General features: G+C 32.4%; 4 protein-coding genes and 1 pseudogene across 4 annotated transcripts; 3 read left to right on the top strand and 2 right to left on the bottom strand.

The window, feature by feature from the left end:
* The first annotated feature begins 24,104 nt into the window (after positions 1 to 24,104).
* LOC133187960 (E3 ubiquitin-protein ligase TRIM45-like) lies at positions 24,105 to 25,193 on the top strand. Its single transcript, XM_061323352.1, has one exon. It carries the CDS (start codon positions 24,105 to 24,107, stop codon positions 25,191 to 25,193), a length of 1,089 nt encoding a protein of 362 aa, XP_061179336.1.
* Positions 25,194 to 30,743: 5,550 nt separating this feature from the next.
* Positions 30,744 to 31,565, bottom strand: LOC133187959 (uncharacterized; the record flags this gene model as incomplete). Its single annotated transcript, XM_061323351.1, has 1 exon — positions 30,744 to 31,565. A coding segment is annotated over one exon (744 nt), but the record flags the coding sequence as incomplete, so codon positions are not given.
* On the bottom strand, positions 31,489 to 33,714 carry LOC133187958 (uncharacterized; annotated as a pseudogene).
* Positions 33,715 to 38,672: 4,958 nt separating this feature from the next.
* On the top strand, positions 38,673 to 40,006 carry LOC133187909 (E3 ubiquitin-protein ligase TRIM56-like). The gene has a single exon (XM_061323307.1). The coding sequence runs from the start codon at positions 38,686 to 38,688 to the stop codon at positions 39,772 to 39,774; it is 1,089 nt and encodes a 362-aa protein (XP_061179291.1). The 5' UTR covers positions 38,673 to 38,685; the 3' UTR covers positions 39,775 to 40,006.
* Positions 40,007 to 58,691: 18,685 nt separating this feature from the next.
* LOC133187565 (uncharacterized) lies at positions 58,692 to 71,851 on the top strand. The gene is made up of 2 exons (XM_061322970.1): positions 58,692 to 58,749; positions 68,309 to 71,851. The coding sequence occupies exon 2, from the start codon at positions 68,331 to 68,333 to the stop codon at positions 69,201 to 69,203; it is 873 nt and encodes a 290-aa protein (XP_061178954.1). The 5' UTR covers positions 58,692 to 58,749; positions 68,309 to 68,330; the 3' UTR covers positions 69,204 to 71,851.
* The last annotated feature ends 238 nt before the right edge of the window (positions 71,852 to 72,089 follow it).

Genomic DNA, 72,089 nt, shown 5'->3' with positions numbered 1-72,089 from the left:
TGTTAACGAAAGGTTGACCTGTGCCACCTTTCAGAGTAACCAATGAACTCGTCCATGGATGCATTGACGATCGTTGTAACAAGAATAGATATGGGATACCCCATATCCAAGATATTCAACTTTTAATTTACTCCAATTTTCACTAGAAAAAAACTGCACATGTTATGAAACTGGTGTATAGTTCTTCATGTCCGTAGCAAATACCGTCACCAGTATAAGCGTCACCAGCAAACAGTGCACACACCTGTGCTTGCTAGACGAAATAGCCTAGGTCTACACACGTGCGATGAGATTGTCAATCGCATCTTCTCAGACCTTCTGGCGAGCTCGGAAAAACACGTTGTTTTGCTGAGAAGTTACGATTGCAGGTGTTGTATATTAACCATTCCGTTATTTAAAAGAGACAGAGAAAAAAAACACACACACAAAATTATTTTTTTTGTGTGTGTGTTTAAATTGATCGAGTTAATCGATAACCTAGCATCGTTTTAGATAACTCGAGACCCTCTAGTGCCGAGACCCTCTAATACTCCAGTACAGGGTCGGATTCACCAGTTTTTGAAAGGGGAGGTCTAGGTCACACTGCAGGCACTTATATTCAAGTCCGTAGCAACGGTTTTCAAAGGGGGCAACCTCCAAAAAGAGTTGACAAGCAACAATAAATAAATAAATTAAATAACAACCTGTGCACCACTCTGTAAAATCCTATTTCGGGGGGAGGGGGCTTCGTCTAAACTTTTCGGTGCATTTTGATTTCCTTTAAATGTTTGATTATCCGTATTTTGAACCTTCCCGCAACAAAAAGTGCGGAGGAGCTTCCAATGCAAATCAAAACTTATATGTTCAAATTATAACAAAAGATTATTTTTTTTAAGAAAAAGTGAGCCCCCCTCCCCAACATACTACGGGGACATTTTGAATCTTTCTCTTTATTGATTAAAATATCCCCATAATATAAGGATAAAAATATTCTCTTATACATACTCCCTTTCATGACCTGCATACTTCTTAAAGTTAGTTACTTCAGAAGATGGTCCAAAAATAGCTATGTACGTTCGCCGGAATCTTCTGCTGATATCGAAGTGAAATCTTTCATGTTATGTGTGGGTTGTCGAGTCCCGGGGCTGGAGTTTTGAAAGTACAAGGAGAAAAGCAATAAGCAAAACTCTATCTAGAGAGCAGAAATGGCAGAGATTGAAGTACTTATTTTATTGAAAATACTAGACGTAAAAATATCTATATTACAGAAGAAAAAAAAACACACACTCTCTCTTCCTCTTTCTGCTAAAATAAAGGGGCTACAACATCCGAACCCCCCCCCTTTCCTGGATCCGCCAACGGAGTTACAATTCAACCATTGCGATACCTGCACGCTTAGGACTCTTTTAATTCTGTTGTTAATTTTAAAGGCTCCTTTACCAGTGTTTACAATTGTGATAGAAACGTAGATCAACATTTCACAATCTAATAAAAATTAAAAATTTTGAGAAGCGGTAGCGGATTCGGAACATCTAATTTTAATTAGATTGAACATTTAATATTCACATAATTTCAAGATCATGTTTTTTTATCATTACAGCCTAATTAAGCAGATTTAAATAGCGATGAAAACTACAAGATACATGTTAAAAAAATTTAAATTCAATTACACCTTTGTATAATCACTAAATCTAGATATTTTCTTTGAATTTCGTGTAGAAACACATGCATGTGGTCCACGTATTGCAGTCCTTTTTTAAAAGAAAGCTTGTTTTATTTTATGTATAATTAAAATTGTATTTTTTTTTTTTGGAAGCACCGATAGTGTCTCCGGTGGTTCCCAGCCTTACGTGTGTTTTACCCCGGTGGATCTGGAAGACTATATAAAGAGCTGGTAGATTTCCAGCTTTACTTTTGGCAAATAGCCGATACTAAAATCACGAAAGAAAGTGTAAGGAAATAAAATGTTATTCCTTCTGTCTTTAGATATACAGTAATTTAATTAACGGGTTAGTCCCTTAATTAATTTCCTAATTAGTGCAAATTAACGAATTTTGCAGTTTTTATGGGAAAAGGTGTAGGTAGGAATTAGTGTACTTAATTAATGGATTTACCCCTTAATTACCATCTAAATTCTAAAGAATTTTTAAAGAAAAATAAAGAGAAATAGAACTAGGAAGAATTTTATATTTATAAAAAGTCACGTAAATTTATTGATAATATTATGTTAAACATTAGGTTATATTTTTTAACAAGGTTATAATAAGTACCAAAGAATTTACGAAATACTGACTTGAAACGAAGTTGTTGAAATCCATAGCCATAGCGTGTCTCGGTTTAAAAATTGACAATTCTCATAGCTCGCACTTAAAAATTGAATAAGTTGGTGTGAATATATCATGAATTTTTTTTTCTGTAATTAGTTAATACATTAAAGTTTATAACGTAATGAACAAATCACTAAAATTATCATCAAAGTACCTATAGTTTTTATCATTGGGTATTGTTTTGCAAGTATGCTGTTTGTGACTGTGTATTGTCAGATTGAAATGTGGCTCCAGGATGCTGCATTATTTGAAAGACATGTACAGCTAGGACATCGTCAGAGACATTACAGTTTTCCGTTAAAGTCTTTTGAATTTGAACCAGATCAGTCCTCCTTGTATGTAATACCGATTTCCACATCATTACACTACCACCATCAAATCTGTCAACCTTCCTTCTTTTTGTAAAACGTTCATTACGAAGCTTATGCACTCTGACTCTTACATCAGATATTGCAATAAGCATATTGGACTAGTAGCTTCACCAAACTGTTCAGCGGTGTTGCTGAGACCATACTAGGTTGGTCTAAGACCTCTAAAGTCAATATTTTCGGTGTTGTGGGGTCAGAATAATGCCATGAATAAGTAATCTGGCGATAATTCCAGCATGTCGTATTCATTTGCAAACGGTCTTGTTAGGTATTCTGTGCACTTCAGGGATAGCTAATACTGTAGACGACGTCATTATGAAAATTTGAAAATAACGCAAACCACTGAATCGAGCCTATGTTGCTGATGTCACGCGTGGTCAGGCATATTTTTGGCAATCATTTCTTTGTACCATGCTGTTGTTATCTGTTTCATACGTTAGAAAGGTGCTTTGTGCAACATTAAAACCTCTTAGATGTGTAGACTGTGGTACACATGTTTCCAGTCGCCTAATATCCTTTTTACGATATGCAACATTCAGATGCAGCATTTCTAAATAGTGTCAATTTTCAGAAGAAAAAAAAAGAAACGCAAAATATTGAGAACCCCAGCTTTTGATAGCCCTTTTTTATCTGAATGATGTTGATCAGAAACCGACAAAAGAAACATGTTAAAGCCCTCCATTTTTTGCATTTTGCAGCATCAGGTCTTTTTGTCTATGAGTTTTGTAGAATGGCTGTCAAGTAAACAAAACCGTTGAAAAAATAATGCATTTTACTCAAATGAATCATATCCACCTAGTAAAAATTGTATGACAAAGCTATTTAATATTATTCAAGGTATTATTCCTATTATGCCTTTTTATATTTTTATTTTTATTATTATTATTTTTTTCTTTTTTAAAAAGTATATGTAATACATGTATAATCATATTTAACATTTTGGTGTACATGCATGTATTACTAAATCTTGTGTATGTTTCTTCTCTCTGAATTCATGTAAAATCCCTAATAACGTGATACACATTACGGGAAAAATTATTTTAACATTGCTCATAAACAATATCCATTACAAAAATAAGTTTACCAGATAATCTTAAAAAATCCAGGTACTTTTCGATTTATTGTATTTGAATTAGAGAAATACGGATATACCTGTATGGTATTATACTTGATGCAATACATGTATTTAGCATATTACATTCACATACACGATTTGTCTTTCTCATGCCTATTTTTAATTTTTTTGTTGTTTATCGCAGGGATTTTTGTTAGTTCTAGCTTTAAAAAAGGCATAAAACAACCTCTAAAACAGGCATTTTTACCAGTCTTCATACATATTTATACCTATTTGGTACATTCTCTTGCTTAAAGATTTTTAGTAGAAAAAAAACAATAGTGTATATGAATTTTGAAAAAATATTTCATTTCCACTTAAAGTTAAAATCCAAAATAAAGTGAAATATGATTTTAAATACATGAAAAACAGATAACCATACCATCAGACCTTAGATACCTTCCCTTTATCCATTATTGTTGACACGTCTTACTCTGCAAGTAGAGATAAAGAGGTCAATGACGAATACGAGTTGTCTAGCACGTCAAATTCCGATAATTCTCGAACGCAGATAATTAAAGAAAAATTGTGTCAATATGTGTAGGAGAAAGTATATTTCCTTTGCCACACAATTTTAGAAAAATTCATTCCCCTTTTCATGCAAAAATGTGCAAAAAATGCTCATTACCAATTTCGGAAAAACGATGTCTGACCTGGCTTTTTTTTCAAATTAAACACTATTTTTCCTTATTTTTGTTGTGAAAGATGAGCTCTCACTCTCAGGAACATATCATTTGTCCAATATGCTTCGAAAAGTTCAACAAACCCCGTTATTTACCCTGCCTACACCTCTCTCTCTCTCTCTCTCTCTCTCTCTCTCTCTCTCTCTCTCTCTCTCTCTCTCTCCTTGCTAGAAATATTTTATATCTTTTGATGGTGAATTGTATGATCCTGATCTGGATAGAGGAAGCTTTCATCTCAGTTATTGCAATTAATATATACATAAGTGAGAAAAATGAGGGATTTTTGTACCGTAAGTTTATGAATTTGATATTTCATTTACTGCAGTATTCAACAACAGACATATTTCAAGTCTATTGAAAAATGATATGATTTTCACCAGTTGTGTGAAATAAAGATTGTTAATGTGAGGTCAATTTGCATTACTCATTTATCACATTTTTATAAAATTACTTAATAACATAAATTTCTGTAGTAAACTATATACTTACCAAATGAAGTATCTACCTGTTCTTGTGTTTGTGGTCCTCTTTGCCATTTTCTACTGTGAGGGATGTGGGATTTGGAATCAGAATAAACCGTGTCAGTGTGCTTGTGAAGACGCAAATGCGTCCTGTAGGCAGACCTGCTATTACATGTGTCGATATACAAGATGTAGAAGCACCGAGTTAATAGAGCAGAGCCGATGTTATAATAACAGCTTCGATACTTTCACATGAAATATATGGAGATAACGAACAGTATTCAAGCTCAAAAGTCCATTAAACATTACAAAATAAGAGCAGAGCAAACACGGACCTCCAAAACATCAGAGGTGGGATCAGGTGCCATGGAGGAGTGAGCATCCCCTTGCCGACGGGTCATACCCGTCGGGTGTTCCTACTCATGATCGGGAAATAACGGAAAAATCTGTCGACAATTCAGTGTGTAAATAATGGCCTAACAATTAGTATGAAAAACGTCAGTCAGTATTTGACTCAATGATAATTTTTTTTGCTGACAAGGTCATTGTATCGACCATAAAACATATGAAATGATGACTTTAAACGAGACTGCTGATATTCTTGTTTCATCAACTTATTTGTCAATAATTTACCTCGTTTAAAAAATTGTATATACGTAGAGTATGCTCTTGCGTATCGAATTAACTGAGAGATATAAACCCCATATGCAGGTGATGAAGGTATATTGCTGCATAAGTAAGGGAAGTTGACGATTGAAAAGGTAAAGTTATCACGTTTATCATAAAACTTGGTTGTTAGATTACCATTAACGTCTTTTTCAAATAAAATATCCAAATATAAAACAGATGTGTCAGATTCTATGGTATCTTTTATCTCAAGCTCACCGGGATATATCGAATCGACATAAGAATGGAAATAACCATTGTTAATTGACAATACGTCGCCGATATATCTAAATGCCGAGTTGAATCCACAGCAAGTGTTTTCTTCTTTTCACGTATACGATTTTGAACAAATTCTGCTTCATATGAATACAAAAAATGGTCTGCTAATAACAGGGCGCAATTGGTACCGATGGAAATTCCAGTAAATTGTTGGAAGACCTGGTCTCCAAAAACCACATAGATATTGTCAATCAGAAACTCAAGCATCTTTTTAATGTCAACTTCAGAGTACTTGTGAGTGCAATCAGAATGGGTTTTTTTTAACAGAATAATTTTGCAAATGACCAATGACAAGGTAAGTAAATTTACTAGTTCCATTTTTATTGAAAAAGCAGCTGTCAATGATATCAAAAAGCCTGGACTTTAATTCATCGTGGGGAATGGTTGTGTATAAAGTTGGAAAGTCGTAAGTTTTTAAGCTGTTGATTTTGATAAAATCTTGTGATTTCAAATTTTTCAAAAGTTCCTTGGAATTTTTAAGTATCCACATCTGATTTACACCACTTCTCGAATATATTGTTGCACAGTACTCTTGAAGTTTCTCCTTCGCTACTGTTAATATCTTAGTGAGGAGTAAAGAAAGAGGCTTGGTTGAACACTTACTGGAACCTGCTATGTATCTTTGTTTGTAGGGATTTTTATGTTCGGAATCCAACATAGTTATGGTAATTCAAATTCATTTTGGTTGTTTGGAATATTAAAAATATTCAAAACCGATATATGATTTTGAAGAATATCCTCCTTAGAAAGGGAACTATGAGTATAAGTTGGATTACCACCTGCAGAATTAAATCCGAGTTCCCTTTAAATACATTTAATATAATGATCCTTACAAACAAAGACAATGTTGTTACAGTCCCTGAGACGTTCTACTTTCCCATTTTTCCGTTCGCTCACCGTTCGTTCAGAGTGCGTTTACCGTTCGTTCACCGTTCGCTCTCCGTTCACAGTTTTGCGTTCAGCGTTCACCGTGCGCTCGCGTTCACCGTTCACAAAGCGTTCACCGTTCGCTCTTCGTTCGTTCACTTTGCCTTCACTTTGCTTTCAGCGTTCACTTATCGTTCAGTCTTCAGTGTCATTCGGAACTCCGAAGTGAAAGGACTAATTTTTTTTAAGTAAGGATTTACAGGTTTTGAATTTAATAAATAATTATATAACATACCGTGTTTAAATAATCATTATTTCATGGGAAAAAAATATCTACAATATTTATTTTTATTATTCTAACTTAGCTGTTAGGTTATTTATAAAATTTATCTGGAAAATAAATGTTGTTATAAGTACATGTATGTACCTATGTAGAACAATGCTGAAAACTTAAATTTAAATACGGGCAAAATACTGATACTTCAAGCACTGCAACATTTTGTTGTTATGTTAAAGACGACAAATTGTTAATGGATAGATAATAATCGAAGTCAATTAATTTACCAACTGCAGCAAAAATACGAAAATATTTATTTCTATCACATTTTTTTTTTCAAATAATAAAGAAATACATGTTAGAACTTGTTCTGAGAATGATAAACAGTACTGCGGATATCCAGTTAATTAAATATCTTTAGAGCGAATTAAATTGATAGTGTGGTTTAAAAAAATATTTGTTTAAAATGTAATACATTAAAGAATTTTTTCTACTTTACATATATGAAGTCTTTAATTAGAGAGAGAGAAATGCCTTTATTACATGATTATCATTTATATAACCAAGGTGATTCTCCAATAATGATATTTTTCACCGTAACTTTATATGTTTGTCATTCGATATTATTAAGAGCCCCCCCCCCTTTCCCCTAAATCGGTTACTTAGTTAGTATTTCCAGTACATTTTAGTTAACATTTAAAAATAAGTTAATGGGTTTTGTAGCGCAAAAAGTTCAGTCTCAAAACAAACATGCATCCAAACAAAGTCATTTAACAATAGTAGTTCAAAATTTACATGTGCCGGCGGTGATATTTTAAATTGGCAGGGAGTATGTTTCAAATTCAAGCGGCTTAATCATTCCAAGTGTTTATTCCCAATGTATTTTATTCACTTATTTATTTTTTTTTTTTTTAGAAATGTTGGAATCAGATCTAGAAATGATAAGAAAAAATGTTAAAACTTCTTGGAAATACTAACACTTTGCCTTCGGTGTGACGAGACTTTCACACCTGCACAGTGTCGAATGATTTTGATTGACAGGTCAAGCACGTGGACTTCGTGTGAACTTGAAGCAGGAAAATAAAAACCGACTATGACTGTAAAACAAATGGATTTGTTGATTTAAAAAAATGGTTACTTTCACTGCCTGATATTTTTAGAAAAAAATTAGAATTATTTTTGATATAGGTACAAACATTTAAGGAAGGGGGGCTAAAACCAAATCTCTCTCTCTCTCTCTCTCTCTCTCTCTCTCTCTCTCTCTCTCTCTCTCTCTCTCTCATTTGTCTGTTTAATAAAAACTATGACAGCATATTACTTAAATATCAAGTTGTGAAAATTTAATATATAACAAATAATATGATTGCCTCTTCGTATCATCTTGTCCGAGTATAATCACGGCCGGGAAATGTCTACAGATACATGTAGAAGTCTGCTCAATAAATCATCATTAAAAATAAAACTGACACATAAATATATTATTGCATTAAAATTTTAAAATACGGGTGTATTTATGTAATACGTCCACATACCTTTGTAATTTATTTTCTCATTATTTTACACGGAATCGCCTTGGATGGTTGTTACAACCGTTGTAATTTATTCTATAAGTCCGTAGTTTTTCTCTTCTAAAATCCACATTATTTGTAATGGTTTTATATATCAAATAAGAATAAACATATTTATTTTACAACTAGATTAATTTCATCAGCTATACTACAGCGATCGGTAACAATTACAATGTTTTACAGCGATAAAAATCGTGTTATTAAAAAGTTGAATTTAAACATCGTACATATGTGCAGAAAATATTGTAAGAAACTTAATAATTTTGCTTAATGTGCATGTATCGTCTTTCTTAGGAAAATTTTCATTGATTTGTTTATTTATTTATTATTTATTTATTTTTTTTAGCAACAGGCATTAGAATACAATAGAATAGTTATAGTTATAGGGTGAAGAAGAACATGAACACGATGGAGGATTATGTTTCAGATATTCGATATCCAAGCCCTGTAAAGTTTTCCTGTAATTAGAAAGTTTGGAAGCAATAGTCGATGTATATTTGTAGGAAATACAAGGTGTAGTCTTTAACTTGAAATATGGTGGAATACAAGACTGGACCCTTTTGTGATTAAGAATATTACTTATATTAACCGCGTCATCCTGTCTCATCCTGTCATAAAAGCCCATGATTTAATGCATTTTTTGAAATCATTGTAATCATAAAGTAATCATGATTCAGAGTAATCGATTAAATTACGATTACTTGTAATCAGAAAAACGGATTGTTACTGATTACTCATGACTACACTGCAAACTGTAATCGATTACAGCTGATTACGATTACTGATTACGATTACCCCATCTCTGGTATGCAGACAGGAAAATGCACAAAAGGGACTTAAATGTTTTAGATGCTGCTGGGGATTGCCTACACGTACAGTCCCTGAAACGTTCTACTTTCCCATTTTACCGTTCGCTCACCGTTCGTTCAGCGTGCGTTCACCGTTCGCTCTCCGTTCACAGTCTTGTGTTCTGCGTTCACCGTTCACAAAGCGTTCACCGTTCGCTCTCCGTTCGTTCACTTTGCGTTCACCTTGCGTTCAGCGTTCACTTATGTTCAGTCTTCACTGTCATTCGGAACTCCGAAGTGAAAGGACTAATCTTTTTTTGGAAATAAGGATTTACGGGATTTGAAATTTAATAATTCACATACATATCATTTTAAAGGATCATTATTTTATTGGAATAAATTATCTACAATATGCTTTATTATTATTCTAACTTAGCTGTTAGGTTATTAATTAAATAACTCTGGAAAATAAATGTTGTTATAAGTATGTACCTATGTAGAGCGATGCTGAAAAATTAACTTTAAATACGGGCAATATAGGGGTACTTCAAGCACTGCAACATTTTGCTGATATGTTAAAGACGACAAGTCGTTAATGGAGAGATAATAAGCCATGTCAATTAATATAGCAACTGCAGGAAAATTAAAAGGTATTTATTACTAACACTTTTTTTTCAACTATTATAGAAATACATTATTAGAACTTGTTCTGAGAATTATGAATAGTACTGCGGATATCCAGTTAATTAAATGTCTATGGAGCGAATTAAATTGATAGTATGGTTAAAAATTATTTATTTAAATGTAATATACTACAATTCATATATAAATTCTACTGTTCGAGAGAAAAAATTCCTTTCTTCACAATAACTTTATATGTTTGCCATTCAGTATGATTAAGACCCCCCCCCCCTTTTCCACGTAGATCGGTCACTTAGTCAATATTTCCAGTATATTTTAAATTATTATTTAAAAAGAAGTTAATGCGTTTTGTAGCACAAAAATGTCAGTCTCAGAACAAACATGCATCTAAAAAAGTCATTAAACAATAGTAGTTCAAAATATACACGCGCTGACGGTGGTATTTTAAATTGGCAAGGGAGTATGTTTCAAATTCATTCAAAATATTTATGCCCAAAGTATTTTATTCATTTATTTCTTGGAAAAATTGGAATCAGATCTAGAAATGATAAAATATGAAAAACTTTTAGCAAATACTACAGTGTAGCACTTCGCCTTTGGTGTGGCGAAACTTTCACACATGCACAGTGTCGAATGATTTGATTGACAGGAAGCACGTGGACTTCGTGTGAACTTGAAGCAGGAAAATAAAAACCGATTATGACTGTCAAACAAAGTGAATTTGTTGATAAATAAAAAAAAAAGGTTACTTTCACTGCCTGAGATATTTAGATAAAAATTCAGAGTTTTTGTTTATACAGGTACATGTACATGTACATGCATTTATGAAAAGGGGGGCTAAAACATAATCTCTCTCTCTCTCTCTCTCTCTCTCTCTCTCTCTCTCTCTCATTTGTCCGTTTAATCAAAACTATAACACGTATTACTTAAATGCCAAGTTCTGAAATTTTGATCTATAACAAATACGAATGCTTCTTTGTATCACCTTGTCCGAGTATAATCACGGGGAATTGTTTATAGATACATGTAGAAGACTGCTGAATAAATCATTATTAAAAAAATGAAAAGACACATAAATATATTTTTGCATTATTTTTTTAAATATGAGGGTATACATGCAATACGTCCACAGACTAGCAAATTATTTTTTTTCTCATTATTTCACACGGAATTGCCTTGATACGGAAATACATGTTTGCTTGTTTCAACCGTTGTAATTCATTCTATAAGTCAGTAATGTACTCTTCGGAAATCATTATTTGTAATGGTTTTATATATCAAATAAGAATAAACATATTTATTTTACAACTTGAATGATTTTATTTTTTAAACTACAGCGTTTGGCAACAATGACAGTGTTTTACAGCGATAAAAATCGTGTTGTTAAACAGCTGAATTTAAACATCATACATATGTACAGAAAATATTGAAAGAAACTTAATTAATACTTTTACTAAATGTGCATGTTTCATCTTTCTTAGGACAATTTTTGAATATTTATTTATTTTCCGCCTGACATTAGAATACAATAGAATAGATACAATGCATGGAAAAGATCAGAGGCATTCCGAATAAATCGTTCATCTTGCGTTCACCGTTCACTTTGCGCTCGCGTTCGCGCTCCGTTCACGTTCTGCGTTCGCTCACCGTTCAGCGTTCACCTACCGTTCACCAAGTTGCGTTCAGCGTTCACACATCGTTCACTCACCGTTCGCTCTGCGTTCGCTCACCGTTCGCTCTGCGTTCGTTCAGCGTTCGCTCACCGTTCAAGCGGGAAAGTAGAACGATTCAGGGACTGTATCTAGTACCAAAGTGTTCAAGTGGTGGCAACTTTGTAATAATGGAAGGATTGACATTTTTGATTATCAACTCCTGCGATACCCCAATATCCTGCTTATTGCATGAACGTTGCGCCCATGATTTTTCACTGTTTCTCATACCTGATCCTTAAAATGCGTAGTCATTGTTTATAAGATCTCACTAATATCCGATACGCCAAAAAAGACATTTTAGAAAAAATTAGATCTATTGATATCGTTATTCAATTTTTAAGTAAGAAAAAGACATGAAAAGTCTATATAAATGAGGATTTCTAGAACTGTGAAAAATCTGAACAGGTCTGGAATCAGGTTGTTAGGTCACCAAGTGATTGCTCCGTGAATCATATGACCGCAGGGTAAAAATCATATTAAATTTCCAAAATTTCAATAAATGGACCTAATTTTTTACATACTAATAAACAAAAGATAAGAATCTAATTAGACATATGTCATTCTTCAAAGTACATAATATATTTTCCTTAAATCAATGTGTCTGAGTTTTCTAACAACCCTCGTACATTGCTGCATTGTTTTCTACTGTTTTTATTAAATTACTATAATACTAAACAAATTTAAACTATTCCAAAACTCAATACACTTTTGGTCAGTTACTGTATGAATAAAAACTTTAGGAAAATTTTGTTCTTTTTATACAAAACCCACTATAGTATTCTTGAAAATCTCATTGTGCAATACTCTGTGTGTGTGTCATTCTTTGACGCGGATAAATTTTAATATCACCGTGCTTTATCATATTATTTTTTCGTTTATGCCATCATGCCTTGCATGTAAAAGTTGAAGATAATGAATAATGACCAATCACACAAATCCACTAAACATATCATATTTGTGAACAGGGCAAAAACAAGGACGCCTAAAAACACAAATGATGGGATAAGGTACCTAGGAGGAGTAAGCATCCCTTGTCAACCAGTCACATCCTGCGTGTAACCTTTGCATTAAACTAGCTATCATTCGTCTCAACAGAGATAATTTGATTATTCAGAGAATAAGCGAAAAACATACCCATTATACTTATAAATGATAACATCATGAATTTTGTCGCATAGACGCGTATCTAGTATATGAATAATCTTTTGAAATAGAGTTTCTTTGAGAAGATATGGTGAAAATCACCACACTTCCGCTAACATTCTATAATACAGAACTTTGTTATTAACATTGATGACTAAATAACACTACAAACTTTATGATAAATGTGATGAATATAGCTTTTCTATCGGCAATTTCCTTTACAGATGTAGGAATATCATTTGCATATGGTGTTTATGCCTCCCAGTACATTAGCAAGAGCAAGTTCTATGCTCAAAAAATTCTATAACTAGACAAGTTGTATAAAAAATAGGTTGATTTTACAATGGTATGTTCGATACAATTGTTAATTCGAATGTTATCTATGTCTTACATACAAATGTTTAGGCGATTATCTTTATGTTAAGTTGTTTACGAATTTTCAAAATGCTCCAATATGAAAAAGAACATATGGAGAGTGTTACTACTTACTATTACATGACGCCTGATCCTTCCTCCTCCAATGTCTCAGAAAACTGCACTTCAAACTGTTATATATATATTTCATAACATGGATTTTTACCATAAATATATTTTCTCCATAAATATACTGATAAAGAACGCATAATAAGATTTATACGCTTATTCATATTAAATAGTTTTATCACACACTTTATTGTCGACGATTATGTTAACTGAGTATGATTTGTAAATTAAGAATTTATTGACAATAAAGCCTGCTTTTCTAAAGTACCACAGTTAGTCTATTATAACATTTAACATTTGTTTGAACAGAAGCTTCCGATTTTATAATTTGTTAATGTTAATATGAACGTTAAAACTTATCAATATGTTCATTAATGATGATGAAGCAAACAAATTGTTAAAAAATTACACAAATATTTAAAAAAAAAAAAAAATTAAAAAAAAGTATTCTTTCTTTAGTGCAATGAATCTATCTGATAGCTTTCTGTGAAAAGTATGTATTTCTTTGAGCTCAATGAATTTCCGGGGTCTTTTTCTAACCCCTTACGTGTACTATGACAAGGGTCCTATCAACATAATATCTTAAAGTCACGTGAAATATTTTCACCGGTAAATAATATCCTATAGTAGTGTGTAGTTGAAATAAAATCAGAAAGTGCATATACCTGAAAGCAAATATGGAATTAATTACTATGGTTGGTGCTTGTTTCTGCTTTTTATGTGCCATTTGCAGAGTTACAAAACATTGGTTATTCCGGAGATGGATGTGAAAGCAATATTGATCATCATAAAACACTAAACGCGTTACGGAATGATTTTCATGATCTTCAACTGGAAATAGACAAACTTCAGGTGGACAATAAACAACAAAAGAAATGCTGATAAAACCAGAAAACAATAAGGAGAACAGGTCTCTAGTATAATGTACATTTTTATTTTACGTAAAATATTTATTATCATCGACATTTTGTGAAACATGTTAGTTTCATTTCTTGTTTTGAATTTATTCGATATGCAAGAGCATATTCTCTATACGATCATCTATAATCAGCAAGCTACCGGCAAAATATTATGCTATAGAGATATATAATTTAGTATAAATTTATAAATTCTTTTCACTTTACAATGACCTTATTTGCAAATACAACATGTGGTTACTTTATGTGGACTACCGTTTTTCCTGCAAATTGTGAAGTAACTGTAGTATACTGATTCGCTAATGGATTTTTCAGGTCAAAAGACTCTGGGCTGATGTGACCAGTTGACAGATGATGGTATCTATTTAATGACCACTGGTCCTACCTAGTGTGCTTTCAGGGGCTCCTGTTTGCCCCTACCCTTTTCAATTTGATTGGCTTAATAGATTTTGATTTTTTTTTTTACAATGACATACTTGCTGTTCTATCGCAATGTTGTGGTTTGAAAACAAAATAAATGAATCTTTTTTTAATAGCGAAATCTCAATACCCCCTAAAATGAAGAAAGACCATAAAGGGTTCTGCAATTACTTACACCATCTAAATTCAGTTGAATTTCTCGGCTTGGTTAGATGTTAGGAAGTTAGTTACTATGTAGATGTTACCTATGGATAACCCTTTAGGAAAATTAACCGTTTGTTTAGAGTCTGGTTTTTAGTCTCTTTATATGAACTTTTATGCGGTCTTAAATTGCGGTCTAAAACTACCAGTAGTTTTTAGAAGATAACATCAATATTGCTCCATTGGTGTTCACTTTTCAATTATCAAGGTGTTGCATACTAGATGCATTTTGCAAATTTCAAAATTCAGGAACAAAACCTCTGCATTAAATATCGCAATGTTTGCAGTTTACCTTGTTAAATGATTGACAAAACTTCGATTTTTTTTCTTTTGGAAAACTAACATCTAGCATTAATATTAATATCCTTGAGGAATACTGATTTACATCTTTTTGACCTGTAGTTTGCACTATATAATACTAACCGTCGTTTATCTTTTGAATGTGACATGAAGAGCACAGTGAATATCAAGTGATATGGTCACTCCAATCGACTGCCATTCTGTGTATCTGTCTCTCGTCCCCTCTCTCTCTTTCTCTCTCAATCTGTCCATCTGTCTGGCTGAAATAATTTGGTTTCTCACATTTAACCACAGACAAATGCATTTATCCTTGGCAAAGTCTTATTGTGTGATATTGTTTGGGTTTTTATTTTTTTACTCCAATTTTACTTTAATTTTTATGTTTCAGGTTCTGATACAATTGATGAACTCGTTACAGGATTCACCGTGAACTTTGCGCCACAAACAGTCCCAGTAGAAGGAACCCGTTTAAAAGTAAGAAGCACTATAACATATTATGGATCTGTTATAACTGAGAACAATGAATTTATTACTTAAAGGGACGGGGCATACGAGTTTCCACTTTACTCAGTCATTGATTCCACTGAGAACGGGGCATGGATTTACAAAAACAACAAACCCATGAAATTAGTCTGGCAGAGTGGGCCAGTGAATATGACTGGTGTAGTGTCCGGTACAACTTCCCTGATTGTTGAAATAATCGCCGGAGAAACTATATCTATTAGGTCTTACAGGGACAATCTACGAGTTTCTGGATTATCTGCGTGCATTGTCTGATCACATAGTATCGGATTTATTTTATAAATCATCAGCTTTGGTTTCCACACTCACTAAAATTCCCAGGTTATTATTCTTTATATGCCTTTTGGTTTTTTCTGTACCCCAGGAATGGGTTTTCGATATTCACCTTCAGATTTTCTTGCCTAATTACTATGCTCGTAGAAGGAGTGATACATTGAATAGGAACAAGTCATCCCAGTTCAAGGAAGTCTAAGAAGCAGGCAATTATATCATATGTTCCTCATTGTAGCCTGGTGTAACAAGGTCAATTATATAAGGGAGCCAGCAGATGCTTTAAAACTTTACAGCCCTGGTACTATTTAAGGACTTTACTGGATTTAAAAGAATTTAAAAGCCCTGAGGTATGGTACAGGTGAAGTGAATTTTTTGTTTTAAGGTCAATAATATATAATTTACATAAGAATTTGTCATTGAAGTACTGCTACTTTAACAACTTCCTACACAAAAAAATTGAGGTACCTTACCAGGCATTTGTGCAAGATACCAGTAGGTGGTGTTTCCTATATAATCCTATTTGAAATGACTTGAATTGTCCTTATCACAATTTTTTCTGTATTTATTTTCTACAACATTTTAAAAACAGGTTAGAAATCACAAGATAATGTGTAACTAATATTATGAATATTTATTATATATTACAAGGAGAAACAAAACAGAAATTTGAGAAAAAGTGTCGTCAGACCTTAAGATTTATCTTTTCAATAAATAACCAAACGCTAAGGAAAGCCTTCCGTTTACTCCTTTTTAGTGGTTAGGTAAAAATATTTGATGTCAAATTTGCTTTTAAAATGGAAGTGAAAAATGATTTGTCTGCAAAGGACGATATGCTTCATGAGCAAGTGAACTTTTAATTTCCAAACTCGAGAATTGCTTCCTGGATTTTGTCTTCGATTCCTTATCTAGGGACGGATGACAGTACTCTTTCAGAGCGGAAAAAGCATGTTCATACCGTATAACGGGTATTTTCTGCGGTTGTCCAATTTTTGCGGAATTTTGCGGATAGGACAAATCCGCAAAAATTACAATCGCAAAATATTTTTCAATATTTCTTCAAACTTATATTTTATACATGCAAGCATGATAAGTGGTGCATATGTCACAGGATTCTCATTAACGCAAGAACCTGCGTACTGGACGCAGCAAAATTATTTGGGACGCAAGTTCTTAAAAACGATGCGTCCGCAGACTCATGAGTGGACACGTCCTCGTTAGCGAGAAAATTCGGGTGTCATCGAAATTCGAAGATTTTAGATGTCAGGATTTGTCTAAAACATATTGAATCAAAACGTTCATGTAAATAATATCAATTTAATAAGTTTATACAAAAACATCTTTTCTTGTACCTATTTCTTTATTTTATACGGATATTTATGTACATTTCGCAATTATTAGTCCAAACTCCGATAGCTGCAAACAACATGCACATAGTAGTTTTTCTTTCTTTCTTTAACACTTTTTCCAATCTTGTGTTTTATCTTTAGACCATAATTACTGCTTGTATACACAATGTGGCTTGATTGTCTCGTGCATTTCACACAATGCAGACGACTGAGAGGATTAGTTACGCCTCAATGCACATGGCACCTGTGATTGTATACGGTCAACTTTAGGTTACTTGATTATGCAACTGTTTGTTTGAGCTTAAAATATAAACACCAGGTTAATTTTGATGGCAATTAACTAAAAGTGAATTTTTAGAATATGGCTTGGATGCATTAATTATCTATATATTTAAATATTTTAATAGATCGCATAAAACGTTTGTTACAATGAAGAATAAAGTTTTTTTTTTTATTTTTGTTTGGGTGGACTGATACGGCAATATTTCATTTCAATTGGGACTCGACATAATTTTACAAAGACTAACCAAAAGATAGTAGTTTAATTAAGCTTAATAGCTCAATACCAGTTCTCATGCACCTTTGATCAATATGTCTCAATGAATTTATAAAACGTAAACATGACAGCTATCTGATAATTCCTAGAGTTTGGTGATCATACCCAGTAAATAATTTTTAGCGGTATAATGCAACCGCGCGCAGAAATTGAAAACGCAGAAATTAATTTGCTATCTTTTAGGGATTAAATCGCAAAAATTTCCAACCGCAGAAAATACCCGTTATACGGTATTTACGATGGCATAATAGATTGTTAAATCTTATAACCAATTGGTTGATTTTTCATTTTCTAGAAAACGAATAGAAATTATGATGTTGTGCAAAGAAGCTAAACACATAAAGAATGGCATCAGCATTCACGTGTTTTTACCATATCCAACATCCCATGGAACAGCATTAGAACAGAATATTGATCTTACAAAATTTATTCTGATGTGTACGCTGTAAGTACACATATCTTTCTTTATTTCCTATTTCCTGTAGTAATAGGCTATAGAAATCTCCATAAGTGGTTTAAAGGCAAACAGAATGCACATGATTTGTTTTATTAACCGGTTTAATTTCAAAAAGAAGCAAATTTATTACAAACACTTACAATTGTTTAAAATATATGCACCTTTATATTTACCACCGACATCATATATAACCACGTCGGCCGGGAAATATGTCAAATACATTTTTACTTCTATTTAAAGAATTTTTTATTATTTTGTAATTTCGCCATATTTATTTAAAGTGGACGATTTTTTCGATCTAAAACTTTGATTGCATATTTTGGCCGAACCCTATCATCCTGATTTAATTGTATGTGAATTTAGTAGATAATGATACACATTATGGCCGTTATCAAAGGATACATGTACAGTTATGTTTCATTCAATCACAAGATCGGAGATAAAGGTCCATTACGATAACATTATTTAAAACATCACAGTCAGATTTATCTATGTGTAAAGTAAAAGACTGGTATGATCAGGAAGTAAAAATATAGACAAATGCATATAATCTATCAATGTCAGATGTAGGGGACAAGGGGGTAAAATTAGAATACAATACCAAAGAGCAGGTTTTCTTGCTTGTGTAAAATTTGGTGTTTTGCTTGCTCAAAGGTATGCCAATTATTTTGGTGGAATTGTTTTTGCAAACACGTGGTTCCATCAATTTGCAAAAGAACACTTAGAGGTTTACTAAATAATTTAGCGATTTGAATTTTAACGAGCTACTACAAAAACTTTGAAATAAGCCAAATCAACATTACGTTAAAATAACCCGCTAAACTGCAATCAGATAGAACAGTGTCATTCTCAACATAAGAATATGTTTTTCGTTTACAAGATCAAAGCCGACGTCTAGGCCTTGGTTACAAGGTTAATCTCACTGGAACTCATCCAGATTAACCTTTTCCTGAATTCTGAGGATTCATACATAGCCCATTGACAACGGAACTACGCATATAATCATTTTTCTGACACAGAGCGACAAATCGGCGGATAATATAATAAATCCATAGACCAGCGTTTGCTCAACGTACAATCTAAAGGTGCGGTCACACCATGCGATATTTTATTCGATTTTCTTTCGATTACAATCGTACCGCGTGACCACCCAATTGCAAGTCGAAAGCAAAGATTGAAAGTATCGAATGCCGTCCGATATTCAATCGACTTTTTAATAAAAATTGTGACGTCACAATGATTTTCCTTCCGCGAGTAGAAAGAAAAAAAGCAAAATAGGCAACGAATTCTTCTAAATCATATTATTTATTGATATTCATTATAAAAAGTGTATAGATAATACATATGCAAATTAATTTATATTATAGGTAATTCATTTGATAAATACTTATAAATTGTTTAAATTAAAATATGATTATATACTAGTACCCAGCAAAAACATTAAAATACACTTGGAAAGAAAAGCTTTATCATAGAATATAAATCATACAATACCGGACATAGTTTGTAAGCAGGTTAAAGGATGTTAGTGCATGCAATTACATGTATGTCATTTATCTACAATCCTTCTGAACCCAACTTTTCGATTTTTTGTTCATTTTACGGTAGGTGAAATGAATGAACTTTATTTCAATTATATTGGCCAAATTAAGTAAATTGAAGTGAAACAGTGAAAAGTCACAAAATAACAATTTTAGTTATTAGAAAAAGAATTTAAAAGCATACTGACTTTAAATAAAGTTTACTTTTAAAAAATATATTTATATATCTACAATCAGACGTAAACGTCAGTTTAGTAATTCAAAAATGAAGGGTCAACGTGAATGATGCGAAAGATTTCGGATGAATTTTAAAACTTATAAAGCCATTTTTACGAGTTCGGATGCGAAAAATAAAATAAAATTTGAAAAAAAGAAATCCATTTTTTCCAGCCATGTCAGTGGATTACGTAAAATATGAGAATACAAACAATTGGGTTCATTTTTTATACATGCTGTCTTTTTCATCATTTATGCAGAAGTTGAAAAATATGTAAATCACTATGATGTCAATAATATCAAACGTCATAATTAATATTGGCAAAAATGACGTTATGTAAAACTGAATAAAAAGTTAAATACAAATTGATTATATTATTGAAAAATCAAGTTATTTACAAATGATTTTACTTATCATAAATTATATAAAAACTAAAATACAATACACGTGCATGCAATTTTCTCGTCAAAATCAAATCGTTTGTAAATTGAATGTTAAATCTGTCGTGTGACCACCCCATCAATCGAGTCCATACGACTTACCTGAGCGAATGAAAGTCAAATGAAAAATCACATCGTGTGACCGCATCTTAAAATCAATATCTTCACTCGGTTCCCTTTAATTTTAACCGTTTGCTGATACCCCAAAGTTACAGTAGTTTGAAGCCTTAAATAATCATTACTAGTATTAGGTTACAGAAAAACCTGATTATATTTAATTTAAAGTATATATGTCTGCTACATTATTGGTGTTGCGCCCACCCCTAATTATGCATATTTTCCTTTTGTCTTTTGAAATCGATATTGCAGTTGGATTTTTTCCAACATCAAATTTTTTAAGGAATCCTCCACTTTTGTTTAACACATGAAGATATCGTGAAGCCTTTTCACATATATATACATTTTTTTCTTCATCAAGGATAAGTCCCGCTGGCCCTTTCATATCGCTGGCAGAATATGTGAATCGATTGTCGCCATTTCCAACAATGCTATAAACCTTGTGGTTTTGTATGTCAGAGTAAAAAATTAAGTTATTATTGTACGCACAAACATATCTTGCATCTTCTCCTTGAACGGTTAATGTTTTTGCTTCTTTAAAATCACTGTCACAGAACACTATCTTTTCCTTGCCTGCAATAATTGTTGTCCCTTTCTCCGAATAACACACACCATAGCAATTAATTGAAATGTCGACAAATCGTTTAGCGCTTGGATTCTCAAAACTTCCAATCAATAATTTTTCTTCTTTTGGAAAGGTCATGACAAATCTATCCTCAGGTAGGACGGTTACATCGTATGGTTTATGATTTAATGGGATTTTTTGCGTTAGTGTACCATCCTTTGTGTGGTATATACGGGCTTCTGGTTTCCCTTTTACTGGAGCGTCGGCAATGATTATTTCGTTATCTGATTTCCAGTCGCACCCTGTAACGTGAGAATTATCATTTTCTACTATTACTGAAATTGAGAGAGTATATGTTCTTCCTCCAAACTGAATAATTGACTTATTGGATTGTTGGAGAGCTCCGGCAAATAGATTCATTTCGCTAGAGGCTCGCTGTATCAATCCAAGATTTTCCTTTCCTTCAAAGATATTTAGCTCACTTGTCCAGCGGCTGATTCTCTTGAACCTTTCCTTTGATGCGTCTGCATGAATTTCTGAGCTTACTGCGTAGACAGGCTGTCTCTCCCTCAAAATCCCAAAATTTGATATCTCAAACAAACCTTGCAAAGACGTATTAAAATAAATGGATATGTCTTGAAATTCTTCTTCCTTAATTTTGGCAACAAATGTTTGTACTTCTACAATAGTATTCTTCACCTTTTTTCTCTCCAAAAATGATCGGATTCCTGAGCTGCTCTGAAATACTGATGTTATTCTTCGAGCGTTTTCCAATGCGTATTTTTTCTGTTGCAATAAAATGGAATTTGACTTTATTTCTTGTAACTTAAAATTAGAAATTTTGTAAGATTCTGCTAACAACAAATCTGTTTTTTCAATCATGTTTCTTTCTATTGTATCACCCATTCTCTTCAAGGAACTTAAATTGTCTTGAAAGAAGTCTCGAATCATAACTTCATCATTGGAGAATTTTGTCATCATGGTACTTATTTCATCTAGAAGTATTTTGATGGAGATTTTCAGAGCAAACAGTTTTGAATCAACCATACTTGATATTTCTGAAATATCCTTATGTTCGCCTAAGCAGACATCTATGTGGTAACAGGAAATACATGTATCACAACATACATTTCCACTTGATTTGCATATTCGATTGATACGTAAGCCATGACGATTGCAAATATCTCGTGCTGAAGGCAGCAGTGTTGTTATTTTTGCCGTTTCCTCCCTTTTGTAGGTTTTGTGATTTCCCAGAATGGGTAAGGAGGAATGAAATAGAAAACATTCGTTACAGAGGTAAACAACGCAATCAAAGCACCAGTATAGAGAGGAAGTGGACTTCCCTCGATTTCTGCATGGTGTGCAATCGGGCTCCTGATTCCATTCCCAGAAGTCTAGCAAAGTTAAGACAGCTTTAGGCGGTGAAAGTAATCTAACTATCTTTTCTTTTACATCTTGTGTATCTGAGAGATATTCCAGGCGCGTCATGTAGTTGCAGACGAGACACTTTAGAGCAAAACTTTCTGCATATTCTTCCTTATTTTCTTCTATGAATTTCATTAAGCATGGTTTGCAAACGGAATGCATGCATTGCAATGTTATTGATGCAATGAAATTATTTTCACAAAACGTGCAATTTAATATTGAACGCGATTTTGTGTCTTCCTTTGTTTCATTTTGTTCTACATCGCATGATGTCGCTATTGTCTCTGAAGAAAAACAAAAAGATTGTGTACTTTGAAAAAAAAATATTTCATTTCATCTATCATATGTACTATATCGGTTTTTTAAAGAATTCATTTTCTCGATAAAACCAAAGCATAATTAAATAGTATTGAGCAACTCTTCTGTTCAGCTTAATACATGTAGCTAAGTTAGAATATCATGAGAAAAAAAATATAAATTTATCATTTTCAATATAATTTAAAATAATTATTTCAGAAGGAAAAAACATTTTGAGTTGGTTTAATCCATTCCTGAGATTTGAGTGCGGACATTTTTAATAAATTGTTTAATATAACTCACATCCCAAGGACCTTTAGTTACCAATAAACGTTATCATAATTAAAAAAGAAGCATAATTACACTAATATTATATATCCGACATATCAACATATCATTAAGAATATCAACTAGGAGTGGTTTACGTGTATGTGTTATAACTATTGTGAAATCATCATTAATGTTTGAGGAATTTTGCCTCACACAATTTCCCACGAACGATAACTTAAATATTGTCAAATTTCTCAAATCTGATTATTTTCGTAATAAATTGTAATGAGAATGCAACCCTGAAAGATCCTCTCATAATCTCTGTTAGATAAAAATAAAGCAGTATATACCCTTGTAAAATTGGATAATGTTTACGTGACTCAATATTTGAGATATCATGATCCTTCAACTACCTTTTGTAGAAATTCAAATCAACGACAACAAACATAATCAACTAAAACATTACTGCTGGAAAAATCAAACGAATATACATATTTATGATAAAAATTAAAATTTGTCGATAATTGAAAAACATATATCCAGAAAATCATCAGATACCTTTCCTGTCATCCATTATCACTAATCTGTTCTATTTTGTGAGTATAAGTTCAAAGTCATCAAAAAAGGATAATATTTGAAATGAACAAGACCTGTTTTCCGATTAGTTTAAAAGCAATACAGTATAACTTTTTTTAATACGAACCGGAGAATCTCATCTCATGCTACGTAATTTTGAAAATTTGACTTAATTCCCTTCCTCTGCGAAAATTATTAGAATTTATTCGTAAAAACTTCCGGAGAAATTTCTCTTGTCACGATTATTTCTTGAATTAAACACTGCTCTTTCTGCTGTCCATTGTTTAGGGTGCAGACTGTGCGAAGGATGAGTTCTCAGGAACTTATAATTTGTCCAATATGTTTCGAAAAGTTCACCAAACCTCGCTATCTACCTTGTCTACACACGTATTGTGAAGACTGCCTTTCGGATTACATTTCATCATCTTACAAGGAAGAGGTGGGAGGATTTGTGTGCCCAACATGTCGGTCATTCAACCAAGTGCAAATGTTGGGCGGTACCTCAGCTAAGGATATGGCAAAAAGTTTTCCTGTAAATCATTTAATTACGACTTTGCTTGATCAACATCAATTGGAAAAGAGAGAGGTTACATGCCAGCCTTGTGCTAAAAGAGGAAAAAACGAAAGTGGCAAATTTTGGTGTTACTCATGCAGTGCTGCACTTTGTGAAGCTTGCGGGGAATTTCATACATCATTACCAATTCTAGCCGATCATAGGATTGCTCCTATTGATGATTCCAAAGTTAAAGGTCTACTTGCAACAAATGCTCACGACCATTGCGTTGTCCATCCCGCAAAGAAACTTGAAATGTTTTGTGAAGATCACGATGTCGCTTGCTGTGTCACTTGCACAATGGTAAACCACAGAAAGTGCGAAACAGTTTTAACACTGCACGATGCTGCAAAAGAATTCACAGAAGGAAAGTACGATATTATCAATGAAATAGAAATGCTGATTAAAAATATTGACACTAAGGTTGATATTTTAACCACGAATTATGAAAAATTAGAAAAAGGCAGTAAGATTTGTGGAAATGAAATTCAGAAATTTAGCGATAAGTTGATAAAACATTTGAAAAAGCTGAAAACAGACTTTGAAACAAAATTAACTAAAATTTGTGATACAAAATTGCACACGATTCAAGAGCGTAAACAGGCATTGCTTGATATGCAAACCATGTTATCACATTGTGGAGATCTTCTACAAGCTGCTGAAGAGAAATGTTCAAAAGCACAGCTTATGACACTGATACCAAAGATTTCAGAGCTTAGTGATAAGAGTAAAAGCAAGTTAGAGGAAATTAAGAAGTCCCCCATCACACTAGACTCAGAGGTCGTCATTGTCAAAGAGATTGAACAGTGTGGAACAGTAGAAACATTGGGAAAATTGGAATAGAAACTTTATAAGAATATTGCACACCTTAGGCATAATATTTCACTATTGACTTGAATGTACATGCACGAAAGCATGAATATCAAAAGCAAATTTAATTTAAATATTTAAACAGATCGCACTGATAATAAAAAATGGACACAATTTTACCACTTTGCTGCAAAATCAGTATGATTTGAAAATGATTCCTATGCAAAAAGCTTCAGAAATTTTCATTTGCATGTGATTCATTATGATTTTGTAAGTGTATGTTAATAAAGCCTTTTCAATATCTCTGGCAATCGCCTCTTTCATTTTATTATTCAAAGTATTTGAGTACATGTACAATGGTGGTGACAGTATGATATCAAATAAGATGGCAATGAAATTTTGTAAATGAGTATTTATGCTCTGGGCTACAGAAATAAGGAGATATGACTTTCAACATCATTTGACATGGAAAAGGCAGCTATTTCCACCAGCAATACTTCGTAATCAGATTATCAATGCCTTAAAATCTAATTATCTAAATCTTTAAATTCTACTCCATTCAGTATTTTAAAACCACCAACTACTTAAATTGAATTCGTATGGAAAGTTACTTGGTTTTTACAGAAAATTTATCTATAAAGTAAATCAGGTTAGCATATATTTCTTTCATATTTTTCATCCCTCCCCCCTGCTCCATCTGATAAGGATATGTGTATGTTATTTTACTTTTTGAAGGGTTAAATGTAACCCTTACAGTAACGACTGACAACTGACTGGGAGTTTCAAAAATGACAGAAATATCTTCAAATTAGAATAAACTTTTGTCGCAGCGTCCGCAAATTTCTTAGAGAAGGTAATTATTTAAAATGTTTCTCCAATGCATATACGTCGACACCACACGGAGAATAGATTTTTGATGTTACTTTAAGTTCGATTTCTTGTAAAAGGCAGAAAAGCAACACTGTTAGCATGGAATAAATTTGTTTTAGCAAAGAAATTTTGTCTTGCTGTCACCATATGTTTTATTGTCCATTAAATGTAAGATATTTACCAAAATTAGTATGTTTCAAAAATTTAATTGTGAAGCTGTTCTATTTATGTCCCATAAGAGATTATTATTACAAAATGTTAAACAATCAAAGCTATCTAAAACATCTGATATATCATAATGGTAAATATCGCAAAGCTCCATGTGCTCTAAAGATATGCACACAGCTCTAAAGATATGCACATAGGACACTGCGTATATTGATTTGGTTGTTTTGATTCGACTGCGACATGGTGAACATTTGGGTTTATGAGTCAAAGAGAGTTAAAGTAATGTCGGATGGAGATTTCTTAATATTCTCAGAATATTAAAAATTGCGTTCGCTTTCTTAATGGTGTATATTCCATATAGGCAATAAGGCTGTAGCCTACACATCATTTTCTTGATGTAAAAAAAATATTTATATATACATATATCGTTCTCATTTCGAATACACTATATGTAACTCAAAGCTTGAAAGCTTAGTGGAGGAATATCTATAAAGTGTCCCTTAAACATTTATCAACAAATCTCTAAAGAGAAGTCCACAGTTCAACAATCCCTGCCATCATTCCTATTCCAACAACTATAAATTCTGTCACATTAAAATCATACTCTTGTTAATGCATTTTAATTTCTTGTAAATATCCCGTGGGGAACACCTTCTTTTTAAACTTAGTACCTTTGTATATAATTATCCTATATTGAACCTAAATTCACTGGACTTTAAAGCTCGCCAGTTCGTGAAAGTAAGTTTGGAAACGGCAGTCCAGAGTGGAGGACACTTTTACCCCTCTAACATGTCTTATACGTTTTGTATCCAGCATTTAAACATTTTCGTGACGTCATTCTTTTGTTTCTACAGTCTCCTATTTCAAAGAGTGTACTAGCTATAGTCCAATATTATTTTCAGGAGTACAGTATTATATCTGATATTGTACTCTAAAATAATACTGGACTGTGAAACAAAGGATGACGTAACCTAGCTTTTACACAACGAATTGATAAGGCAACAAATAGACAAAAATTATGCATTTTATTTAAGGAATTAATCTAATAGCTACCCATTTTATACGGTATAAAGTGGTTTGTGACAGCTTACGTTTTATAAACCGTGAAGCGGTTTATAAAAAAAGCGTAAACTGTTCCAACCCACTTTATACCAAATAAATTGGGTAGTTATTAATTTCATTCCTTATAATTTAATTTTCATTCATTTAGTGTAAGGTCTCCGTCTTCATACTTAGCCCAACGTCTGACATAATGTTCGACAGAATTCAATATAAATTTAGTTCTGTTGCCAACTGAAAGAGCGGGACTCCCTATTTCTTAATGTGATTTAATGGCCACTACACTCACTCGAATCCCCTTGGCCCTGCTTTTTTATTTCTATAGTAATATATGAGACTCCGCTTCTTTATTTACTCAAGAGTAAGGTAAAATGTTGAATATGTAATACAAAGCAGAGAGAAATATATATTTAATCTACAAATTACTAGGCAAAGGTAAGGGATCAGATTCAAATATATAAAAAAAAAAAAGACTGAAGAAATTTGACTATTTAATTTTGTAAATCATTATATGGATCGATAATTCTAACTCAACATTGATAAATGTGTTTTTTCCGATTTCAAGGTCAAATATCAATTACAAATTTGAAAGACAACTTTAATGTATTTATTTGAAACAATCGGTGCGCAGCACAGTTAAGGCTACAAAAAGGGGGCGGAGACTAATTTGTACGGGAAAGTTAACTATGACATCATACAAAACCAACAATTCTTTAAAATACCACAAAATGAAATGATTTGCTATTTTAAACTGTAGGAGACCATTAAACTACATAAAAACTTATTACAATATGCTGTTTTGTCGTTAGTTAAATCCCACATAGCAAGGTATAAACAAGTCACTGATCGCGATGCACTTTTCGATCTGACGTCATTTCGTAAAACTTGACGCAGTTTGTATGCAGTGAGAGGCGGATCAAGTAATGTTTTCTCAACAAAAAATGTATTCTATAATTAAATAAAATGCCATTTACAGATATTTCAGAGGCAATTAACTTGGATGCAATATCTTCATTATGATTTTATTCATTTATTTTCCGTACATTTTCTGTTTTATTGATACTGCCGTACATTTGTATGCAGGTTCATCGGAGGGTAATGTAAGGGTCTTAAAAAATCGATCTAGTGCAAGGGCATACACTCAATGGATCATAGTTATTAAGTTTTTACAAATAAACTGTAAAAGTATTAATGTATCTGAAAAGTGCTGCGGTCCTGGTGAAATCTTGAAAATAATTTCATTATATCTATATTCAATGCCGTTGACCAGCAAAAAATACAGCATACGGTCATACAAATACGATTTTAACAATGAAATAGCAGAATCTATATAGGATCGCAGCACTTTTCAGAAACTACAATGCATGTTGAAAATATTTATAAACTAAACTTAGAATTTAAACTTGGTTATGCCTTTGCACTAGTGAAATTTGTAGGTGACCTTAATACTGCAAGTAAACGTGTTAAAATCACGCGACTGTCGCATCACGTAACAAGTCTAAATATAAAATCTTATCGTCCTCATTATGTAGTAATTAACCATAATTACATTTGTCCAATAAAAATAAAGTACTGAAAAGAATCGCCATTCTGATTATGAATACATTTTTAATCACAAAAATTTGCCGATACTTCCATTGCGCACCTTAACTGTATTGTGTGGCAACTTATTCTAATATCTGAGATTTGATCATTATACTTAGTATAGCGTCTAGCCAATTACACAGCTTAAACAAATATGCAAATTTGTTATTGCAAATAATTAGATGAACGTATATCATAAATTTATTGGCAATATTTTGCTTTAAAAATTAGCAGATATAAACACTTTTACTCTCTTAAACCTAATATCCCGTTTTACAAAAGACCTTAGGACTATAGCCAAAAACTTTGATTGATTGTAAAATCTTACAAAACTTTTGTTTCAGTGCTAAATTGCTTGCATAAAAAGCATTAAAATCCCTTTCTTAATTCTTTTTAAAAAGATTAAAACCATTTTCAAATAAATGTTAAAAAAAAAAAAGAAGAAGAAGAAGAAAGTTATTCGCATCATATTATTTTAGTCTTAGTCTTAAGTTCTTTTGTAAAACGGAGCCTTAATCTTGTGCTAATGGAATGCAGTAAGCATGATTTTGATTATGCTTACAGGGAGTAACTAGCATATATATATGTCTGCTACATTACTTATGTGACGCCCTCCCCTTACTATACATATTTTTGTTTTGTCTTTGGAAAGCGATATCGCCGTTGAATTCTTTCCAACTTCGTACTTTCTAAGTAAAGGAGAAAGGCCTCAAACTGTCCATTCTGTGAGAGAAAGAACTAATCGAGGGCCGTAGGCCCGAGATTAGTTCTTTCTCTCACAGAATGGACAGTTTGAGGCCTTTCTCCTACTAAAAAAATGATTTCCTTATTTCTAAGAATATAATACTGGTATCAGATATGACCGGTAGCACACATACAATGACAAAGTCATTGTTTACAGAATGGACAGTCACAGGTAAGCTGGGATGCAGAGAAATTTGTTGAATACTCCTTGTGTTTTCAAATGCAAATAACAAAAGGTTTTTGTCTAAAGAATGGACAATTACAGGTGGATTTTGGTGGATACTAGTATTTATACAAGGATGTGATGCTTCAAAATCAATTTATAGTTTGCGTTGCAAAGGCATGCATGTTGTCCTCCGATGGAGAGAGTATGACAGAATCAAAATCTACTGAACGAAAAGATGCACAAAATCAGTGATAGTTGGACCTGGGAACAGAGAATAGTAAGAGTAAAAAAAATATTAGCCAAACTTCGACCCAAAAATGAATTTCTTCTTCGACAGATACAGATAATCAAATTCGAATCAAATCTGTAAATGTTTTATTTGAATTCAATTTTTGAGGATATATTGACTACAGCAGTGTAACGGTGAGATGCAAATTGTGTTCTGAGTGTTGGATTTGCCACGAGCCAAACTTCGATCTGAAAATGTATTTCAAATCAAATCTGGAAATGTTTCAATATTAATTATTTTCTATGGAAGCAGTGAAGTGTTCATGGTGTAAAGTAGGTGGTGGATTTAGTATTAGTCGTTCTTCATTCTTAAAATGGATTCTTCTCAAGGGAATGATGTTTTCGAAATTTAAATCAAATGTGAAATTGTGTCATTTCAATTCAAATTTTGTGAAAATTGAGCTCTGAGTATATAATGGGCATAATTCATTAAAATTATTAAAAGTGTAAAATTGAGCGGATGCTGTGCAGACATTGTGTTCTGGAGTTACTTAGATCTCTACGTTCTTTTTGTTATTTACATGTAAATTAAATCGTATTTAATGTATTTGTTTTTGTTTCCTCTTGAGCACATTCCAAAGTTTACCTGTAACTCTTCATTCTGTTTGTTTTAACTGTCCATTCTTTTTGGGAAAAAAAACTGTCCATTCTTAAAAAGAATGGACAGTTTTCCAAAAAGAATGGACACTTACAGGTAAATTAATGGATTGTTTGGGGAGTTAGCTCAACATTAAGCTATAGAATGGACAACACAAACAAAAGGTTTACGTCACAATCATGTTTTAAGAAATGATCCACCTTTGTTCAAAAAAAAGATTTTCAGAACCCTTTTCACAAACATACACGTTTTTGTATTCATCAAGAATAATTCCTGCTGGTCCCTTGAGGTAGGTATCGTCATACGTGAATCTATTATCGCCATTTCCAATAACCCTACAGATTTCGTTGTTTTGCAAATCGGTGTAAAAAATTAAATTATTGTTGTAAGAACAGATATATCTGACATCATCTCCATCAACAATTAATGTTTTTGTTTCATCAAAATCACTATCGAAAAACGCTATATTTTCCTTGCCAGCAATAATTGTCCCTTTTCCCCAGTGACATACACCATAACAATTAATTGAAACATCGACGAATCTTTTGGAACTAAGATCTTCAAAACTGGCGATTAATAATTTCTCTTCTTTCGGAAATGTCATGACAAATTTATTGTCCGGCAGGACGGCTAAGTCATATGGTTTATAAGCTAAAGGTATCTTTTGCTTTAGTGTACCATCTTTTGTGTTGTATATACGGGCTTCTGGTCTTCCCTTTACAGCAGCGTCGGCAATGATTATTTCGTTATCTGATTTCCAGTCGCATCCTGTAACGTGAGAATTTCCATTTTCTATGTTTATTGAATTTGAAAGTATATATTCTCTTCCTCCAAACTGTAATATTCTCACAACAGATGCACAACTACATTGTTCGGATATTGTTTTCGTTTCACTGCTGGAATGTTGCAAAGTCCAGCTGATAGATTTATTTCGCTAGAGGCTCGCTTTAACAACCCAATATTTTCCTTTCCTTGACGAACATTTATTTGACTTCCCATCGACTGATACTGTTTGAGTTTTCCTGTTTTGTATCTGTATGGGCTTTAACGCTTGGCAATTCTTCAGATTGTCTTTGCCTAAATGTTCCAAAAGTGGCTAGTTCAAACAAATTTTTCAAAGATTGATCAAAGAAAATGGAAATGTTTTGAACTTTCTCTTCCTTAATTTTTTCAACAAATTCTTGTACTTCTAAAAAAGTATTCTTTACTTTCTTTTTCTCAAGAAATCCACGGATTCCAGAGCTGGCCCGAGAAACTGATATTAGTATGCTTTGTGCATTTTCCAACACACATTTTTTTCGTCGCAGAGCAATGGAATTGGACTCAAATTCATGTAGCTTAAAATAAGCAATTTTTTAAGACTCTGCCAGTAACAAATCTGTTTTCTCCAGAATGCTTTTTTTCTAAAGTATCACCCAGAGATTTTAAGGTGCTTAGACTGGTTTCAAAAAAAATTAAAATCGTTGATTCAACCTCAGATGCATCGTTGAAAATTCTTTTTCTTTCATCGAAAAGTGTTTCGATGGAAATTTTCAGAGCCGACAGTTTGGGATCAACCATACTTGATATTTCTGATATATCTTTATGTTCTACAGAGTAGACATCCATATGGTCACAGGAAATACATGTATCACAACATATGTTTCCAGTTGATTTGCATACTCGAGTGAAACGTAAGGCATGACGATTGCATATATCTCGTGCTGAGGAAAGAAGTATTGTTATCTCTGCCATCTCTTCCCTTTTGTAGGTTTTGTGATTTGCAAGGATAGGTAAAGAAGAATGAAATAGATAACATTCGTCACAGAGGTAAATAGCGCAATCAAAGCACCAGTATATTGAGGAAGTGGACTTCCCTCGATTTGTACATGGTGTGCAGCCACATTCTTGATACTGTTCGGAGAAGTCTAGCAAAGTTAGGATAGCTTTAGGCGGTGAAAGTGACCTGAATATTTTTTTCTTTTACGTCCTGTGTCTTTGAGATATATTCCAGACGTGTTATATAATTACAGGATTTGCACTTCAGAGAAAAAATTTCAGTCTCTGTTTCACTGTTTTCTTCTATCAATGTCATTAAGCATGGTTTGCACAGGGAATGAAGGCATAGCAGGGTAACTGGTGTAAGCAAAACTGATTTGCAAAAAATACAATGTAGCATAGAACACGCTTCTTTCTCTCCTTCCATTATATTCTATTCTTTCGTGTTGTTATGATTTCTGTAAAAGATATAAAATAACATATATGTGATAGAAGACAAAATACGCAAGTATAACTTTTGCGATCTGGGCATTTTATGGATTCTAATGGAATTAATAAACTTCATTATAAGGCATTATAATTTTTGTGATTAATATTCGGTAATCTTGGCAAAAGTATCAGCTATACAATACCGTCTGTTAATGACTCAAAAACCCTTTTACATGTACTAATATTTTGTTTACATTGACATATACACTTTGCATTGGCAGTGCACACTCCATGCTCTTACATTTAGTCTGTACATGCACAAAATGCCTAAAAAGGCAGAAATATTTACTTGATTAATTGAAGGTAGCCATGGTTCCCCGGTAAACAAACAGCTTTTGATATAATGAACAAATACATTTTGCAGTTCAATTATTTTCATTTCAATGTCGTAAGACTAACAAGAGGAATTCGTTGATTTCACAATACAAAACTCTTAGTTTTTTTTTTCTTTTTTAACATTTTCAAAACAGTTAGCAATATACCAAAGTTATTAGTATACATTCCTTTAGATAGAAAAATAACCCAGTTAATAAATATTTCAATTATTGAACCATGTAAAGAAAAAGGAATTTTGATTTAAATAAAGTTTATTTGAACCCTTGATTATATATATATATATATATATATATATATATATATATATATATATATATATATATATATATATATATATATATATATATATATATATATATATATATATATATATATATATATATATATACTTTTGGACTTATTTTGGTTGTAAATAATGCATATAATAAATTTCTAAAATATTAAGAAATCGTAAACTTTCTATTATGATGACAAATCTACCTTTCTGCGGCCATCCTTATCAATCTATGCAACTTTTTGTCACCTTAGATCATATTATTGTGAAACTTTGAATGAAAAATTTAAAAACTATGCAGGTAAACTTATTCGTTTTACTTAGATAAACAAGACAAAAGTTGTTAATTTCAAGATTTTTGATATATAAGTTTGTCTGTATCAACTGGTTTTAATCTAAATATTTTCGTCAAGAAAAAAATAGCAATTTCCACTATGGTCTTCTTTTTATGATTCATGACTTAGATCCATATACATATTTGTACTAGGGATGTCAACAAAAAGTCGACTATTCGACTATCAGATGGATGGGCAGACAATCGAATAATAAAACAACATTCGAATAAGATAATTATCCTTAACGAAAACTGACTTTCCGTTGTACATGGGAAAAGAAATTCTACTGCTTCACTAAAGCGAGAATTGTTTGTTTTAATTACTGTTGATAATTTTTGTGTATGCATCATTTTACTGGGTACTGATTGGAAAATTACAATGAAAGTACAGTTAACTGGACTCGATGGATACCACGTATCCATTATATTTTGTTATGGTAAGAATGCAGAAAACACAACGTAGCTGAGACATGTTTTGATATTTCGATGATTATTAAAACAACTCGTTTTCATTGTAAGGACATTTTGATAGCCGGGGATATCAATATAACACAGGCACCTGATGTGTGCTTAACTACCCCCCCCCCCCAATATTATTTTAATGAGCTCTAAAAATATCCTGCTGGCACTTCTTTCACTTCATTGACTTTACAGACAAATTTATGAATGTTATTGACGGGAAAATCACACATTCTTGAGAAATTAGCGGCTATAGATTTATTTCGCTTGCAAGTTATCTGCCTTTGAACAATACATTGCAACATCTATGTCTAACACAGGCATTTGATACGAAGGCCGATGTCAGCCTGTACATATTCCAAAAATTGAAATTTGTGCATTTAAAATGTACATTGACATGTACATTTTGCACTGACAGTAATCACCTCGTTCCCTTTCATTACATTTTGTACATGTACAAAATGGCAAAAAGGCAAACGCCAAAAAGTGGAGACATAAAACACAAATGCTTATTAAAATTCCTAATAGGAATAAAATTGTACTGCTGCACTGGGGAGAGTTTTAAAGTAAGAAAGACTGAAAAATATTGGAAGAAAATGTTGTGAACAATAGCTACATGTATAATTAATTTAATTAATTTGAATGCCTTTGAATGCCTTTTTGACATTTTGTGCATGTACAGACTAGACAAAATGCAAGAGCATGAAGTGCACTGCAAGTGCAAAATATCAATGTACATTTTAAGGGTACAAAATTCAATAGCAGTCTGTACAGACTAATATTGACCATCATAATTTGATGTTACTTTTTAATAAGTGAAAGGGTTTTTGAGTCATAAATATACGTCATGCACCAGTGAATTCACCAAAGTAGGATATATCTTGTTTAGTCTTTGCTTAAATAAACAAATGAAAAAAAGTTTGAAATTATTCTGAATATTAGACTTTGGTCGGATAATGCACTAGAATAATTTACTAAGGAGAATAAATATTTTGACATCCCTAATTTGTATCTATAAACATATGAATTTAGATATCTAAAAATTGGCATTCAAAATATTCACCATTCTTTCTTTTCACTTAAAACTAACTATGAAATAATTTTTGTATGAATTTTTGTTAATTGAACTTAAATATTTTTTTATTCAGTCAACTAGATCTTTTTTACAGATTAGAAAATACTCCAGACTACAACAGTGGATGAATTTTACCTTTTTTTCCATTCAGCATTTGGACATTTTAGCTATTGCTATTTTGGAGAAAATTTATTAAAGCCATCGTTTATTTTTCTTTTTGCTTTAAACTGGTAATCTATTCAAGTTATCTATAAAATAGGATTCTGCATAATTAAATATTATTTTATTGATTGATTTAATATTTGGATTCATTATAACCAATGACGTATAGAGGGAATATGTCGTGAATTGCACTCTGTAACCAGTAAAAACTTTTAAAAATTACTAATTATTAGGGATGGCAACGAATATTCGAACATTCGAATATTCATTCGATGAGTTGATATTCGAATATGAATTTAAGATTCGAATATTCGGTGTTTTTCAGATTTCATAAAAAGAAGTACTGTGATTAATAAATTTTGATTAGAACAGTGCAGGAATTATCCCTGTTTAATTTACTAGCGATCAATTTCGATCGCCTGATTTCTTTCACTACTTTCTTATAGATTTACTAAATTACATGTATTTTGTTTTGAGTAAGGTGTTAAAGAATTGTAAAAAAATGCTTTATGTATAATACAAAACGTACTTTCATAGTTTTTATTAGTTAGATACGATCGGATCTAGAATCGAGGACAAAAATGAAATCTAAGAATGTCTAAAAGGCGTAAAGAGTATACTTATCAAAATAAAATTAATTGATCATTGAATCAATGTCTGATAGAATTAATCTGTAATTAATATTGTAAAGGGTTTAATTTCAGAATAAATGTGTAAATTACTTGATTATATCGGGTTGTACATAATCCTGAATTTTATATTCATTATCGGGAAATTAGTTAATTACCTAGGAAAATTGTCTATGGAAATATTTGTTTACATTGTATCAAAGATTATAATCATATCTCTTATTAAGCAGATAATTGTAATTTATTACACGTATTGAAATCTGAACAGTATACCGTTACGACTATCTTGCCTTTTGTAAGACGACTGGTTCCTCAGTTGGAACAACTATGAATACACGTTTCATTTGTTAAAATTATACTTTTCTACATTTAAATCAATTATTTATTTCAAACATTGACAAATATCAAATGGGATTTCTTATTATTCACCTACAAATGTCTCCATACAATTTTACTTCCAATATAAGTATACCTACGCTAAACCTTTTATGAGAGTAGGATGATGCATATTTAAAATAAAACAGATTTATTTATTTTATCGAATATTCGAATATATTCGAATACTTTCATTGAATATTCGAATATGAATTATGGACAAAATTGACATCCCTACTAATTATATAATCAAATCACTGAAATAGTCAACAAAAACTATAGTTTTGATAGTTCATTAAGATGCTAACTAAAATGTTTTCAGTAAGTGTGTTTTTATAACTCAAAAATGATTTTGTTTACTTGTACGTGTCATAATAAGATATCACAGTGCTTCTTTTATGATCAAATTATTATGTATAGTACATGTATAGTCATATCTAACTTTTTTGTTTTCATATTATTAAATGTTATATATCTATCATCTCTCTGAATTCATGTAAAATCTCAAAAGGATAAATAATACAAACTTTTTTTTCCAGAAATCAGCAATATTTCTCATAGATAAATATTTAAATAGGTTACCTAAATGAAATTCTCCAGGTAAAGAAGAAAAAAATTGTAAGATTTTGTCACGATGTCAAAAATATGTGCAAAATTTTGTATAGGATTATATAGAAACCAAAACAAAGTCGCATATTTTAGCACCAAAGAAAACTTACGATTTCTTTATATTTTAGGGATTTATTAATTATACCATTTCCATTCAAAAAATATACTCAATCCATGCATCAAATTTTTGTTTTTGTTATGTATCCTTAATTGCGTCTCTTAAGAACCCTCTCTACACTGCACACTAAAGAGTTCTGATTCTAAGGTATTTTTTTCTGCAATTAGAGTGATTTGCCCTTAGATTTAAATTCTAAACATTAGAAATTTACAGTCTATTACTCAATTTGTAATCAATTCAAGTATTCTTAACATTTTAAAAGGCCAAGATAAATTAATTGAACATGTTATTTACATGTATTTTCTCTATGGAGGTAAACAACAGTGGTTTCTGTTCACTGATACTGTGTTATGTTTGAACATTTTTCCTGGGGGTAAATGTCACGTACCGTATAGTGAAAATTAAACAGAAAAGCTCAATATTAACACCTTTATACAATATATTTTTCTCAATGTCCAAAAAATAGTTTGCACTGGTGTAGAGAGTGTCCTTAATCACAGGAAATTTTATTTTTAAATTTATGCATTATCAATTGCAAAAATATGTTTAACAGATATTCCTAAAAATGCAAGTACTTTTCCATTATATTGATGATAATAAAATTTTAGACTGGCTTGCCTGTCTGAAATGCGCAATATACAATACTTTCGAACGATAGAGACAGGCAATACCAGTCTAAAAAAAATTTAGGTACTATACAGCACTCGAATAGTATGATATTATATATGACGCAACATTCGCATGCAGGATTTGTCTTTCTTGTGTTTACTTCTAATTTTCTATTTGTTTATCTCAGGGTCTTTTGATACTTCTGGCTTTAACAGGAAAATATATTATATGATTAAACGTTCTTTCCAAGAATTTCTCTACGTGTAAACTTATATCTTTGTACTCACAAACTTAACATAAATTGCAAACAAAAGCAACATTTAATACAGGCATTAACACGGGTCTTCATACACATTTAAATCTATTTGGAACGTTTGCTTGTTTTTCTAATAGAAAACAATAAAGCATATCAAATCTTGAGAAATACTTCATTTCCACTTTAAGATGAAATTCAAAATAAAGTGAAATATGATTTTAAATACAAGAAATACAGATAACCAGACAATCAGATACCTCCATTATTATTGACGTGTCCTACTTTGCAAATAGAGGTAAAGGTCAATGAAAGAATAGTAGTTGACTAAAAACAATTCAATTCCGATAACTTACGAATGCTAATAATTTTTTTTTTAAATGTCAATATGTGAAGAAGAATATATATTTCCTTTGCCACACAATATTGTAAAATTGATCCCCCTTTTCATGAAAACGTGCGAAAATGCACGTCACCAATTTCGGGAAAACAATATTTGCCCAGGTTATTTTTAAAATTAAACACCACTCTTTCTTATTTCTGTTTTATTGTGTAAATTGTGAGAAATATGAGCTCTCAGGAACTTATCATTTGTCCAATATGTTTCGAAAAGTTCAACAAACCCCGCTATTTGCCCTGCCTACACACCTATTGTGAAGACTGCCTTGCGGACTACATTTCATCATCTTACAAGGAAGAGGAGGGAGGGTTTGTGTGCCCAACATGTCGCTCAGTAAACCAAGTGCAAATTTCGGAGGGCAAATCAGCAAAGACTGTGGCTACAAGTTTTCCGATAAATCACTTAATTGTGACTTTGCTTGATCAACATCAATTAGAAGAGAAAGAGGTAACATGCCAACCTTGTGCTAAAAGAGGAAAAAGCGAAAGTGGCAAATTTTGGTGTTACTCATGCAGTGCTGCACTCTGTGAGGCTTGTGGTGAATTTCATACATCTTTACCTATTCTAGCTGATCACAGAATCGCCCCTATTGATGATTCCAAAGATACAAGTATGCTTGCATCAAGTGTCCATGACCACTGCGATGTTCACACAGGAAAGAAGTTAGAAATGTTCTGTGAAGATCATGATGTTGCTTGTTGTGCAACTTGCACAATGGTGCACCATAGAAAGTGTGAAACAGTTTTGACACTGCAAGATGCGGCAAAAAAATCTTTTGACAAAGACAATAATATAGACAGTGAAATAGAAATGTTGATTCAAAAAATTGATACAAAGGTTGATATCTTAACCAAGAATTATGATAAATTAGAAAAAGACAGTGAAACTCGTGGAAATGAAATTCAAGAATTTAGCGATAAGTTGATAAAACATTTGGTAAAATTGAAAACAGAGTTTGAAACTAAAGTCTCTGAGACTCGTGATACAACAATGCAAATGATTCAAGAGCGTAAACAAGCATTGATCGATATGCAGACGATGCTATCTCATTCTGAAGATCTTCTACAAGCTGCTGAAGAGAAATGTTCCAAAGTACAGCTACTGACACTGTTACCAAAGATTTCCAAGCTTAGGGATGAAAGTAGATGCAAGCTAGAGGAGATGAAGAAAACCCCTATTACACTAGATTCAGAGGTCATCATCGATAAAGCAATTGAACAGTGTGCAACCATAGAAACATTAGGAAAATTGGAATAGAACTTAAGATTATTTTTCATTTCAATACGCACAGGCATGGGCAACTCTTTAGTTGTATTTTATCCTGATCTGTATATGAAAGAAAATTCACTACTTTGTGCAAATATTTAATCGGATTCTTTGATGTAATTTGCAAAATTCTACTGATGCAAACAAATTCATAAATTTTCATTTGTATGTAGAATATGTCTGATTTTGTAAAACTTTATATGTAAATAGAGCATTAAAAATATATGTGGTTTCCATTCAATGCTTTTGCTTTAGTTTGTGACTAATAAAAAGATGGTGTCAGAATTATATCTCATATGAAATAAATTATATTTTGAAAATAAATATTTGCGCACAGGGGTGCACATCAAAATGATATTTGGCTTTTAGGTTCATTTAGAGTGACAAGGGCATATTTCATCCACAATCATTTTTTTTTTTCAACAAGAGTGCCAAAACTGACAGCCTCAACATTTATCAATCTTCTCTGCTTCAGCAAGTTAAATAACCAATTACAAAGGTATTTTGCAAAACAACTAATATAATATTTCTATGAAAAAGTACAAAGATGTGTTAACATACATGTATCATCCTTTCAGGTTGTATTGTGTTAACTAACCTCTCTCTCTCTCTCTCTCTCTCTCCAATGCGTGTAGTCTTACTTTCGAAAAAGATTTAAACCATACTGAACCATATCTTCTGAGAAATGTTGAAAATGAAGCAAAGTTCGTACAAACAAATTGTGATGTGAAATGTCCTGCTAGTGTCTTACTGTCCCCCAGCTATTGTCCCTTCGGTCTGTTTCGCCTGAATTATGAAACTTAGAAACCTTTGCTCTTCAATGGTAAACCAAGCTCCAACGAAGAGTTGTGGGGTTTCTTTTATCTGCTATATGAACCATATGAATCTTTATGTATCGATATAGGGCTAGATGCAGTGTTCTATTTTAAGCTTAAATGTTTAAAATCATTTTATTTTTCATATAATAGTTAGTTTTTAAAGAAAGTTATATTTTTAATGTGCATACAATAATTACGTCCTTGATACAATAAATTTGGGGGAAGAATGCAAGAACTAATATCCATAGGATAATACTGTATTTTATTTTTAAGTACATCATTCTCCCGAATAAAATATATGTAGTTCCTATTTTTAGTCACAATAAATTACATTTTATCCTATGAACTTTCGTTTTTTTTTTTAAATAATATGACACCAACAACACAGAGTCCAATGATAATTTATTTTGACCGAAAATACATATTAGAGTTTTAATTTTCTGTTGACAAATCCATAACCGAGTTAACTTTTTTTCCTTCAAGTGAACCTTAAAAATTTACCATAGTTTCAATTAATGATGAGCAATTTTAAAAGCTTATTCTACAAGTTGATACTTGTATAATTTTGCATTCTCCATGCATCTGGAAAATTATAGAAAGTTTACACTTTTTAAAAAAAAATAATGTAACATAAAATTAATTAAAGATAAAGTTTATGTCATAAGAGATGCATTTATCTACTTTATATATAAACCATATAACTGTATAATACAATTCTAGTTTTTGGATGGCAAAGTAACTTTGTAAGCAAAAAGATATCTTTCATCAACTAAAAATTTCATATGAACATTTATTACACATACAAAGTGAATAAAATTTCCCCTGTACCCATTTTGAATACTGATCTTTCTAATTATATTTTCAAAATGTACGTACGTACGAGGTACGTACTTTAAATTAATTATAATCGCTTCTTTGGTTTGGTAACAGGTAATTCAGAACTGCAAAAACCAAAAGTCAATATCAATATTTGAAAAGCACTACTTTTATCAAAAGTATATGAGTGCAAAAAATATGCCAGTTGTGTTTACTGAGTATATTAAAATGTAAAAGAAAATTCAAAGAAATGAATGCTTCGAGTTTTAATCTCTCTCAATAATCCAAAATGATACTTACTGAAACCAATATACTAAGTAAATGTACAGGCTCTACTGAATTTGCGAGTGTAAGTCACTTAGAGGCTTATTTAAGGAATGTTTTTAAGTTTTGTGTAATTGGTGTGTAATCACAGCTTCATGAAAAATATGCCTACGTGCAAGTCTTTGTGATTTACACACCAATAATTCACACTCAACTAAAAATATTCCTTATATTTACATTTTACATAATTATTCAAAAGCACCAAAAATATACGCAATGTTTGAAATTTTCGCTGCCATATATCGTTACATTTTTATTAACGTCTCTATAGCTCATTGTGACGTTACTTTAGCGCGAGTTTCTCCGTGCATATTTCTACGCGTGAGTAAACACAAAAATTGCAATCAAATCATTTTCACTGTTGGCTTAGTAGGAAAACATTGAAAATGTAAATATATATGTATGTGCATGTCAGGACATTTCGTTTGTCATACTGTTTACGTCCTTGATACATTAAATTTGGGGGGAAGAATGCAAAGACTTATAACCATAGGAAATACTGCATTTTATTTTCAAGTACCTCATTCAGTCATATCATAAAAACAATTTTGCTTAAGATAAAAACAATAAACATAATATTGAAAAACAGTCATATAAAAATAAGTACAAAAATTTACAATGAAATATAAACTACAAATGTGATAGGTAAAGAATTTTTTTCTTCCAATTTATTCATGTAAAGATCTGTGAGATTTAGAGGTCAAAATGGAAAATCATACATCCTTTAACGTGCCAAAATTAGATATGCTGTGTTGATTGAAAGAGAATCTTTTTGGTCCATAAGCTTTCTTGCCAAAATGATTACTTTGAGGTCAAACATTTAGAGCCTATGCTGTCATGACATATCGTCTTGAGTGCAAATATGCAATCTTCTACTATAATGATATGAAAGGGAATGGGAACGAACCCTTTTCAAACAGAATTTAGCCCCAAAAATAATTTGACAATTGAGGAGAAGCAAGGCAATACACATGAAAATACACAATATCTTGTCTTCTCATTCAGAGTTTCATAAATCAAATGCCAAAATTTATTATATTTTGTTAAAAAGATTTTGGAAAAGGGCATTCTGGCAAATCCTGCAGTTTGGGTCTTAGGTTAAAGGTCACTCTATTTTATAAAACAACCACAATCCACTGTCAAGGTTTTAATGCTTTGACCAGTTCTCTCCCAAACCAAACCAAAATAATATGAGAATAATAACTGAAACACACTTTTAATACAGAATTAAAAATTTTGATATTTGCACTGCAAACAATTTTGCGATATATTCTAATGGGAAATATAGTTCTATCCTACTTTTCCCTGTTTGAAACTGAATATCTAACACTTCAGCTATAAACAAGGCGCAAAATCATGAATTAAAGTAACACTTCATTTTTGAACGTAAATATCTGCTATATTATTGTTTTTCCGACCTCCTCTTATAATACAGACCCTGTTCTTCTGGTGGGATATTGCAAGGGTTGTTGGATTCAATCCAACTTCAAATTTATCTATGATGGTGCCTTTCTTGTCTAGAACGTGGAGGTACTTTGAACCCTTCTCGCAAACATATACCTTTTTATATTCATCAAGGAGGATGCCGGCTGAACCTTTCATTTCACTGATGTTCTTCTTGAAACGTTCTTGACCATTGCCCATTACACAATAGACATTATTCCCTTTCATTTCGCTATAAAATATAAGATTGTTGCTACATGCGCAGACATATCGAATATTTGTCCCTGGTACCTTCCGCCTCTTGCTCTCTTTGAATTCTCTATCAAATAGCACAATAGTATTTTCACCTGCAACGATGGTTATTCCAGAATTCAGGTGATACACCCCGAAACAAGGGAAGGAAACGTCAATGTCTTGAACTTTTGAGAGGTCTGGCAGATTGTACACCATTATTTTGTTTTTTGTTGGAAATGTAATGACACATTGTGTACTACTAACGACTGTTATGTCGTAAGGTTTATATTCTAAAGTAGCCACTCTTTTTCGACTATCATCCTGCGTGTTATATATCCTTACTTCATTGATTCCATCCACTACTATTATTTCACTTTCTGATAACCAGTCGCACCCTGTTACATGTGAATCCCCCTCTTCAATGTCTATTGTTTTCATGTGAACAAACGTGAGTTGTCCAAACTGCATAAACCTTGCTACTAACTCAGGTTGTATTTTTCTAACAATTCCAAACTCTTTTAAGATGCTCAGTTCTTCTAGAGGTTTTTCAAACACAACAGAAATATTTTGAAGTTTTTCCTTTATTTCAATGTCTACAAATTTCTGTACATCAGAAATAGTACGTTTTACCTTCTTTTTGTCGAGGAAAGAACGTATATCGGATCCAGACATAGACATCGAAACGATGTGTTTTGCATTTTATAAAATAGACTTCTTTTGTTGTAAAGATGTTACATTCAATTTGAAATTCTGTAATTGTGAAACAGCAATCCTACTGGTGTCTGCATAAAACGAATGTGTTTTAGCTAGGATATTACTTCGTGTCTCATCAAATGTTTTATTAATCAATATAAGATACTGACCAAAGATTTCTTGAACATTTGACAGAATTTCGCCTGTTTCAAGTATTTTGTTGTTAAGCTCTTCTATTAATGTCCTGACAGAAGTTTTCATTGCAAACATTTTTGGATCAACCAAAGCTGAAACGGAATCATCTGATATATCTTTATGGTCACCGAGGCAAAGGCCCATGTGCTCAAATGATACACATTCATTGCAACATGCACTTTCTCTTAACAAACAGAGTCTGGTTAGACGCGATCCATGTTTATCGCATATTTCTCTTGCTTTAGAAAATAAAAGAGTCCCATCTGGCATTTCATCTTTCTGATAAATTTTGTGTTTCTTTAATATTTGCAAGGATGAGTGAAATAAAAAACACTCTCCACAAAGGTTAGCATTGCAATCAAAACACCAACATGTTGATTGGCTTATTTTTCCTCGATTCTTACATGGTGTACATCCATGTTCCGTTTTCTTTTCACAGCATTCTAGGAGAGTTAAAATAACTTGAGGAGGAGATAGGGATAGTTTAATGCTTTCAATAATATCCTCTTCGTTTCGAACACATGGTACGTAAGTCAGATAGTTGCATGCGTGACAACACAGTGGAAGGATATCTCTATCTGGCTCTGTTGTCTTGTTCACTTTAATAACTTTAATTAGACATTCTTGGCACAGCAAGTGCAAACAATGCAATATTACTGGTGCATCCAATCTTGTTTTGCAAACAACACAGCTGAAGATTAACCCTAATTCTTTGTTCTCATTTTCTTCTGTTTCTATATTGAGATCTTCAACACCCTCACGTGTTTCTGCAGCACACATAGAACTTTCCTTGGTTTCCATCGGATTTTCTTCAATAAACGTACTTGCTTCTGTGTAACAGTTCTCATTTTCTTTAATTTCTACCTGTGTTTCTCCAACATGTTCACATGATTTTGAAACACAAATATCAGTTTCTGTGTATTCTATCGATAAATCTTCATTGATTTCATGAGTTTCTGTAGCATAGTTCTCATTTTCCTGTGATTCAAACAGTAAGTCTTCTACAGTCTCACATGCTTCTGTTGCAAGGATACTTTCTGCAGATTCTATCGGATTGTCATCAACAATTCCATATGCTTCTGTGTAACAGATGTTGTTTTCTTTTGATTCTACTGACATAACACTATCGCATGCTTCTGCAGGAAAGTTCTCACTTTTCTTTCTTTCTAAAGCTTTATCTTCCTCATTTTCACTTGCTTCTGTAGCACAGCTTTCACTGCAGTATATATCTGTTAAAATAACGAAATAAGGTACATTATTTTGGCAAATTCTTGTGAAGTGCACATTCACGTTTTTTGTACATTTATTTAAAATATAAAAAGTTCTTTATTGCTGCTCAAATTATACACCGGTATTTTCTATGGTGATGTCATTATTGTCCTATATTTGACAGTGAAAGATATCACTGACTTAAAATAGCGCAATAAATCGATACCGACTTGTACTGGACCCTTATGTTAAAGAGAATAAAGAGATATATGAGTGTTTTTAACAACTGGGACTTCAAAAATTAAAACTTAATCCATACTTAGAAGAAACAGAAAACTGAACTGAATTTCTTTATCTTCTTGAAATATTTCACCATTATAAATGCTCTTAATCAAAGATTACCTGACATGTTGTGCATAAACACCCCACGTTCCACATCAATGATCTTCAATCTAACAGTATTGTCCTTGGCATGCAGGGTAGATAAGTAACCTACATACAATGGCATGTTGATATCGAAATATCAACAAGGAAATAGAAATGCCTTTTCCACTGCAAGTGCATAACTATACAGTGAATTTTGGGAATATTCATGCAGTTTTTTACGTACATGTACACCAAAAAGGCCATATTTACATTATCTAGGAAACTGTATTTAAATATGGTTGAAAGAAAGTCCAATACCCGAATATGCAGTAAAATATTTCAGGTTTCAATTTTTTCCATCCCGAAGGAAATTGAGGGAAAATATACAGCTGTATATTGCTATTAATTATATTGTTTCACGATATTTTCCCCGCGAAACTTCTCGAACATGTCAAACTTTCTAGAAATGAACAAAGTGAATATAGTGAACAGTACGGAAGTCCATTTAATTTAGGACCTGTCAAAATATATTTTTGAATTGATATAACGAATTGTCGAATTTATTAAAACGAATTTAATTCGTTATAACAATATTTTTGAATTCGTTATAACGAATTCAAAAAATCTGTTATAACAGATTTAATTCGTTATTACGAAATTCCAAAAATTGATATTACGAATTAAACTCGTTATAACGACAATTTGTTATATCGAATTCAAGAATATTTTTGATAGGTCCTAATGGGCTTCGGAACAGTGATCGATTTTAAAAAAAATCAACAAACAATACAAATCTGTGAACAGGGCATAAAATAAGAACCTCCGCAGAAATTCCAGAGGTAGGATTGGATTAGGTGCCAATTAAGGACGATTAGGCATGTAATGACACTCACCAAGTGGAGTTGAAAACTCTTTTTTTTTCAAAATGGCTGACGTTGCCAATATTTAAAGTTTTGCAAAATTTTAGAATTATATTACATGTAAAAGTTTGCTTATTCCGCTTTCAATTCCAATGTTGTACCATTTGGGGTCACCTTGAATGATAAATGCTATTGGACCTTATTTGAAAAATTACTTTTCGAATAACTGCATAGGATGTACAGTAGTACGCCAGTTTCTAAGTCAATGTGTGAACATATTAAGTTCAGTAAAATATATTGAATTGAGTAATAAGTGTATAGTGAAGTATATTGTAAGAAGGTAAGAAACAATATTGTGAAATGTGTCATATGTATCATAAAAATTATACAGTAAACTGTGCAAGTATTACCAAACTGAATGGTGTTGTATATATCCAATTTTCGATTTAGAGTTCTAGATACCATGAAGGTACACGAAGTTCAGTTTCGTGCTGTTGGGTGCCATCAGAATCATTTCGTTACTTATTGGCCATTGGCCAAGGAAGTACGCGTTATTTTAAATCAGATCTCGGGCTTTATGGTCGATTTGTTCACGTACCAAACCGTATTATTTTAAAACTTTATCAGGATGTAAATACGGGTTGGTACCTTAAGAAATTGACCATACAGCCCAAATCGACCATAAAGCCCCTCCCCCTTCCCGGGTAGGGTTGGGCCACAGTGGACGGTCAAAGTTTTACATAGGAATATATGGGAAGCAGTCTTTAATAATCTTCTCAAGAACAGCAGATGCATGATTAGACATATTGATAAGGAAGCGTCCTCGGGTAAAATAAATTCAAGTTTGTTCAAATCTTCAAACTTCCAGGAGTAGGGTGGCATGCAAAGGCATGATTCTTACTGAGAGAAACAGAGAGTTTGAAAGTCGCAAACTTCACGAAAATCTCCAAAGTTTTGGTTGACATCATATATCAATTGGATATTCAATATGATAAAATAAACATCGCATGATTTTTAGGGTAACAGTTGAAACTGATACTCCTAGGAAAACCATTGTCAATCTCCGCTGACATTTTAGAAATCTGAATATCTATTAGTTTTATCGATTGTAAAACTTACTTTGACCGATAGGACTTATTAAAAATAATTGTATCTCAGAAAAACGTCTAAAGAAACTTGTTGTCCGTTTGGAGCTATTTTTATTTGATAATCATGCGACCACCCGGTATTTGAAATCTTTGCTTGTATGCATACATATGTAGGAGGCAAGCTTTTTCTATATATTCTTCATTGCATGTAAAAATTTCCCTAGACACGTAACTTTTAGAAATCAATAAACCGTGCAGAGAAACATCACGTATATTCGTTCATACGGTTTAATTTAAACCTACCTGATTAGTTTCCTTGATTAGGAGAATTGTGACTTGCTACTTTGAAAACTGTTCAAGTGATCCACAATATATTTTTTTTAAACGAGATGACTTAATGTCAATTTTACTGACGTTTACGTTGTCCTTTCATTGAGAAGGAAGTACATGTATTCTTGTTCATTGGAAATAAATTTTTCACCTCAAGAGGACTTCAAAAACAGGTAATTGTTAATCCAAATTTTTCTTTAGATAACACTTTATAAATTCAAAATCAATCAAAGAGATTATTTGATCATAATTATCTTGTAGGAAAACATTACAAAAAGTTTCTCAATATAACTTTTTCCGGTATATTTAATACTGTTGAAATTTTCTTTAAACGCAAAACTTTGACGAATTTGGGCTCGTTTTTAAACAATCATATTTTTAAAATTTCAGCGAGACAGCCATGAATAACAATTGCAGAATTCTGACCGGCATAGCGTGTAACAACTGCACTAAGGACAGTGAGTATTATTGCAATCCGTGCCACAAGGAATTATGTAGAGATTGCAAAGAAGAACATTTAAAATCTATGGATTTTATTCATCATGATATAGTGTCCTTTCTGCAACATCAAACATATCTCGCAGAAAATTGCACAATTCACACAAACAGTGTCATTATTACTTTTTGCGACAACTGTCTACTTCCTTTATGTTTCAAATGTGCAGCCAATTCTGAACATAAGGGACATAGCTTTGTGAATCTGAAAACATTGTACGCCGAAAAATTTGACATTTGCTCAAAGAGAATTTCGAAAGTTAAGGAACACTTGCTACCTAGTTTGAGAGCACGGCAAAATGAATTAGCCAATGGTTTTGCAGATGCTAAGAATGCAATAGCCAATCTTAGAACATCTGTTGTTGCTGAAGCTTCGGAACTGAAGGAAATTGTCAATAAAATTGTGTTGGAAAACATGGGAAAATTGGACAACATGGAACAAAAGTTATTGAAAGACCAAGAAACACAAAGTAATGCTGTAGACACATATACCTCTTACCTAGAAGATCTTGTGGAAAAGTATGGTGAAAACCTGGCAGATAAAACGCTGGTGGATCTTATTGCCTTATACAAAGATACAATGGAGGTGGACGATTTACCACATTTACTTTTACCACCGGTTCCAGAGTTTGTTCCTGGCCGTGTCAACAGGACAGAGGTCTCTAGCATACTAGGATCAATCCGCACCACTGAGAATGATACATGTAACTGTAAAATTACAAAAAAGAAAGATATAGTACGCAAGGGTTCCATATTTGCGCTACCAGCACTAAAGTCAATAAAAAACAAAGAAACCAAAAAATTGCCCAGTACAAATAATTCCATGTACCAATTCAGTTTTATCAAAAGAATCACAGTGCCAGGTGTGGAAAATGTACTGCATATATCCCTGGACAAATTGAACAAACTCTGGATAAGTGACCTATGGGGATCTCTTGAGCAAGTTGACATAAATGGAAAAGTTCACAAACACCTCATAGCAAATATTGGAGAACATGGTTTCCATGCAATCAAAGACGATGGCGATTTATTGTTCACTGACCAGTCATTGAGGGTTGTCAATAAGGTTAGAAATGGAGAGACATCCCAATTTATCAGCACTGAAAGATGGACGCCTCTCAGTATCTGCTTCTCACGAATTAACGGAGATGTTCTTGTTGGAATGGTGAAAGACAATCAAGGAAAAATTACTAGATTTACAGGAGCAGGGATCAAAGTGAATAGCATTCAAAAGTCATATCTACAGCAGAGTTTATATGAGCATCCGAATTACATCACAGAAAGTGTCAACGGGGATATATGCGCTTCAGACAGCGCAAAGGAGGCTGTCGTTGTTGTGAATAAATCGGGAAAGAACCGCTTTAACTACAGAGGTCAGAAACCGAAGTTTATTCCCTATGGAATATGCACAGACGTTCACGGGTACATAATGGTCTGTGATGGTCACTGCAAGAATGTCCATCTCTTAGACCCGGACGGCCAGTTCCTGTTTCTGGTCCTAACCACACAAGAACATTGTCCACAAGGACTGTGTGTTGATGATCAGTATAACATCTATGTTGGACAAGGTTCCATCAACGAGGTTACGGTCTACCGTTATAATCTATAAAACCTCTGTAGTTTAATTCTGCAGAAGATGACGTGATAAATAGTTTAACAATTAGACGAAGTTACCGTTTTAGGAGATTTTGCTTATGTTTTAGATGACAGTGAGATTGTAGTAGAGAAATTGTCATAAAAACCCACAATGTATGCAGATTTTACAAAACCCTTTGAACTAGCTGTGATTATATTTGATAATAAAGAAATAATTTTGTCTCACTTTGAAATGTTTTTTAAGTTCCAAATACATCATATAAGGTGTCCGTAAACGCTTACAAAATATCTAATGATTTACTCTCCCTCGCAACAACTGGGTTTTCAAAACTTTTTTTTTTCTTTTAGCAAATTTTAATATCTTTCCATTTATCTAGTGTTGCAAATTTTCGAAAATACTTAATCAAACAAACATCACAGAAACTAATGTTTAACGGTTGTCAGGACCCGTCTTAAAACAGGGACATCCAACAAAATCCTCATGTCAGTTTCCTTGTGGGTTTCCATTAGGTGCGCTTTTATCTCGAAATAAAGGTTAATTTTATGAACAATCGAGGAATTTAACATAAGGAAGTTATTTCAGAAGATTTAAAATGTTTTTCCTTCATATTGTTTAGCACTGACATAAATTTGGTCAGTTGTTTACCATGTGTTAAATATATGAACAAATATTGAGGAAAGTCATTTTTGTATGAATTCTTTGAATACATAATGTGTTAATCTGACGACATCCTAATGTAATAAATTCAATAATATTAATGTAAATTCGAGACTCAAATAGGGTCTTCATTGTTCAGTATCTTCCGTCAAATGGCCGCATGAGGAACAAAAGATATGTCACAAAGGTTTATAAATTCAAAATACTTCATTTTTTACCTTATTTGAAATTGTCGTTCTCTTATCTTTTGCTTCCTGTTTCAGTCAATTTAAAATCATTTTCAAGAATACTGACTCTTTGTCAGATAAAATCCATATCCTCTCTCAGAAGTTCAGAAGAAGTATATTTGTCAAAAAAGGGAGTTGACCAATAATTTTTTTATGAACAAAATATTGTAAGGAAAAGAAAGTAGCATGATTTTGGTACCTTATCCATATCATTCCTTCAGAATCGTCCCAAATACATAACTTTTTAAGATCAGAAATAGTTTACGTAGGTCTAGAAATCTCTTTGCAAACAGTTAATTTTTAAACATCTAGTATAGATGACCAGTACTCCACATACATCTCCAGAAATTTGCTATTTTCAAGATTGTAGTAAAAAGATATAACTCCGGTAATGTCTAGTAAGATTTGCTATACAAAATTGACTCTTAATTGTCCCCCGCTTTCACTGAAAGTGGAGGATAATTATTTCGGTCTGTCCGTCCGTTTGATATCTCAAAAAGACTCTGAGCTTTTGCAATAAAATTTTACATTACAACTCCCTAGGGCCTAAAAAGGACTTTTATTGTTTTTGAGGTCATAAGGTCAAAGATCAAGGTCAGAAATTCATACATTCAGTCTGTGTGTAAATTTTCCTTTTCGGACGATATCTTAAAAAGCCTTTGAGTGTTTGCAATAAAATTTTATATCAAGACTCCCTATGACCTAAAGAAGACCCCTATTGATTTTGAGGTAAAAAGGTCAAAAGTCAAGGTCAGAAATTCATACATTACGTCTGTGTATAACATTTTTGCTTCCGGACTATATCTTAGAAAGCCTTCGAGATTTTGCAGTGAAATTTTATATCACAAATCCCTACGGTTTTTAAAAGAACCCTATTGATATTTAGGCTTAAAGTCAAGATCATAAATGTGAATGTTGCCAAAATAGTTTTCAGGTGATGACTTTAGTTCTCTGTGAGCTTTTCCAATGAAGTTATATATCGTAACTCATAGAGACTCAAAGAAGGTCCATATTGATTTTTTTCGTCAAATGGTCAAAGTTCAAGCTCAGAGATTAATACAATGCAAAAATAGTTTACAAATGATAACATTAGTTTTCCTTGAGTTTTTGTTGTAAAATGTTATATAACAACTACCAATGACTTAAGGAAGACTCCTTTTGATTTTTACGACAAAAGTTCAAGGCAAAAAATTCATATCTTGTATAAAATAGTTTCCTGATAATACTCTGTTTCTCTTTGAAACTTGGCAATGGAATTTTATTCCTTGAGCAAATATGACTTAAAAAAGACTCCTATTGATTTTTAGGTCTAAAGGTCAAAGACCAAGGAAGGAAATTTATATATTGCATTTATAGTTTTCAGATGATAATTCTACTTCTGTGTAAGCTTTTGCAATGAAACTGGTCATTAATTTCTTTAACCTGAAAAACACCCCTATTGACTTAAATGCCAAAGGCTGAAAGGTCATGATTGACCTGCTTTTTCTTTCTGCATTTCCATATTTTTTCAGTTCTTCCACCCTTTTCTTTTTTCTTTAATTTCATGTACGAGCTAGGGGAAAAATTGCAGTGAAAAAAGACTTTTCACTTTATTTCTTTTTTTTTTTTTTTTTTTTTTCTTTTTTTTTTTTTTTTTTTTTTTTTTGAGAACACAAGCACAGTACTACATGGAAATCCTTGTTTAGATATTAGAAGATTTAAATGAGATAAATGAAAATGAATGAAACAACTCAAGTTTTACGAATTCGAAGTAAAGTTCTGTATATTCAAGAACACTTTCATTTTGATAATGTCTGTTTAAATCAACTACTACACATTTAATTGCTCATGCTTAATACTCAATAGAGTTTTAAAAATCCTTTGTTTTCTTCTTATTTTTTTTTGGGGGGGGGGGGATCAGGTGATAAAATTTACATGTTGAGCTTGAAATCTCAATGAGCATAAACAGTGTGCTAAATGTACACGAATAAATATATGATTACTCGATGTGTCTCTGCACATTGTTACGTTCAACAAGACCTTTATATATATAACTAACCCCATAACACAAAATTTTTGACAATATAAAATCAAACTCTGGAATAAAATATCAGAAAAACTAATGAGAAGACATATTTGACTTTTTAATACATGTATCAGTAGTTTTAATACCTATACCTCGTCTTCACATATTGAAATCCTGATCAATTCGTGTACGTTTTTATAAAGTCATCTGCTGTATTTCAAAGAAACTCTTTCCACTAAAAATTGTACAAAAATACCATTTTACTATATTTTTCAATATGAAAACAAAAATCTATCCCAAACTATAACACTTTTATAGTAATTTTTACAGAAATTTTACAATTAAAACCCCGTAGGCAAAAATTATAAAAATTACAGATAAATTGATGCAAAGTCCATGAATATCATGTCAAATTTTCAGGATATTACGTTTGCTCTTGAGATTAAACCCGCGACCTATACATGTACCTTAAAAAGTGCTCAACATACAATACCTATCTCCTGTCTGTGTTACTAACTGTTAATTGAGCTGATCTAGCTGGAGCTGACCTTGACAAAATCCTCGGACCAAAAGGAATACAACCCAGACCTGCTAATTTAGAGAAAAGTGTCCACACTGTTCAAGCCCTTATACTTGTCATTTTTTTTTTTTTTTTTTTTTTGTTTTTTTTTTTGATTATTGTTTAACGTCCTTCTAGAAAATTCTTCACTCATGGAGACGCCACTAGTGGAGGGCTGCAAATTTATACCTTTGCTCGGCACTTAGGGTCATTGAGCAGTGAGGGATCTTCAACTGCGACACGGGACCTCGGTTTATACGGTCTCATCCGAAGGACCGCCCTCCATGTCCCACAGTGGATTCGAACTTGTGTTGTAAATAAGGCTCTGTAAAATGTAAATCGTCCAATTTGTTGTTAAAACTCCATTGTATCCCGGTCTCTCCGTTCTTCACTTATCTCCTCATTATCCAATCCATTGATATCAGGAATGGAAAAAAAAAACAAGACATATTACAGCCTTGTTCCACTTCTGTTTTCTCATCAAATCATTCCAATGTCTCCCTTCATCTTTCAACATTTGAAATCTCTATAAAACACTTTAATGAGGCTGATCAGCTTTCCTAGAATTCTATATATCTTCATAATTTTCCACAAGTTCTTACTATGGATGGAATCAAAGGCTTTTTCGAAGTCAATGAAATTTATTTATAATTGTAATTCATTTATGTACTCTATGCTGTTACGCAACATACAGATCTGTTCAGAAGTTTTTCTTCCCTTCCGAAAACTAGCTTGTTCTTTCCGTAGCTGTGAATCAATTCCTTCTCTGATCCAATCAATTATGATTCTTTCTAGGACTTTGCTCACTATAGAGAGTAAAGTGAATTTCGAACCCTCTCCAATTCTAACATTTTTTTTCAGACTCCCTGTCTTTGGTATAACTTAATGATGAGTCCCTCATTCCATGTTTCGGGTATTTTCTCCTTATTCCTAATCTTATCAGGAAGATTCTTCACTTTTCTTGTTGTAAATTTTGTACCTACTCTCAGTACTTCCGCTGTGCTAGAGTCTATTCCTGGTGCCTTGCTATTTTTTAGGCTTTTGATAGCACTTTTTACTTCTCTGTATTATAGTTCACCGAAGTTTATCTCTGATATAGGTGATTCTATAATTTCTTCATCTGACATGTCTTATACTGGCTTGTCTATTTTGAGAATCTCTACATTAAGTGTTCATTCCATCTTCTCAATGTCTCCTCTCTACCACGGATGAGCTTGCCCAAATGACCTTGATATGGGGTCGCTAGATACATTCTCTGAATAGGCAAATTACAGTTTATACTCGAATAATAAAGTACTAGTATACAAGAAAGCTAGAAAGATACATATACCTGTAGCGTTGTTACATTACTCTTTCCAGTTTGTGATCCGATATTTTTTCATGAAGTCATTTTTCAAGGAGGCTGAAAGGTCAATGAATTACCAAACAGATCCACCTAACATATGATTTTTTATATAGACATGAAATATTATTTAGTAAAGAAAACAAAAAAATGTTCCAGTAATATTTGATGCAATTTCCTATATTTGTAAACAGAGCTCTTCTTTAATTTCCAGGAGGTTTAAATAATCTAAAATTGGCCATAATATGACCTACCAACCCTCTTTAAAAAGTGCTAACGGTTACGCTAATGATATGTGCATTCCTATGTGAAAACTACTTTAACAGTATATATTTATCATTTAATATCAAACGTTGTGGGATAGTGGGTGCAACTGCATCCCCTTTGGAAAAAAAAATTAAAATCATTTTTGAAACAAAAGAAATTAATTCGTCTTTTTAAAGTAATATTTGTTTAATATTTGAGAAACTGAAAGAAAAGAACAGTCATTCTACGAAAAATGGACCAATTCAGAGTAAAAAACATGAAATTGTTTCAAATAGCAAAATCAACATCATAATTCTCTAAAGGACCTATCAGTGAAATTGAAAACAAAGAATTGTCCACAAATCTGGTATCGTTAACTTCTTACAACAATTTCAAGATACCATTGATTTTAAGGTAATGTTACGGAAGTTAATGCTTGATCAAGCCTTATTATTTTTTAAATAAAGCTGAATTTGACCAATTTTTCGTTTCTGATGTTCAGTAAAGAACGCTAAAGTATGATTCATGAAGTCTCGCTTGAATCCGAATTTGAATTAAATTTTCGGGAAAAATATCGTTACGGAAGTGAATCGTTATGGAAGTTAATTCCCAGCAATAAAAGTTAAAATTCTCTTTAATAGTTAAAATCAAAGTTTGTTTTAGGATATTAAACAAAAGTATGAACCATTTCGCTCCCAAAATAATCAAAAATTTTATACCTTAAACGCAAAAAATTTCCTGAATTACCGTTACGGAAGTTAAATTTTTAAGAGAGACAACTGTTTTTGTCTAATTCATTTTGTTATGTCGAAAATGTAATCGTGTAAAATAGCTGACTCGCAACTAGAATCTATTATATAAGGTTCCATGGTCACTTTCAGATAAGTTTCAGTTCTTTTTGAAATCTGCATTCTATGCGTGAAATTTAAAACAAAATCGTTACGGAAGTTAATCGATTTTAAGCGACATGCTTATAAATTCGCATGAAAGGAGATCTATGCATTTCTTTGCGAGAAGTGGTTTGATTTCTTTTTATATAGGATAAAAGACATTTTTTAACATTGATTGCACTCTATTCGGAACGATTTTACGGCTGAAAATTTCATCTTGAAATTTGTATATAAATGAAGCGACATGAAGATTTGCAGTGGAATACGTGTTTCAACATTACATTATGTTCATATCAAAACTTTAACTGCATATATATCGGTGAATATTTACAAAACCATGTGTGTATTTTAAGTCTTAGAGTTGAAATCGACCTTTAAATTTATAATTAAGATATTACAACGGTAAATTTGCATGCGACATAAACAATTCGTAATTGCTCATGTTTTTGTAGAATGACTGAGAAACCCAGAATGCACCTGAACCTACCAAACACTGCAGATGCAGATGCGCTCAGGACTGTCCGAATCGATTCCTGAATAACCTCTTTACTTGGACATTGTATGACATGAAATGTTTAAAATTCTGTATTAAATTCTATTAAAATTCTGTTTCAGTATTATTATTATTATTATTATTATTATTATAGGGCTTTAGTATTCATAAATGAAGATAACCTGAGTCCTCTGAGACTGTAGAAGGTAGGACTACAGATCAACAGTACATGTATCATTGTATGTAACCAGTAATTACAATGTAACACAGTGACATAAAAGAATTCACTGGACGATGAAAAAATTTAAAAAAAAAAAAAAAAAACTGCATGAAAAGATACTAAAAACAAGGACCTTCTACATTTGTATGTTTTAAGATACCAACTAGCTGTAAATATATTAGGGAGATTTATGCAATAAATATTTCCCAAGAACCTAATATAACTTGCAGGGTAAGGTATATTTTAAAATGGTCTAGTGCCTTTAAAGGTGATCGCTGGATAGAAGAGCTAATTCAGTAAACAAAACAGAGACACAATACTTTAATAGAATTTTAATTTTGTATCATGTGTGGTGAATCTATAGATGAAATTGAAAATGTAACAGACTTGTGTTGATGATAATATGATGAAAAACAACAAGGCTGTTGGTTCGAGTTTTAACCAAGACGGATTTCTTTATTATGGATCAATAGTGATGGAAAAGTAATTAAAGTGAAGAAACCCTGTAATGAAATAACAAATTATAAATATGCAGCATAAAAATTATAGACTTATTGATCAATATACAATCAATATAGCGTTATCAGAATCAAAGGGAGATAATCCAATTATATGAAATATACACAATCAAATCTCCCATTTCTTTAATCAATATATATTTAATCATAAAAACTTTACAATAATTATCTTGACAATGTATATGTACATTATTAATTATTGTTGCTCATAAAAACAATATTATTCATATCATTCAATGGGAATGGGCCATACTACAGCACATATAAGCTGCATACAATATAGAGACAGATCAATATCTACAAATTAACAATGAACAACTTTGTAGATATCTACACCAAGCATAAAATAAAGTTTACTTTAAAAATATGAAAAAGTGAGACATCCATGAATTTACTATTTACACATAACTTTATATCCACAGTCTCACTCTCACTATTCATTTACTCTAGGAAAAGTGATTTTAGGAATTAAGTGCAAAATTACAGACTTCACATTTAATAAAATTAGAATAATATATTAACATTAGTATGAAAGAATTGCTTACCATGCAAGTGGAAATATAAGTCTCAATGTCAAAAGGTCTTATGGTATATGAAAAACTGAGTCACCAAGACATGACCATAACTTTCCACTGCTAAATCAGAATTAACCAAAAACACAAAGAAAACTTGGAGGGAAAAACAAAACCCAATCCAAAAGCATGAGACAAACTAAAAATACCAATGAAATTAAAAGATACAAAATGACCTTGGCCAGAATATAATTACAGGCCCTGAAGCTAACTCTGGACCTCTCTGGAAAAGAACAATTTAAAAGTCAATACACTTTACTACAGATTAAATGAATAATTATTTAATTCAGCTGTAGAAGTGTGCTGCAAATAAAAATATATACATAATTAGATCAATGAATAAATGCACATGCAGTATGCATTGCTATGACATGTGCATAATATATAAAAACATGAGTCTGTCACAAAAATAATAACCATAATATTCCACACACACCCCATCCCCCTTCCACAAGCACACTTTTAACCACTTTAAATTTTCGCCAGGTATTTCGATATATGACGATTAAGAATTTAAAAAAAAAAATTTCTAAATAAATATATTTAATCAACAAAACGTTCAGCACAATTGTTCGATAATATATTTTAACTCGAAATTGGTTTTGTTTTGTTTTTTTCTCCGTTTCATCCGGTTTGAAAAATCTTGAAGGTTTGAGTCCACAAAAATCCCTCATGCGTAGCCGAGCTTGAAGATGTTTCAGAATCCGAGGGAAAATGGCCGTTTGAGGGATGGGATGTCAACTGCGTCAGATGCAATTTATGAATACAGGTTGATATCAATAGACATGTGTTATAGTACACAACACATTTAAGCAATTATTTTTATCGGTTGATACGCATGGTTAGTTTGCAGACAAAACACTGCACAGGACTCCAGTCTGCTGTCTGTCATGAGCACACAATAATAATTGTAGTCGTACCAGCATTTTAGACAATAGATATTGAAAATCATTTCTCTCATAAGTTAAACGAAAAATATTTAGTATCGAAGCCATTCAATTAATCTTTGACATAATCATGACGATCACTGTTGAGATCAGACTCGGTGACAAGTGTGATGTGACTTTGTGAGCATAATTTATTAATGTCGACTACATGCCAGGGGCTGACAAATAGATTTTTTAGGTACTTGTCCAAGGGCAAGTGCATGGTCAAAATTCACTTGCCCTTCCTGAATTTTTGCTTGCCCCACCATCATGACCATAAACTAATACTGTATATATTTATATATATATATTTCAAAAAATAGGAAGACAAATTCTGAGTAGATCATGCAAGCCCGTGTGCATGTCTAGCTTTATTTTTATGACTTACACGTGGATTTAATTTTTTTTTTTAAGTCACTTGCCCACGAGCAAGTGATTGATAAAATTTCACTTGCCCACCCCTAAAATTCACTAACCCCGGCCGAGCATCGGGCAATGGGATTTGTCAGCCCCTGCAGGCGTACAGTATATACATATTTCATGATAATAATTCTGATAACAAAAATCCCTGTGATAGGATTCAATGGATAACAAACTAGAATGTTCCTGTACAATTGATATGTGTACAATTAACATGTATACTTCAGAGGTGTGGATTTTTTTTTTTAGATAATTGGTCATTCGGACCGACAGAGGCAAAAATAAGCCAGTTCAAAACTTAGGTCACAAACAAAACTACAAATAAAACAAAATTATATACTATATATTTTTTCTTTACTTTCTTTTAATAAACATTGTTATATCATAAATTAACTTTTTCCAAAGGGTCTTAATTCTATCAAATCACAATTTCTGTTGAAATTTTGTGTATTTCTTGGATTTTAAGTACGCTGTGACAAATTTCCGCAGAAGAACTTATCACCGCGTATAGAGCGTTAGTTAATCCCACACGGAAAAAGTACCTCTATAGTGCACTCTAGCTACATTCTAATGAACTTTCTTCCTTGATAAGCCATCCTCATCTGCATCCTTAATCCAGATCCTCTTGAGAGTCTGTATATAGTTAGAGTAATGTGTCTCTGGACAAGCTCTCACTACATTTTGAATGTGTCCCATATCGGTCATTTCATTGTGAAAACTGTAATATTACTATTTTCTATAATACATGTGAAGTGTAAATACGAGTTATCTCCCCCATTTTAAAAATAAATATGATGCTTCGAATTCTAGCTAACGTACATAACTTATACTGTACGTATGACTATAAGAAGTAAAGTAATAACTTAAGGAGTATCATAAGTCTAAGTCTTATTTAAGCCTTTAGACTGGCACTATACAGGATTATTGGACGATCATTCGTGCATTAGTTACACTTTGAAAGAAACATGATGGTTGGAGCAAAACGAGGGAGGACACAGTCACACAAAGTATCAGGTCACTAGGACTTCTTCAAACTATAAGGAAAATTACTGCCTACCCCCCCCCCCCCCCCCCCAAAAAAAAAAAAAAAATTGGCTCAGGGAGATATTTACATCTCAAGTGTGCATTATGTCAAAGAAAGTAAAAATTAAGGAAATATTTTTGTACTATTTCTTATCCTGCACCTTTAAAATAATTAAAACAAAAGTGAAAAAACAAATGTTTTATAATAAAGCATTTTTAAAGCTTAATTTGATATTTCTACAACATTATCTATGTTACAATTTTTCATAATATAGACATTTTCCATAATATTGTATTATGAAAGAGTGTAATATAACATCTCATATATTACAGAAAAGTAATATTACAGTTTTCTTAATGGACTGGGCTGCATATAGTTGCAATGTAGCAAAATTGAGGCAGAGCCAATCCACTCCAGCACGATTTTTGGAGAATTAAAATGGAGGTTGAACTGAAAATATCTTATCTCGGCCGAGCTAAATTTCCACCAATATTATGAAAATATCCACCAAATTGATCATAACAAACCTTTTTAAGCTTATATGACTTCTACGACAAAACATAATCTATATATATATACATATATATACATATATATATATATATATATATACATATATATATATATATATATATATATATATATATATATATATATATATATATATATGAGGGCTGTTCGAAAATTATTGAGACAATTACTTTAACTCCATAAAGGGCAGAGATAATTTCAGGAAAATTCGTCAACATTTTATAAAGAACGAACAAAACAATTATACAAAATTTCTAATTTAAAGGATAATTAGATAAGTTCCGGTGAAATAATAAACATGCATATGTCTATTGACCTGGAGCAGCATCGCTATGTCATTTTAACGTCACGTCAGCCGGAGATGATTTTGCATGTGAAACAATCGGGAAGCGTTTACTCTTCTTTCTTTATTATCATAATTATACACCCTACAAAAATTAAACTGTCTCTTTTCTTAAACAAATCTTTAGAAAATGTGTGCTGTTGCTTCACTATTGTAAATTTTTCACGTGTCATTTATACAGGATGAGTCGACTTAGCATCATGCAGTGCCGATTTATGCAACGCGGGTCAACGTTATTAATTCCGTTACGGTAAAAATTGGTGGTCTTCCGGAGCTTTTGATTTTACTGTAGTTGAATTATAGGTTAGAAAAAAATATATACCAATGCAATACATGTAACAAACCCTTTAATAGGCATGTTTTTTTTTCTCGTTGTTATTGTTTTAGCTCCGCCTTGACGTCAAAATCCATTTTGTCGTCGTTATCAGATTTCTTTACCTCACTTAATTTTTCTAACAAGTTGCTGTCCTTTAAAAAAGGACTGCAATACGTGGACTATATGCATGTGTTTCGAAACGAAATTCAAAGAAAATTTCTAGATTTAGTGAGTTTTAAAGGTGTAATTAAGTTAACTCTTTTTTTCTAATTTTCATCGTTATTTAAGTCTGTTTAATTAGGCTGTAATGATAAGAAAAAATCATGACCTTGAAATGATATGAATATGAAATGTTGATCTAAGTATCTATCACAATTGTAATTTAGCCTTTAAAATTAACAACAGAATTAAAAGAGGCTTTAGCGTGCAGGTATCGTAATCTCTATTGGTGTATCCAGGGTGGGGGGTTTCGGGTGTTAGAACCCCCTTTTTTGCAGAAAGAGGAAGAGAGAGAGAATGTTTACTCTGTAATATATATATATATATATATATATATATATATATATATATATATATATATATATATATATATATATATATATATATATACATTTGTATATATATATATATATATATATATATATATATATATATATATATATATATATATATATATATATATATATATATATATATATAAATCTTGTATTTTCAATAAAATATTAAATACTCTGCCCTTTCTGCTCTCCAGATAGAGTTTTGCTTATTGCTTCCTCCGTGTACCTTCACAATACCGGTCCCGGGCCTCGACCACCCACAAGTAACATGAAATATTTCAATTTGATATCATCGGAAGATTCCAGCGAACAAACGTACGGCTATGCCATTTTTGGACCATCCTCTAAAGTAACTAACTTTAAGAAGTATGCATAAAAAGTCATGAAAGGGAGTATCCATAAGAGAATATTATCCTTTTACAAAAATTTTGGTATTTCTTATGCAAAAATTGTACTTGACAATTAATTGTCATGTACAAATTTTGCATAAGAATATCAAAATTTTTGTAAAGGACAATGTTTATCTCCTTATATTATGGGGATATTTTAATCAATGAAGAGAAAGGTTCAAAATGTCCCGTAGTATATGGGGGAGGGGGGCTCACTTTTTCTTTTAAAAAATCTTTTGATAGAATTTGAATGTATAAGTTTTAATTTGCATTTGAAGCTCCCCCCGCACTTTTTGTTGCGGAAAGGTTCAAAATACAGAAAATCAAACATTTAAAAGAAATCAAAATGTACCGAAAAGTTAGATGAAGTCACCCCCCCCCCCCTTCCCCCCCAATAGGATTTTACAGGGTGGTGCACAGGTTGTTAATTTATTTATTTATTTCTGCTTGTCAACTCTTTTTGGAGGTTGCCCCCTTTGAAAACCGTTGCTACGGGCTTGAATGTAAGTGCCTGTGGTGTGACTTAGAAAACCCCCCCCCCCCCTTTACTAAAGGGTCTCGAGTTATCTTAAACAATGCTAAGTTATCGATTAACTCGATCAATTTAAAAAAACAAAAAAAGATTAATTTTGTGTGTGTGTGTGTTTTCTCCATCTCTTTTAAATAACGGAATGGTTAATATACAACACCTGCAATTGTAACTTCTCGACAGAAGGTCTCAGAAGATGTGGTCTTGCAAGCACAGGTGTGTGTACTGTTTGCTAGTGACGCTTAGGCTGGTGACGGTATTTGCTACAGACATGAAGAACTATACACCAGTTTCATAACATGTACAGCTTTTTTCTAGTGAAAATTGGAGTAAATTAAAAGTCGAATATTTTGGATATGGTGTAACCCATATCTATTTTTGTTACAACGACCGTCAATGCATCCATTGACGAGTTCATTGGTTACTCTGAAAGGTGGCACATGTTTACCTTTCGTTAATATTTTCTACAATGATCTGCCTACTTTGAGTGATTGTACTTTCATAGCAAAGTTGTTATATTTTATTCTCGATTGGCCTATAGTTTTGTCATTTAACTGAAAAAAAAATCGGATACATGTAATGTTTAACGGCTGGGACTTGACATCTGTACTAGATTTATACGGAAGTATCCTATCATTGGAAAGGTAGATGGTACACGTGTAGCACAGATCTATAGTACGCAGAATTTTTTGGGATGTTTCTCCCTCTCCCCCACATGACATGGAAAAACATTGCTACAGGCCTTCATCAAGCTATATTTGGATTGGTGCCTATCAAATTATTTTGCAAACCTTGATGCACAAAACTAATGCCGGTAAACATGGCAAAGATTATCTTTTAAAACCTAGTGGTTTTAATTCAACATGTTCAAGATGTTACGCTATCTCTATAAGTTCTTCCTACTTATTTAAAATGCTTGTACCATAGAATTTAGTTTGTATATAAGGATATATGTATAAAAGAGAAATTCAGATCTTGGTACCGCCAAAGAATACATAAATACGATGTGCAGATTTTAGAGCGAGGTTTGCCAATGATTGGCATATTCTAATTCGAAAAGGGCGAATTGTTCTACGGGCAAGTTGTCTTAGAGACGAACTCTCTAGCATCCTCGCGCATGCGTAGCCTGACGTAAGCCCATGGCATCCGGTTTAACTCCGCTAATATATTTTCTGCGTGGACCCCAGGGTCCACGCAATGATCTCCATATTTCTGATCAGAATTCTAACAAACTTGCACAACATGAAGTCAAAATAAAATTACAAAATCATATACATAAATTGAATTATTTTCTCTCTTATTATGGGTCCACCGGGGTGTTGAACATTGGTGTTACATATTTTCAATATCTGATTTCGTGACTACGCCGGGTACCCCTACCATTGACACATTTATATACCACTGAAGAGAAGAAATTTAATATTTGTAAAGTATTTCTTGCTTTTATGAATTCTTAATGTTTGTCAAACGTATATGCAAATTTTCACCGAAAGACGTTCATTAGAAAGAAAAATATACAAAATGTCTCAATAATTTCCGAACAGCCCTCGTATAAAGAAAAATCACATTTTTTCAATATTTTTTGCTCCCTTCAAATTTACACATCATGTTTACATTTGGGACTCCTGAATTGTTTGTAGAATACACTTACATTAGAATTTTTGCCCCAGTTCATGGCAACATATGAAATAAATTCTATCATTTAAGCGGTCTGTTGGACAATATCATCTTTAATGATAGAACGTTCTATCTACTTTGGAGTTAACCTCAGTGTTGGAAATGACTAAGCAAAATATAAGAACATCAGAGCTTGATGATGACTTGCAAATTTGCAATCACAACAACTGAAGTAGATGTGTACCCAAGAACCGCAACTAAAATTTCATTGTCAGGTCAACAAACTTCAGATACTTTAAGATAACACCAGGAAAATTTGTTGTGACTAAAGTACATGCACTTTAAGTTTGTTGATCTGACAATGAAAATATGTTTGAAGTTCTCTGGTAAATAACTGGTACTAATGTTGTTGTCAGTGCAAAGGCTGCCATTTCAAGCCATCAGATTTCACCCATCTGTCCTATTCATATTTTTCTTTGTTGTTCTCTATAACTCTAGGTTTTTATCTCAGACTTGCACCTGTAGTAAATCTGATGGGCCACTCATTGGTCATGCTGCTCTAATCAGGATGCATCTGGTGAAAGGGAATAAAAGTTTTCTGTGAAAATTATCCTAAAAAAAATGCTGATACTAACAACAACAAAAATGCCAGTCATAGTGACTGATATCGATGGCATTTTACAAATCATAAGTATTTTCAAGCGATCCTGCTGGCATGAAAGGCATTTTTCCACAACTCTGTATTCTATAGCATAACTCAATTTAGCTTTTGTGAAAAAAGGGTGAAGAGGGAAACAGGTATTTCAGCGCAGTAGCTCAACTGTAGAGCACTCACAGGCGGGAGGTTCCGGGTTCAAGTTCCAATCTTGCTGACACTTTTCCTTGTCTAATATACATAAATAATTATATGCTTGGTCAGTTTTTTCCATTCCAGAAAATCAGGATGTATCTCATCCTAACTGTATGACATCATGTATGACATCTGAATTATTTCTTTGCCTCATTATTTGGTCATTAGAAGGCATGGTCAATATATATCAGTTGGGAGGATTGAGAGATAGAGACCAGAGTAAGGGCTGGGAGGCAGTAAAACAAACTTTTTTTCTGTGAAGTATTAAATTTTATTACATTTTCAACAGTGAAATACTGTGATTTATTTATTGAATAAAAGTGATATTCTCTCACAGTGTGAAAGGATACCAAAATGATATTCTCTCACAGTGTGAAAGGATATCAAAGTAAGTAAAAAATAATTTCTGGACTGTCATAAGATAGAGAAAATAACTTGATATACTAAAACTGCAAATTTCTTCCCAAATATGTTGCTAAAAGCCATGCTATGTAATGTTTTTCAATCTCAGAACTGCTGTGACGTCTCAACCGCTCAACTGTGACGTCAAGCCTATGACACTGTGTTAAGAAAAGACAGAGGCCAAGGGAAAATCAAAGAAAATGTAATAAACAGAAAATTCAATGTTTTGTAGATGAATATGAAATTTATTTCACTCGTGAGACAGGATTTTTTTTATATTTTCACTCGTGCTTCGCACTCATGAAAATATCAAAAAATCCTGTCCCACTCGTGAAATAAATTCCATATTCATCAACAAAACATTGAATATCCTCTATGTATCAAGTTTGAACTAGATATAGTAACTGTGAGGAAAATTGTATGTAAAAAGTGTTTTGTGTATGAGGATGACAACTGACCTACAAGAAGCATATGATAATTCTTGCTTAACTGCTTTTATGTAAATTTTTACATGCTGATGTATTGTAACAGTCATTTATTATACACCCTACTGTGTATCACTCAATTTTACTGTTGATTTTACGCAATCACGTACATGCCGTTGTGATCCGACGTTCCGGATCACCACACTGTGGTTTTCTGAATCCATATTACCACTCTCTGAAATTGATGACATAGTACACAGTATACGTAATGTTTTTTTTTCTTGCGTATCAAAAGTTCCTTGAAAAAATGCTTTTTTTAATGGATAGAAGGGATTTAATTGCTCACAAAAGTTTTGTTTTATTGTATTTGCTAATTGTAGAGGGGTATATAATAAATTTATCATTATAACAGTAACTTGATTCAAAGAGCGCACAGTAGGGGGTGAAGGTTTTACCTAGAGGAAGACACAGTTTAGCTCACCTGAGCTTTTCTGATCGAAATTTGTCCGTTGTCTGTCGTTGTCATAAACTTTTCACATTTTCATCTTCTTCTAAAGAACCACTAGGCCAATTTCAACCAAACTTGCCACAAAGTATCCTTGGGTAAAGGGGGTTCAAGTTTGTTCAAATGAAGAGCCACGCCTTCTTCCAAGGAGAGATAATTATGAATTCGTGAAAAATTAATGGCATCATTTAAAAATCTTCTTCTCAAGAGCCACTGTGCTTGAAAATATGAAACTTATATGGAAGCATCCTCAGGAAGTGTAGATTCAAGTTTGTTCAAATCATGACCCCAGGGAGTCAGGGTGGGGCCACAATGGGCAACCAAAGTTTTACATAGGAATATATAAGAAAAATCTTTAAAAATCTTCTTCTCAAGAATACCGGTAGCTAATCCATGATTGGTCATATTTATAAGGAAGCATCCTCAGGTAGTGTAGATTCAAATTTGTTCAATTCATAACCCCCGGGGTTAGGATGGGGCCACAATGGGCAATCAAAATTTTACACAGGAATACATAGGAAAAATCTTTAAAAATCTTCTTCTCAAGAACAGCAAAGCCATGATTGGTCATATTTAAATGAAAGCATCCTCAGGTAGTGTAGATTCAAATTTGTTCAATTCATGACCCATAAGGAGAATAAGCGGGTCCATAACAGGGGATCATAGTTATACAAAGGATATATCAATAAAAATTTTCTTCTTAAGAACAGCAAAGTCATTATTTGACATATTAATTCAAAAGCATCCCTATGAAGTATAGATTCAAGTTAGTTCAAATCAACAACAACAACAACAACCCCCAAACCACTTTTATATTTAAACTTTTCAACCTTTCAAGACTTAACTGATTTCTGCTTTTTCCTAGCCATAGTGCTCAGGTGAGCGATGTGGCCTCTTGCTTATTAATCATATCAATGCTGTTATATTTGAACTTTATATCAATCTATACACTGATCAGAGATTAACAATGTTTAACTTAAGAAAATGTGTACTGTATGCTTGGTGTCACAATATGACTCTTTATTCACATATTTAAGAGGTCTTGTCAGTCAAATGTCTTTTAGGTTTTCTATATAAGCATTGCCTAGTGGTAGGTCATTCACTTCATGTTCGGGAGGTTCGGGTTCGATTCTTGTTCGCTGTGCCACATCAAACCTAAGACATAAGTATGGGTAGTGATTGTTCCTTCGCCAAGCACTGTGCATTAGAAGTGAAAGTCTCGGGTCGATCGGATGAGACCTTAAAAACCAAAGTGTCATGTCACAGTAGGTGTTGGCACAATTAAGAACCCTCACTGCTCCATGGCCATGAATGCCGAGTAAATGCCTTCACGAGCATATGGTGACGTCTCTATATGAGTGAAACATTCTCGAATTGGACATAAAACAACATACAATCAGAAGATCTAAACATAAGTTACAGTAAGAATGAGGAATGTTCAAAATAGAAAAAAATGTGATAATTGTGTCATATATTTACTTTTTTTTTTTTTAGATTATTGAGGTATTGATTAAAGATGTCGCAGAAATCCAAACGCAAAGCTGCCATGATGACGGCTGAGGTAGTCCCAGGTTCATCAACACAAGTCGCTAAGGAAGTAGCCAAATCTGAGCTCTTAGGTTCTCCAGAGAAAAAGCAAAAAATGACTGAAAAGGGCGACTCAAGTTCCTCAAATGAGCAGACAGAGGAGGAAATTCACAAGTTCATGGATGAAACTTTTGTAACCAGGCGTGCTTTTGTCACAGAGGAGATGCCAGCTGTTATCATTCTGAGAGAGCACTTTCCTTATCTCTTCAAGGGGAGACAAATGCTGGCTGAATTTCAGAGGATAACTGGTATGGACATTGATCACCTGATCCAGGAATACTGTGTTAAATACGCTTCCACTGTCATTGATATAGGAAGGCAGACACCTGGGTCAGGAGGAATTCTAAAGCAGGCAGAGACAGCAAAGCAACAAAACCTGGCATTGAAACAGTACTGGGACATGGTGACAGCATTATGCCTGCTTCCTCTGTTACTGAAGGAAAACCTTGTGGAAATGGTGAGAGAAGTTGGAAATGAAGATGAGATTGACCCGAAAGGAAAGATTGTCCCTATCCTCATCTCTAAGGGGTCCATATTCAAAAGCGATGAGTTCATTTTGGTTGTGGAAGAGGAGGTGGTCCAAGAATTTGAGGAATTTACTATTGCTCTCGGAACATTGTTTTCGGCATACTGGGTTTTCAATATGCAATACCCGAGGACTCTAAACAATACATACAACTTCATACAGAAAGCCATCTTACACCTTAGGGATGGTACGCCTTTCCCCCCTCTGTGTAGACAGTTAGTGCAGCGCATTCAGAAGATGTGTACCCAAGGGAAACGTGGCAGCAGTGCTTCATGACAGTGTAGAAAATCCTTTGCCGTAAAAAGTCCCAAATTTAATATGTTGTTCAAGTATTTTGAGCGTGAAAGTTCACAAGTGTTGTGCTAACTTAAATTAAACAATTCACCAAATTGGATAGGAGTCAATACCATTTTCCCTAATCCCCCTACACACCCCTTTGTAAAATAGATATTTAATATGCTTCTTTCAGAATAACCATAAAATAACTGTATAACCACACTTATTAACTGTTTTGTTATATTTTATATGCAAGAAACTATGTATTTCTGCATTTTTTATAAAATTTCCTCTTTTGTGTATTACCTGCAGCTAAACAATTATTTGCAATATTGTAGAAGAGCTTATTTTTGCTTATTCCACATCCTTTTTGTGACTATACATTTTGAGGTGCTTACATTTTTTTTTCTTATTTTAATCAGAGTTATCTTTCTTCCAATACAAAACAGTGCAATAACTGAAGCCAAAAAAAAGGACCACAACAAAGGATTAGATGAACTGTCTCATCAGATCTGTTTTATTATTATAAAAGTCAGACATAATTTCTTACTGATTTTGAACCAATCCTGTCTTCCTGTGTTTGATGTTTTGCAGGGTTTTTAATAACTTTAAAGTGAAGAGGCAAAGTTATCCATTTGAGGAGGCTAGCTGTTTTAAAATTATATTCAATAGTTTACTTTGCCAGTTGTGAAATTTGAAGGTGGTTAATTCCAATCATAGAAATATTAATGGCCTCCAGCTGCCCCTTACTGAAAGCCCTGTTTTGAAAAAAAAAAAAATTTGCTTGTTGTTGACAAAGACAGGAGGCAGAATATATTTTCATTTTTTGAAATAATTAGAAAAGTGCTCTAGATAATGTTTACAATAATGTGCCATATATTATGTATGCTATCAAATTCCATAAAAAAATGCAGAACAGAAATTGAGGAAACTAGTCATTCATTAATTTCTTGTGTTCATAATCACACCTACACACCCTATTCTGAACAAAGATGGAAGAAATGTTTCTGGTTCCTTCTCATGATATTATGATTTAAATCCTGTCTGTAATTGAGGTGGGGCTAGATGGGGGTAATTTATAAATGAAATTTTTGTTCAAATAAATTGTACCTCTGATTATTGAGCATTAATGGACCATAAAAACTTTGACTGCCCAAAAATAAAATTCTGTGATTTTATCATCATTTTGTAAACAGGCATTATTAGGTACATGCATTGGAATAGATGGAGATGAAACCATATTAATTAATGATATAAAATTTTATCGACATTTCAAAATCAAAGTCATTCAAAAATTCGTATTTCATCATCGTTACACCATATTTCATGATTTTTGTATTTTATTTGGGTTTATTTGTTTCAAAATAACCATACTGTGTTTGTTCAGATATGAGATTTTACCTTGCATGAACTGTAAATAATGAAGTTTGTTTATTTCAATCCCCCTTCTCTTACTAAGACTTGAACAAATGTGAACACAATCAAGAAAGACTGCAAAGTTTACTTAACAAGGTTATATCATTGAATCATAATAAAACAAATATTGCTGTATTGGCCTAAAAAACAGCAATAATTGTATAATAGTTTATGCTTATCATGCAATTCAACATGTATCCAAAACAAAAAAATATTTCTTTTTTTCTATAGTCATTATTGATGCAATTTGACATTCAGTAATTGTATTGTGCTTTATCATTCTTGCCAAAACCATATTATTGAGGTTGTAATGTTTTTATAGTATTAAATTTTTTGAAATATTAAATTGAAATTGCTTTTAAAGAGAGGAGTGTATGTGTTGTAATGTGTAATTAACAAAAGAATTCAACATAAACTGAATGTATAGGTCAAATGCATGCAGAAACTCTTTGTGAGAGTTATAAATTTTGTAAAATTAATATAACTTAGCTTTATGTTTAATCTTGTGAAAATGTCACTTTTGACATTTTACAAGGTGAAGTTTGCTCCTAGGAAATTTTAAACACATTGTCATGGCCCTAAAATTGTCAGCATTGGTTAAATGTTGTACACCTTTTCTAGAATTGGTTCAGTTACATGTGTGTATGTTGTAAGGTATGGATGATAACCAGTACAGAGTGCTTATTTTAGAGAGCTTATTATTACATGTTACATCAAATGCAGAACATGGTGCAGAGATTTTTTTTCTTCTGTTTTACATTGCCATTGCAAAATGTTATAAAATATATATGTAGTACACTTGCATGTTTCCTTGAATAGTGGAAATCTAAATATGTTATTGCTTTCTTTATTTAAAATAAGGCATTTGAACATTTTCCTTGAATTTTATACTTTGAATGTCTTGACAATCTCTTCTTCAATACTTAACTAGATTGGAATGGTTGTAATCTTGAGCTTTTATAAACTGAAGGGAGGATATTTTTGAATATTGTATTATAATGAATTGCCATAATAATGATGAAAATCTACATTTTTAAAACCAGATTTGAATCTGATTTAATGTTTTGTTATTTTTGTGATTAGATAGTAATTGTTGTTGAGATCACTGGATAAGTTTTAGTGTTCAATTAGATTTTCTTATTTTTGGCATTATTTACTTTTGTTGAGTTTTATTATTTTCACCGAGTAGAAGGAATCTCGACATTTTTTGTTCTGTTTCCTAGTTGTTTGTAATACTGTTTTTGTTTTTTAGTTAATAAAGAAAAAAATGTAATATGATCTTTGTTATTTTGTACATAGTATTTCTTTCCAAAGGGAAATGCAATGAAAGTGAATTCGAATTCTAATGGAATATATTAAAATTCAGTAAGAGAATTGGGTTGGTAGACTGTTCAGAATTGTTAATATAATGTTTGAAATAAGAAATTGTTATAAGAAATCCAGGAAAAAGAGCCATTCTTCTTCATTTTT

This window comes from Saccostrea echinata, unplaced genomic scaffold (genome assembly GCF_033153115.1).
Source record: "Saccostrea echinata isolate AGI-Se365-2 ecotype Australia unplaced genomic scaffold, CSIRO_AGI_Sech_v1 ptg000015l, whole genome shotgun sequence".
NCBI lineage: Eukaryota > Metazoa > Mollusca > Bivalvia > Ostreida > Ostreidae > Saccostrea > Saccostrea echinata.
The sequence above is the reverse complement of the archived record's forward strand: the minus strand, read 5'-3'. Positions and strand labels throughout refer to the sequence as shown.

Excerpts from the sequence above, each read along its gene's own strand:
- LOC133187565 (XM_061322970.1), top strand. The coding sequence starts at position 68,331 with ATGTCGCAGAAATCCAAACGCAAAGCTGCCATGATGACGGCTGAGGTA.
- LOC133187960 (XM_061323352.1), top strand. The coding sequence starts at position 24,105 with ATGAGTTCTCAGGAACTTATAATTTGTCCAATATGTTTCGAAAAGTTC.
- LOC133187909 (XM_061323307.1), top strand. The coding sequence starts at position 38,686 with ATGAGCTCTCAGGAACTTATCATTTGTCCAATATGTTTCGAAAAGTTC.